Here is a 68,925-nt window from a genome sequence, read left to right on the forward strand (position 1 = left end):
CCCGGGACATTGCCTGCGGGGCTGAGGGGAGGGGTGGAGCCAGGGGAACCAGGATGAGAGCGTGCCGGTGAGGCGGGCACAGGGTCGCTCAGGGTGTGCGCACTCTCTTCTCTGGAGGAGGGAGCAGGAATAAAGGGAGGCCCAGACACAGGCGGGAGGATCGGAGGTTGCGGCAAAGGACGCGACAGGCTGGCGGTGGGGGCAGAAGGGGCCTGGTGCCCCGGAGAAGAGTCCAGCAAAGGAGAGGACGCACAGGGAGGGACCCGCGGGCAGATCCTGGAGCACACAGTAGGCGCTCTCTAAAGGCTCTGTGCTCATTCCTGGAAGAGGACCCAGAGAGCACAGCGAGGGAGACAGGCCAGAGGAGACGATCTGGGAGGTTCGTCGTCTGGAATACAGTAAGTGCTCCCTACTGAATGTTTTGAGAAAGAGCAGATGGAGCAGAAAAAAAAGGAGAAGGCAGAGATGGAGGAACAGGGAAAATGGAAGAAAATTGTCTGGTATACAGTAGGTGCTCAATAGATGCGTATTTCCTGTCCTGGCAGAAAGCAGAGAGAAGCAGAGGACAGCAGAGACCACAGGTCCGTGGAGACCAGAGGATAGAGGAGAGGAGAGAAAACACAGGCAACTGCTTGGCAAACCACAGGTGCTCAATAAGTGTGTCCCTTGGGAGAGCAGAGAGGCCAGAAAGACAAGGAGGGGACCCAGGAGAGACAGGGGAGGAAGAGAGTGTGAGGAGGGGAGAGGGTAGTAAACGGCCTGGTACACAGTAGGCACTCAGCATGTGTCCATTCCCTACCCCTGGAGGGGCCAGAAGGTCAGAAAGCGGAGGAAATAGAGAAGGAGTTCGGGAAGGAAAGAGAGGAGACGGTGCAAAGTCCCCTGGCACACAGTAGGTGCTCAGCAAATGCTCACTTCCTTCCCTCCCAGGAGAGACCAGGCAGAGCAGGAAGAAGGGAACAGCAGCAGCGTGGGATGGACCAGAGAGGGAGAGGAGAATGAGGTGCAGAGGCAGTGTGTGAACCTGTGCAAACACTAGGAACTTAATAAATGCCCACTTCCCCTCCCCCCTTCCGCCCTCCCCCCATAAGGGAGCCGAAAGCACAGGAAGAACAAGCAGAGGGCACTGGAAGGGGCGGGGAGAGAATCGGGCGCCAGGAGAGGCAGCTCAGGTACATACAGCAGGTGCTTCATACGTGCTGGAGGCAGGCGAGCAGCCAGAGGGGAGGCAGAGGAGGAGTGGGAGTCTGAGGGTGGAGGCCTCCTGGTGGGTGCTCCTCCCCCAGTTCAGGCCCCCTTCCTGCACAGCCCCCGCCCCCGCCCCCCGGCCCCCAGCTGCCCTGACAGGAGCCGGGACAAGGGTGCATTGTCCTGGGCCTGGAACAGCCCGGTGGGAGGGAGGGAGGGGGGCTGCCCAGTCCTTGCCGTCTGTATCTGGGGGGACAGGGGTTGGGGCACCTCCTGATCTGTCAGTCCCTGAGTGTCTCTGCATCTCTGGGTCCCTCCCTGCATCTCCCTGTCTCTGGGTCTCTCCCTGTCTCTGGGTCTCTCCCTGTCTCTGGGTCTCTCTCTGCTTCTCCCTGTCTCTGGGTCTCTCTCTGCCTCTCCCTGTCTCTGGGTCTCTCCCTGTCTCTGGGTCTCTCTCTGCTTCTCCCTGTCTCTGGGTCTCTCCCTGTCTCTGGGTCTCTCTCTGCTTCTCCCTGTCTCTGGGTGTCTCCCTGCATCTCCCTGTCTCTGGGTCTCTCCCTGCCTCTCCCTGTCTCTGGGTCTCTCTCTGCCTCTCCCTGTCTCTGGGTCTCTCCCTGTCTCTGGGTCTCTCCCTGTCTCTGGGTCTCTCCCTGCATCTCCCTGTCTCTGGGTCTCTCCCTGTCTCTGGGTCTCTCCCTGCTTCTCCCTGTCTCTGGGTCTCTCCCTGTCTCTGGGTCTCTCCCTGTCTCTGGGTCTCCCTGTCTCTGCCCCCATCTCTCAGTCGGTCTCTAGGCCTCTGTTTCTTGCTATCTCTGAGGGAGGTCCCCCAACCCAAGCCCTGGACCCGGTCCCCCCCCCCCCCCCCCCCCAGGATCAGGGCAGGGCCCAGCCAGAGGCAGAGTGAGGAAGGAAGGAGGAGGCAGAGGAGCGACAGTGGTGAGGACAGAAACAGCTTTATTCATAGAAACCGCAGCAGAGGGCCCGACAGGCCTCCATCGGGGAGAGAGCTGGAGAGAGAGAGAGAGAGAGAGAGAGAGAGAGAGAGAGAGAGAGAGAGAGAGAGAGAGTCAGGGAGAGGCAGAGAGAGAGAGAGAGAGAGAGAGAGAGAGAGAGAGAGAGAGAGAGACACGGACAGGAGAAGGGAGAGAGGAGAGAGCTGGGCCCAGGAAGTCGGATGGAGCGGGAGATGGGAGAGAGGAGGAGAGAGGAGGAGAGAGGAACAGAAACAAAGGCAGAGGGAGAGATGATGGGGGAAGGACAGAGGCAGAGAGGTTTACAGAGGGGAGCAGGGGGGACAGAGATGGGAAGGGACACAAAGAGAGATGGAGGGGGAGAGAGAGAGAGAGAGAGAGAGAGAGAGAGAGAGAGAGAGAGAGAGAGAGCTGGAGGGGCTGGAGCTGCTGCGGGAAGTCGAGGAAGGACGCCCCCTCTCACCTGGCGCTGCCGGCGGTGGAGCCCAGGGCTGGGCGGGTGATTTAAGGGGCGCCCTGGGGGCGGGGCTGCGCCCTCCCCGCCTTATCTGGGCAGCCGGCCGGGCTGCGGGAGCTAAATCGGGCCTCAGCTGTCAGCGCCGAGGGGCGCGGGGCGCGGGGCAGGGACAGCTGTCGCCCGCACCTGCCCGCCTGGCCTCGTCCCCTCCCGGGCACGGGCACTGGGAGGCCCTGCGGTCTGTAAGGCGCCCCGATGGGCAGCTGGACGCCCTGGGGCCCCCACCAGCTCTGGGCCCCCTGGGCAGGTGCAGGCCGGTCAGGGGTGAAGTGGGCCCGGCAGGTGGGGGCGGTGCCAGCACCACCGCCCGCCTGTCAGTGCAAGGCCTGTGCCCAGCTGGGGGTCAGTGGATGAGGGGGGCTGGGGCTGCTGGACCCCTCCCCTCCCCTCCCCTCCCGCCTGCCTGGCTCCTCATCGGACCATATTAGGCCACAGCTGCGATGGCACCTGGAGGCCACTCAGGCCGGGAATAGAAACACTTGGGAGTGGCCGCCAGGCCGTCTGGGGCCGGGGCCTGGGGCCGGCACAGCGGGAGGAGGGGGCCCAGAGGGCCAGGGGGGCACAGAGATGGGCCCAGAGATGGGGAGAGACATCCAGAAAGAGCGGGCAAGAGAGGGACACAGCGGGGGACACAGCGGGAACCAGGGGGGAGGCGGGGGAGGGAGGGAGCCCGCAGGGAGCCGCCGCCCAGGGTGGGCTGTGGGGCCCCAGGTGGGGGCGTCTGAGACTCAGCGGGTTTCCCTCCTGCGCGGTTTGACTTCTCACTGTTTAAAAATATATTTTTATTGATTTCAGAGAGGGAGGGAGGGAGAGATGGAAACACCAGTGATGGGAGAGATCGCTGATTGGCTGCCTCCTGCACGCCCCACACCTGGGATGGAGGCAGAAACCCAGGCATGTGCCCGACTGGGGACTGAACCCTGACCTCCTGGCTTACCAGCTGCCCTTTGACCTCTGGGAGTCTTGGAGACCAGAACCCTTCAGGCCCCAGCCCCCACCTCCCGGCCAGCATTTCAGGGTGACAGCTGCTCCCTGCCTGCTTGGGGGGCAGCTCCTTGGATGGCTTACTATTGGGGTGACGCCCACCCTGCCTCTCCCAGCCATGACCTCCCTGTGCCTCTGGGGTCCCTGCTGCAGCCCAGGCCCCTCTCTGCCTGCCCCCACCCCCTGCCCGGCTCACACACCCCTGCCTCCCGCGTCAGGCCCTTGACCCCTGGAGCCATCTCCCTAGCCAGGGGTGGGCAAACTTTTTGACTCGAGGGCCACAATGGGTTCTTAAACTGGACCGGAGGGCCGGAACGAAAGCATGGATGGAGTGTTTGTGTGAACTAATATAAATTCAAAGTAAACATCATTACAGAAAAGGGTACCGTCTTTTTTTTTTTTTTTTTTAGTTTTATTCATTTCAAATGGGCCGGATCCGGCTGTAGTTTGCCCACAGCTGCGCCTAGCCCTCCCCCCATCACCCAGCCCACTGAGCACACCGTGTCCCCAAACCACTGCTCTTCCCCCTCCTCCCCTGCCTCAGGGTCACACCCTGGGCACCTTCTTCCCTCCCTCCCTCCCCCCTCCCCTCCCCCCAGAGCCTGCCAGGCCCAGACTGCCCTCTGTCCCCTTCTCTCTGCCCCAGGGTCCGGCTCAGGCCTCGTCCTCTCCCATCGGGGCCTGGAGCCTCCTCCAGCGCCTCCGGCCTTCCGTCTGCCCAGAGGGTCTCTCTGCACCAGGACTGACCTGCCCCCCTGCCCACAGCCCCCCCGCCCCAGCTGCCAGCTGCTCTTCTCCTCCCCTCCGGGCCAGCACCCACCCCGTCTCCTCACCTCCTCAGATAACGGGGCAGACGGCTCTTGTTCCCAATTCTGGAAAGGCTCCCTCCCCCTCCCCCTGGCCCTCTGGACACCCTCAGCCTTCCCGGCGGCCTCCCAGGTCCCCTCACCTTCCTGTGGCCCCAAAGTGTCCCAGGGGACCCCTGTTAAAGCCCCCCCCCATGGGACAGGGGAGGTCTTCCTGCCCCTTTGCTTTCTCCTCCCCGACGGAGATCTGGGGTGAGCAAGTGCCTGGCTCCCAGGCCCCACCGAGAACTGGGCTCAGGAGGCACCGGGAAAGCAGACCTGAGGGGGAAGCTGCAGGGAGGGCGGGGGCCCTGGGGTGTTGGGGGGAGCGGAACAGGGGCCTGTCTGGTGAGGAGACGCCTAGGGGAGCCGGTCGTTGCTGTTTAAAACTGCCGCCCCCTGAGCACGGCTTCCCCATTTGTCAGCTCCTCACCCTCCCCTCCTGCCCTGTCTCCCTCCTCACGGGCACATGCCTGCCCCAGGGCCTTTGCACTGGCTCCTCTCCCTGGGGAATGCTGGTCCTCCCGACCTGCCGGCTCCCTCCTGCCAGTAGTGCTCATGGCTCCTCGGTGAGGCCACGCCCTCGCGGATGCCAGGACGCTGCATCCCTTTGCCAAGGCTGCTCCATCCAACCAACCTCACTTACAGCCACGCAGCCTTCAACCCTGAGGCCCCACAGTCCAGGAGGGGGGGGGGGCGGTCCTGGGTGGGCAGGGCCGGCCCTCGGGGCCTGGAGGGCTGTCCCTGCCTGTGGGGCCCTCACCCTGGCTCATGGCCCCTCGTCTATAAGGCTGCCTGTGAGTGTCCGCGCCTGGCCTGTTTCATCTCTGGGCCCCTCGTCTTCCTCCGACTCCCCTCCTGCCTCCCTCTCCGCTTCCCGGGATCCTCCTGCTTCTCGGAGACCCTGGGAGCCTCTCTGCCTCAAGGTCGGCTTCAAGGTCAGCGGAGCTAAGGGATTCCTGCTGCAGCCTCCACTGCCCTGCCCTGCCCTGCCCTGCCCTGCGGCCGCACCTGTTCCCAGTTCCTGGGGATTTGGGCGGGGCCTTCTGGGGCCACGGATGGAATAGAGAGTCTGGAATGGAGCCTGGCTTTCTCCCGGGCGCCGCCCCACAGGGCACTCTGGGGGCACCCAGGTGTCGGCCTCTGCCACCTGGGCACCTGGGCCCACAGGGCGGGAGGAGAGGCCGGGGGCTGGGGCTCACAGGTCAGCTGGGAGCTGCGTTCGCCCGGCCGCGGGGACCAGCGTCGCTGGTAAAGGGAGTCACGCGGAGAAAGGAACAAATCTGATTTATTGAGGCAACAGCAGCAGCAGCAGCAGCAGGAGGGGGGGAGGGGAGGGGCCTCGGGGGCCCATGGTGGGGGGGGGCCGGTGGGGAGGCCCCGGGGAGCCAGGCGGGATCAGCAGGCACAGGCAGCGCGGCAGGGCACCCGCCCGGGGTCAGTCGGTCAGCAGCCAGCTGCTCTTCTCCTCCACCTCCTTGGTCACCACCACCAGCACCTGGCACAGGCCCGGGGCCAGCACGGCCCCCAGGAAGGCCCTGGGCGGAAACGGGAGGCTGAGGCCCAGGGGCCTGGCGCGGCCCCTGGGGGTCGGGGGGCTCCCCCTCTCCCCTCACCTGAGGCCGTCCTCATCCCCCAGCGCCTCGGGCGCCCGCAGCTTGGAGTCCAGGTTGTAGTAGACGCCGTCCACCTGGCGCAGGGCCACCCAGTGCCGGCGGCGCAGGGGCAGCGACAGCAGCCCCAGCGACACGGGCGCCGGCAGGTTCAGGATCAGCCCCAGCACATGGGGCAGGGCCAGCTGGGACAGGGGCCTGCGGGGGGGGGGGGGCAAGGGGGGGGAGGGGGGACGGGGCTCCCAGTCACTGTGCACGGCCCAGGCGGGCGCAGCAGTGGCCGGAGCCCCCCAAGGACTCGCCTCAACCAGCCCACCGTCTCCTTCCACCTGTTCACCCGCCTGACACGGGCTCCCTCTCCACCCGCCACCACCCACCCATCCCTTACCCACCCACTTCCCCATTCACCCACCACCTGCCCTCCCCCAACCCCCAGGAAACCCCCTCCTGCCCCCCCACCTACTGTTCATCCTGCCACCACCCACCCATCCAACCCCCAGGTACCATCTACCATCATCTCCACCTCCCACCCAGCTCTCCATCCACTCTCCACGCATCTGCCATTGATCTACCCGTTACCCACCCGCCCTACACCACCTGTCCGCCCCCCCATCTAACCACCACCCAGCTACCCATCATCCCACACAGCACGCACCGCTGATGCAGCCAGCTCCCCACCCACAAACTGACCACCACCCACCCAACTCATCTGCTCTACCAGACACCAGACACCCATTGCTGTCCACTGCCTGTCAGCTACTTACCCATCTTCATTCCCTCAGCCCCTCACTCAGCCGTCCGTTCAGCAGCCCGTCACCCAGGCACCGCCCACTCCACACACCCAACCGCCCATTCCCCACCCAGTCAGTCACCCAGTTCCATGAATTTACCCACCACCCACCCATCAATATCCATCGACCCACACATCCCACACATCCTTCTACCACCTCCAACCCTGCCACCATGCAAACCTTCCAGCCATCTTCCCCTCCCCCCTCCCCCCCCTCCCTCCCTCCCTCCCATCACACCGCACACCCTGTGCCAAGCCCAGCACAGGCCACCGAGCTTCAGGTCCCACCTCCTTCGGTCCCACCACACCGCGGCCAGGCCCAGCCCCTGCAGAGCGGCCATGATCACATTGACGTCATAGTTGCCAGTGCCCAGGAAGCTGCGATGGGGGTTCAGCCGGCAGTCGGGGGCCAACCTGGTTGGGGGGCGGTCAGAGACTGAGCTGGTCCCCCTCCCCACAAAGCATGGCAGTCCCGGGTCCGAGTCACCAGCACTGGAACTCTCCCCCCTTCAACCCCCATGGCTCAGCAGCCCCAGGCCCTATCCCTCCTTCCCCCGACTCTATCTGCCCCCCTCCCCCCACTCTATCTGCCCCCCTCCCCCCAACACCCCTCCTCCAGCCACACCTCCCTGCTTAGGCCTTGTCCTCTGCCACCTGGACCCTCACCCAGCCCCCAGCCCCCCTCCAGCGCCCCTCCCACAGGCCCAAGGCTGTTCCCACACCTGGCACTGCCCCTGCCCCTCCCACACTCCCAGGCCCCCTGATGCACCATCACCAGGATGGAGTGCCAGCCCCTCAGCCGAGCAGTCAAGGTCCCACATGGCCAGGCCCCTGGGGCCTCCTGGCCTCAGTCCCCCCGCCCCCCCTTCCCAGCCACAGCTCTGGAGCCCCTGCCCCCAGCCTCTCCGCCAGCTGTCCCCGCGGGAGGCCCCCAGCCCCACTGTCTCTCTGGGCCCTCTGCCCCTGGACAATAGCACCTTTGTTCTCTCTCTGGCCCTTGGGCAGGGCAGGGCAGGCAGGGCAGGCCGGACAGGGGCAAATTTCTGTGTCATTTTCTGTGTGTGTGCCCCTGACCCCTCGGGGCGGGGCTCCCATTGGAGTCCGGGTCTCGGCAAGGCCATGGCGTGAGAGCGCTGACCGCTCCCTGTTCTGAATGACAGATGAGTCAGTTCTCTCACAATCAGCCTCGGGGGCTGCGGCTCAGCCTGAGGGTGCGGGGTGCCCGGGGGGGCTGTGAGCAACTACACGGGGTCGCCTCCAGCCGAGGATCATATGGGACCCCCGGTTGAATGGGGAGACTGGAGGCCAAGGGGAGGGCCTGGGGGACGATGGGGCCTGAGCTGGGGCCAGGGATGTGCGTGTGTGTGTGTGTGTGTGTGGGGGGGGGGGCTCGGGGGTGAGGTAGAGAGATAATAAAGAAGTGTTTGAAATGGTGAACAGTGAGGGGGAACATTCCAGGCTGCCAAGAGGCCACGGTGCCAGCAGAACAGGCCCCGCCAAGGCCCAGAGGCCTCCCAGAGGGGCTCCTCCATCCCTGCGGAGGAACGCGGTTTGGGGGAGCAGTGAGATGTGAAGCTGCAGAGCAGTTGGGGAGCAGAGCACGCAGGGCCTTGGACATCGGGCTGGGGCCTTGGGACTTCTCCCAGGGGTGCTGGGAGCCAGGGGAGGGGCGGGGGCAGCGCTGGGGTGTGTGTGCGTGTAGATGGACGGGGAAGTGGGGCCCGGGGCCCAGACCAGACAGGGGGAGGAGGGGACCAAGGCCCAGATGAGGGAGGGCGAGGCCTGAGTGGGTGAGGCGCTGCGGATGGACAGGCGCGGGAGGCCACACGTCCATCTCCGAGCCCCAGGGGCCAGCCCAGGCGGGCGATGTGGCCGCGGAAACCTGGGCTCGGCCCCTGCCTCGCTAAGACCCCGGCGGGTGCTCGGGCGGGGGCGGGCGGGTGAGGTCACCTCTTGCAGATCTCATCGGCAGCCTCCTGGCTAAAGAGCCGCTGCTGCAGGACGTTGTTGAGGGCGTGGATGGCACACAGCTCCAGGCGCTGCCGCTCGTGGTACACAGAGGGTCGTGGCGGCGCTCCTGGGCCCTGGGACATGCCGCCCTCCGCTCCTGCGTGCGGGGCGCAGGAGAAGGCGCTCAGGAGACCGGGACCTGGAGCCGGAGGCCCAAACTGTCAGCAGGCTCCGGAGGCGGCACCGTTCCCCCCCGAGGGGGGGGGCTGGGCGCAGTCTGAGGGAACGCCGGGCCCTGCCCCTGCTCCCCGGTCCCTCTCCTGGCAACAGGGTACCTCCACCCCCCCCCTCACGTCCCTCGGCCAAAGGCCCCCTTTTCTGCTCACCCAGCAACAGAGGGACCCCCCTCCGCTCTGTAGGTAACAGGCTCCCTCTCTGGTTACCTAGCAACAGAGAACCCCCCGCCCCACTGATAACAAGTCTCTCCTCTAGTTCCTTAGCAACAGAGGAATCCTCCTCCTGTCTCTAGGTAACAAGGGTCTCTTCTGGTCGCCTAGCAACAGACGACTCCCCTCCCACCATTAAACAACAGGGTTTTCTCTTCCTGTCACCTGGCAACAGAGCCCCTTCCCCAACCCATACCCCAACCGCGGCGCTTGCCCGTTGCCAAGCAACGCCCCTCACCCCGCCTGCTCTCTGCTCCCCGGAACCAGGGGCTCCCGCATCCCCCTGAGCAGCGACTCTGGGCTCCGAATGCGGGGCAGGAAGCCCGGCGCTGACTGGGTAGGCGGCACAGACTACAGCTCCCGGCGCCCCCCGCGTTCCGGACTACGACTCCCGGCGGCCTCCGCGAGGAACGTCTGGGCAGCGTGGCCCGGAAGTCCCCTAAGCCTCCGGGATCGCGGGAGGGCAACTTCCGTCACTCTCCGCGGTGAGCCGCCGCAGTGCGCTCTGCAGAGGCCCTCGCCTTCGCTCACCCCCCATCTCCCTGCTGCTCAGAGAATTCTGGGAAATGTAGTGGCTAGGGTTCTCGCTGCTCAGAGGATTCTGGGAAATGTAGTGGCCAGGTTCTCGCGATGGCTTCCCGCCTCTGTGCTCCCAGCCGAGCCCGCCCCCTGAGGTGGCGTGATGCCCAGTGTGCGGGCGCAGCGTGACGTCACAGAAGGGTAGCCAGACTGTGCATCTTTACTGAGACAGGGGGGAGTCCGGGGAAACTGAGGCAGGGCAGCGGCTGCACGGGGGCGGCGGGGGCGGTGGGGGGAGGTAATGAGGCGAGGATGTCCTGGGGAGGAGCCTGCTCAGCAGATGTGGATCCCGGGCCTGGAAGGGAGCTGGCTGCAGCCTGCGGGGAGGTACCGGAATGACAGGCTGAGGCCGGGAAGGGAGAGACACGCCCGGGGGAAGGAACAGAGGGGCCAGCCCGGGGGCGGGGGGACAGAGACCCCTGGAGAGCGGCCAGAGGTGGAGAGAGCAGTGCGAGGATCCAAAGCCATGGCGTAGAGCAGCGGTTCTCAACCTTGGCTGCACCTGAGAGTCACCTGGGAAGCGTTTTAAAACCCTGATTTCTGGGCCTCATCCTCCGGAAATTATTTCTTTGTGATGGGGTGGGGCCATCACATTAGTAACAAAGAAACAATTTCCGGAGGATGAGGCCCAGAAATCAGGATTTTAAAACGCTTCCCGGGTGACTCTCAGGTGCAGCCAAGGTTGAGAACCACTGGCGTAGAGGCTATAGGGAGACTCCAAAATAAAGATCAGCCAACAGACACAAAAGCAGAGCTGCAGAACCAGAGCCCGAGACCCAAGCTCTGCAGAACACTGGGCCCAGGGCCTGGGGGGCCCCGGACACTGCAGGGGCCTGGCCATACCCAGGAGGCTGCGCCAGAAGGCGGTGACGGTGGCAGAGCCAGTGACGGCGCCGGGCTCGGCGGGGTTCTCCCGGTGGGTGTGCACAGCGAAGCTTCGCCCCGTGGGGCCCGGGGGCCCGCTCAGCTCCACATCCACGACGTGCAGGTCCGTGAGGCTGGAGCAAGCAGGGCGGTCAGGCTGGCTGGCTGGCCCCAGACCCACCCCCTGCCCAGCGTACCTCACCTGCGGTCCGCCACCAGCACCCCGATCACGCGGTCGAACCCCAGGCTGGGGGCCGCCAGGGCGGCAGCCGCCATGGTGTTGGAGTTTCGGGGGGCAAAGGGGCAGAGCCCGCGCACAGGGCCTTCGTAGAGCACAGTGCGAGGCCCCGTGCTCTGAGCGGCGGCCAGGGGTCCCTCCAGCCGGAAGCCATCGGGATGTGTGGCCATGGTGACACGGAGGCTCTGGAAGTGACAGCCCGGGTCAGGGGGGCCCAGGGGTCTCTGCAGAGCCTCTCCGCTTCCTGGGGACCCCAACAGGCCCTCACCTGGAGGCCCCCAGCCGCGTCCAGTCTGCTGATGTCCTCAGTGCCCCACAGGGCCCCCCGGGCCACAAACACGGCGTGGTTCCAGCGTTTGGAGGCCTCCAGGAGCTGCCGCTCTGTGGCCTGGTCAGCCAGGGCTGAGGGGGACCCCACCTGGGGTGGGTGAAGGTGGGTGGGGCAGAGGTCAGGGGACCCATCCCACTCTGGGGTGGGGTGGGGCCGAGGAGGAAAGGCCGGGGCTCACCAGGAGGTTGGCGTGACGCAGGATCTGTGCCCCAGATTCCTGGATTATTTTGGGATGGGCCACTTCCACCACAAGGTCGGGGTGCCTAGGAGAGGGGAGAGGTGGGGAGGGCCTTGGAGAGAGATCAGGCCTCCCCTCCCCAGATTCCCTCGGTCTGTCGTGGCCCGTCACTCCTCACCCAGGCCTGGGAGGGGAAGGGCGGATGGGCTTGTCCCAACTCATACTTGGGTGACCCCAAGGCCCAGAGAGGGTGAGGGACGTGCCTCAGGGCACACAGCAGCTAAGGGAGGCCAGAACAGGAGCTTCGCCCGGGGAGCCCTGCTCGCTCAGGGCAAGGTCACTGACCTCTCCCCAAGGTCAGTGAGGTTCTGCAGCTGCAGGGACGGGGGCACCTTCCCCGCCAGGCGTCCCGGGTCTCGATTCCAGACAAACACCAGTTCTAGGCCCAGTTCCGGCCCCTGAGTCAGCAGGTGGGAGACCAGGGACTGTCCTGGGAGGAGGGCAAGAGACTCAGAGAACGGGGGACAGAGCCCCAGGGGGAGGGGGACAGGGACCCAGGGGGAGGGGGACAGGGACCCGGAGAAGGGGACCGAGCCCCACGGTGGGTGAAAGGTGTGTTGGTGGCGGACACAGGGCTTTGGGGGCTTCAGGAAGGGGCCTGGGGAGGAGCCCCAAAGGGTCAGGGACTCACCGAGACGGCCGTAGCCCACCACCCCCACCCTCCGCGGGACCCTGTCCAGGGCCATGTCCGTGAGTCGGGTGGTCTGGTCTGCGGTCCGAGCTCCGTCAGCTGCTGGCTGCCCGCTCCCCCCCCCCCCCCAACACACACACCAGGCCTGGGCAGCCGCCGATCTTTGGACATTTGACCCTTGAGCCTCTCCCAAGCCGTCCCCTTTCCCCGCAGCCCAGAGGCAAGGGTGCCAGTTGGCTGGGCGGAGGCGGGGTGACGATGCTGGGGGCTGTGGGCATGGTGACTTAGGGCTCCAGGGGCCCTGCATGGCTCCCATCGGTGCTGGGGGCTGTGGGCATGGTGACTTGGGGCTCCAGGGGCCCTGCATGGCCCCCATCGGTGCTGGGGGCTGTGGGCATGGTGACTTGGGGCTCCAGGGGCCCTGCATGGCCCCCATCGGTGCTGGGGGCTGTGGGCATGGTGACTTGGGGCTCCAGGGGCCCTGCATGGCCCCCATCGTCTGGGCCAGTTCCTTCCCTGCACCGTGCCCTCCTCCCTCGCTGCTGATGTGGAAAATTTCCTCTGCAGTCCCCCGCCCCCTTTTCTGGCCCGGCCAGGTTGCCATGGAAACTGCATCCTGCTTGGGGGGGGGTGAGGTTTGGGAGCAGGGAGAAGAGATGGTGACGGGGACTCTGGGCTCTCAGTCTGTGCCCTTGCTCCTGCATAGCCAATGCCCACCCCCTCCCCGCCCCGTCCCCCCCGCGGTCACTCCCCCAGGTCTTGGCACAACGTTCCTCCACTTGGGTCTCTGTCTGCCTCTGATCCCTCTGGGGCTGTGCTCTGGTTGCCGGCCGCCCTGGACCTCCATCCTTCCGGGCCCCCCCCACCCCCATCTCACCTGGGCCGGCTGCCATGCTGTCCCCAGCCTGGCCAGGCCCACGTCTCCCCACTGCAAGGTCTGGAGGCCTGGCCTGGCGGTTCCTCGTCTGCCCACAAGGCGGCGGGATGGAGTCGGCTACCCCAGCCCGGGGCCAGGACTTCCCTCCGTTCACCTTGACTTCCGACCGCTCACCCTCCTCTCCCCCCGGCCGCCGGGCCAGCAGCACCCCTCCCAGTGCTGTGTTCTCACCCCCACACTGTCCCTCCCGCCTCCCCCACGTCCCATCGGTCAAGGAGAAGACTGCGGGGCCCGGGGCCCCCCAAAGGAGCCCCAGCCAGCGCGGGTGCCCGGTGGGAGCCTGGCATCGGCAATGGCGGCGTCTGCAGCGGCGCCCGGCTCCCTGCCCCCCGCCGCCACCTGGTCCCCGCTGCAGCGTTGCCATGGCAACCAGGGATGGCTCTGAAAGGGGACGAGGGAGCGTCCCGAGCCCAGATCCCAGCCACGGCGGCTGCGGGCCCTGCCCGTGAGGTTGCTGCAAGAGCTGCAGGCGGAGGAGATGAACTGCCGGGGGCCCCGCCTCTGTCCTCAACTCCGGGGGGGCCTGGGTGCCCTGCACAGCACCCAGCCCTGCTCTGTACGGGCCAGGCTGGGCCGCGGTGACGGGGGAGCGGGGGCGACCGGCCTGCTCCGGACCCAGCCCTGCGTGTGCGTGGACCCGCGTCCGTCCGCCTCTGTCTGTCTAGACAGCACGGATGGCGCCCCAGGGGCTCAGGCCTCTAGAGCAGCGGTTCTCAACCTTCCTAACGCCGCGACCCTTTCATCCAGCTCCTCATGTTGTGGGGACCCCCAATCTCATTGTGACAAATTGAACATCATGAAAGCCTCGTGATTCATCACAAAAGCAATAGGTCATTATATGTGTGTTTTCCGATGGTCTCAGGCGGCCCCTGTGAAAGGGTCGTTCGACCCCCAAAGCGGTCGCGACCCACAGGTTGAGAACCACTGCGCTAGAGGCTCAACCGCCAGCATCTTGGTCTCCCTGCTCACCCCTGGGTTTGCTCCCACACCCTGGCTGCTAGCCCTGGGGCGTGGGGGTGGGGGGGGCTCTAAGTGGGGCCCCTGCCCTGGGGGACAGTGTACCCTCCCCCGACTCCCCAGGCCTGGACCCCATCCCTCCGGCCTCTGCATTTACAAGACAATGTGTGGCTCCCTCTGGTCCAGGAGGCCCCAGGGAGCACCCCTTGCCCCCAGGTCACCCCGCTTTGCTTTCTGGGGCAGCGTGCGAACAGGTGTGCGGTGGAGACGGGCGCTCCGCTGGGCTCTGTAACAGCTTGAATTGCCCCCCCCCACACTCGGTGAGACACGCTGAGGTGCTGACCAGGACTGTGGGTGTGACCTGACGTGGACACAGTCCTTGCAGACGGGCCAGTGAGTTGGGGCAGGAGGAGGAAGGGCCCTCATCCAGCATGACCCGCATCCTAATAAAAGGGGAACTGGACCCTGACCGGTGTGGCTCAGTGAATAGAGCGTCGGCCTGCAGACTGAAGGGTCCCAGGTTCGATTCCGGTCAAGGGCATGTACCTTGGTTGCGGGCATATCCCCAGTAGGGGGTGTGCAGGAGGCAGCTGATCGATGTTTCTCTCTCATCGATGTTCTTAACTCTCTATCCCCCTCCCTTCCTCTCTGTAAAAATCAATTATATATATATATATATATATATATATATATATATATACTTTTTTTTTAAAAAGGGGGGGAACTGGGACACAGAGGCAGGCACCCTCAGAGGGAAGACGACAGACGTGGAGACGCAGGGGAGGTTGGGGTAAAGCTGCCACCAGGCCCCCCCACCCCAGACTCCTGGGTCCCGACCTGTGACACCACATTCTGGCCGTTCTGGGCCACCCAGTTTTTATGACTTTGCTACGGCCGCCCCAGGACACTAATACGGGCCCCTCCATTTCTGCTGAGAGGTGGGGCCGAGAGAGCACCCCAGGACCTGCCTCAGAAGGGCTGCAGGTGCCAGGTGATGGGGCCCCCCCTGGGCCTCCGAGGTCAAGGCTGAACAGGGTGAGGGGTCCTAGTCCCCTGCAGACGCCGCGGCATCGTCTCCTTTAGCTCCCCGTCCACATTCACTTCCTTTTTCTCTCTTTTCCATGCTTTCATGACCCAAAAAATATTTTTTTACTTTTTCCGAGTTTTTTTTTTAAAGTAATTACAGAGCAGGTAGTCGTTGCCGCAAACCTCCCTTCAGTATCAAAAGAGTCTGTGTGTGTGTGGGTGGGGGGGGGGGGTGAGCCCTGGGGCGCCCCCTCCCCAGCTAAGGGCCCTGGGGACCGAGTGGGCGCGGGAGGGGCGGGGCCAGGGTGTCTGGAGGCGCCCACGACCACGTGTCTGTCTCTTTCGTTTCAAGGGTGGATGGGTGGGTGGGAGGCTGGGGGGGCGGGGGGGCAGGCGTCAAACTGCAAAAAATGAATCTTAAAAGGAGGGTCATTGGGGAGTGAGGGGAAAGACGCCCCTCAAAAACAGCTCCTCTCTCCCCTGGAGGTGGAGGGCGGGGGAGCCGGGAGGAGAAGGGGGGCGCGGGGTGGGTAGGAATCCCGCATCCCCTCCAGTCACCGGGGATGGGGGCGAGGCCGGAACCACGGGCTCCGCGCCCGGGGCGCACCCTGTCCTCGCCGGGCCAGCCGCCCTGGGGTCCAGGCAGGCTCCGTGCCCGTCTCCCTCCCCAGCCCCCTCCCGTCCGTCCCCCCGCGGGTCGGAGGAGCTGCGGCCGCGGGGAGCGTCCCCCGCCCGCCCAGGGGCGCAGCCAGATCCGCGCCCCGCGCAGGGTCCCCGCGTCAGATCTGCGTCTCCTGCACGTTCTCCTTGGAGCCGCTCTTGAAGAGCAGAGGTTCGTGGATGGAGTTGAGGCCGGGCGGGCCCTTGCAGCCGCCGCCGGGGTTGGCGCCGTAGTGCGCCTTGAAGGCGGCCGCCGCGTAGTGGTGGTGGTTCAGGTGGTCGCGCTCCAGGGCGGGCAGGGCCAGGTGGCTGTCCCCGCCCGCGCCCGCCCCGCCCGCCACGGCGGCCGCCGAGGCCACGGACACGGCCGAGGCGGCGGGCAGCTCGTCTTCCACGTTGATGATCTCCACGGTGCGCGTGGGCCCGTGGTGCTTGTGCAGCTGGTGCTGCTTGCGCAGCTTGTAGAAGGCCACGAGCATCACGGCGGCCATGAACGTGATGGCCACGAAGCAGCCGATGATGATCTTGGTGGTCTTCATCACGTCGTCCAGGTCCTTGAGCGCGTTCTCCGTCACGTCCGTGATGGGCACCGTGAACGCCTTCTCCGTGGGCCGCGAGGAGCGCGGGGCGGGCGCCGTGGTGGACGACGATGCGGCCGCGCCCGCCGCGTCCCCCGCGCGGCCCCCGGCGCCCCAGACGCCGTCCGTCGTGGGCCCGGGCGGCTCCTTCTCCGTCCCCCGCGTCTGCAGGACCTCCTCGCCGGGCTGCGTCTCCAGCGTCTCCACGGTCACCGTGGTGAAGTAGGTGTAGCCGCCGCCGCCGCCCCCGGGGCCGCCCCCGCCGCCGCCGCCCCCGGGCCCGCCCCCGCCGCCGCCGCCAGCGCCCCCGGCCGCCACGGGGTCCACGGCCGAGACGTTGAGCGTGGCCGAGGCGGTGGTGTTGCCCGCCGAGTTCGTCACCATGCACGTGTACTGGCCCGTGTCCTGCACCGTGACGTTGGTGAAGTTGAGGGTGCCGTCGTGCAGCACGGAGATGCGCACGCGGTAGGAGCCGTGCGTCATGAGGGTGCCGTTGGGCGTCAGCCAGTTGACCGAGGTCATGGAGGTGCCCGTGCGGCACTTGAGCTCGGCGGCCATGCCCTCGGTCACGTTGAGGTCCGTGGGCGGCTCCACGATGACGGGCGCGTAGCAGGTGAAGTGCGACTGGTCCAGCTCGCCGATGTAGCGCCCCTTGAGGCCGGCGGGCGCGTGGCAGCGCGCGCAGCAGGTGGTGTTGCTGGGCACCGTCTCCTTGAGCCACCAGCTGAGCCAGAGCACGTCGCAGTTGCAGTGCCAGGGGTTGTGGTTGAGGTGCACGCGCTCGAGGCGGTGCAGGGGCGTGAAGAGGTCGTGGGGCAGCGACATCAGGTTGTTGTGGGACAGGTTGAGCTCCTCCAGCGACTTGAGGTCGTCGAAGGCGTTGCGCTCGATGGTGGCCACCTGGGCGTGCATGAGCCACAGCTTGCGCAGGCTGGTGAGGCCCTGGAAGGAGCCCGGGCGGATCAGGTCCAGCCGGTTGCCCGACAGTTCCAGCTCCTCCAGCCGCACCAGGGCCGTCAGGTTGGGGATGTCCTTGAGGTTGCACATGCCCAGGTTGAGGTAGCGCAGGTTGACCAGGCCCTCGAAGGCCGCCTCCGAGATGTACTCCAGCCGCTTGAGCTCGCCCAGGTCCAGGCGCCGCAGCGAGGGCACGCGGTTGAAGGCGTAGGACGGGATGCTCTCGATGGGGTTGTTGCGCAGCCACAGCTCCCGCAGCTTGGACAGGTACTCGAAGGCCTGGGTGGGCACCGTGGTCAGCCGGTTGTCGAACAGCTCCAGCGTGTTCAGGCTGGGCAGCCCGTTGAAGGCGCCCACCTCGATCTTGCGCACCAGGTTCTTGCTCAGCTGCAAGATCTCCAGGTGGCGGAGGTGCTTGAAGGTGTCAGTGCGGATCACCTGGGGGGGCGGAGGGGAGACACCATCAGTAACTCAGGCAACAACGGACAAGAAGCACCAAGTTGCCAAAACCGGTTTGGCTCAGTGGATAGAGCGTCGGCCTGTGGACTCAAGGGTCCCGGGTTCGATTCCGGTCAAGGGCATGTACCTGGGTTGCGGGCACATCCCCAGTAGGAGATGTGCAGGAGGCAGCTGATTGATGTTTCTAACTCTCTATCACTCTCCCTTCCTCTCTGTAAAAAATCAATAAAATATATTAAAAAAAAAAAAAGAAGCACCCAGTTGCCAAATGCTGGCGGCCGTGGGCAGAGGGGCCCAGCTCGCCCGTCTCTGCTGGTGGGAGAGCATGACCACGATGCCATTTGGGAAAAACGGTTTGATTTTTTTTTTTTAAATATATTTTATTGAACTTTTACAGAGAGGAAGGGAGAGAGATAGCCAGAAACATCGATGAGAGAGAAACATCGATCAGCTGCCTCCTGCACATCCCCTACTGGGGATGTGCCCGCAACCCAGGTACATGCCCTTGACCGGAATCGAACCTGGGACCCCTCAGTCCACAGGCCGACGCTCTATCCACTGAGCCAAACCGGTTTCGGCTGATTTTTTTTTTTTTTTTTTACAAAAAGTATAAAGGACTTTTATCATTTGTAACATAGGCACAATTATTTAAAGTTAATAAACTTTTATTTAAGGAATTTCACATGTTCTGAGTTCTTCCACTGCCTTAGTTCGCCCTGAGTTTGAGTCTTAATCATCTTATTCCCTTTTTTGCTCAATCCTGATGTCATCTCAGTCCACAATCCTTTTAGTTGAGCTTCTTTGATCTATACTTGAATATGCACATACTTCAAAAAGTCTGCACGTAAAATCGTTGGGAACTAATTTCTTCAAGCAATTTACTTTAGGGCCGTGGTTAGGGTCTGAGTAGATGGACCTGCCTGGTTTTTTAATTTCAGACACCCTAGAAAGGGACAAGTATTAGTTCCTACTGAAGATTACTTCTGTCTAACTGGACACTAAGAACTGTAAGAATAATGTCTCAATAAAAATACCAGGTTCAACATGCACAAAGCCAAGAAAACCAACGATGCCAGATACTGAATTCATATTGCACTGTCCTTTGAACACCCAGCAGGAATAAACTACTGAATGCAGATACCATGCAGTGCATTGGTTTGATTTTTTTTTTAAAAAAATATATTTTATTGATTTCAGAGAGGAAGGGAGAGGGAGAGAGAAACATCAACGATGAGAGAGAATCATTGATTGGCTGCCTCCTGCACGCCCCCTACTGGGGATGGAGCTCACAACCCGGGCATATGCCCTTGACCGGAATTGAACCCGGGACCCTTCGGGCTGCAGGCTGAGGCTCTATCCACGGAGCCAAACCAGCCAGGGCGGAACGGTTTGAGTTTTGAAAATAGATTTTTATTGCTGTTTAAGGTGTGTGTGTGTGTGGGGGGGGAGACATTGATTTGTTGTTCCCCTTATTGGTGCATGCATTGGTTGCTTCTTGTATGTGCCCTGACTGGGGATGGAACCCACAGCCTTGGCAGGGCTGATGATTTCTTGCAAAGTAAACACTGAGCCGCCACGGGACCCAGCCTTTCCACTCCCGAGGCCCATCCGACTGCCGGGGAGCGGGCGCCCGCAGCCTCTGTGGTCATTGTAGCCCAACCCGGAAGCCACCAGAGGCCCCCAGTGGTGAAGGGCCATTCGCTGGGGCTCAGTCATGGAAAGGAACCGCGGGTGAATCTCACGGGAGGGGTTGAGTGGGAGCAGCCAGACGCCTGCGCGGTGGGGTCCCATTCATTCTGCTCCCTGGCCGCGCGCTAGGCGGGGTGTCTCTGAATACGGGGAGACAGGCTGGGAAGGGGCGCCAGGGAGCTTCCTGGGGTGACAGAAACGTTCCAAATTGGGGGTGCGGGTGGGGGGGGGGCTCCACGGGTGAATGTAACTGTCAAAACTCCCCAAACTGTACACATACAAGGGGCATTTTATTATGTGTAAGTTACACGCCAATAAAAAAAGATTCATCAGCTTAACACGTGTTGGACAGGTCTTTGGTGCCAGAGCCTCTTGTAAATAAATGCTTGGTGGGCAACCACCGATTTCATCCTCCAAACCGCCCTGTCTGACGTATTCAACACCTGCAACGCGAACCCACACGCTCGGAAAACCACAGGATGTTCCCACAAGAACTTTGGCACCGAATCCATGTGGTGGCAGCTCTGACCAGAGCTCTACAGGCTATTCAAGCCTTTTATCGATCCCACTCCTGTGACCAATCAAACCTTTCGCTCCATAAAGATCCCGCATGTGACAAGGGGTGTAATGAGGCCTGCTGGCGTGCTCTAGGAAACAGGTCGGGCCCCATGAATTCTCCCCATTCAAGTGGGAGCACATGGAGGCACAGAGAGGTGCAGTGCCTTGCCCAAGGCCACACAGGAGGGGTGGACCGAGGCTGTCCGGCTCCAGAGTCCTGGCTCTTTTTTTTTTTTTTTAAAATATATTTTACTGATTTTTTACAGAGAGGAAGGGAGAGGGATAGAGAGCTAGAAACATCGATGAGAGAGAAACATCGATCAGCTGCCTCCTGCACATCTCCCACTGGGGATGTGCCTGCAACCAAGGTACATGCCCTTGACGGGAATCGAACCTGGGACCCTTGAGTCCGCAGGCCGATGCTCTATCCCCTGAGTCAAACCGGTCAGGGCCAAAAACACTTTTAAAAAAAGTTTAAGAAATAAGATGGTGCCTGAGAGGCACCCAGCATGAGGAAGGCGGTGCTCCGGGTAGAGTCATGCTCAAGGAACAGTAGCAGGCCCCGTGTGCACCGTTTCAGCGGAAACGCGGCGAGGATGACTTATTTAATCCTACGTTTCCCAAAAGCCACGTTCAGAGAAAACCCAAGCCCTGGCTGGGGGCTCAGCTGGCTGGAGTGTCATCATCTACACCAACAGGTTTCAGGTTTAATCCCTGGTATGGGAGGCAACCGATCAATGTTGCTCTCTCTCTCTCTCTCTCTCTCTCTCTCTCTCTCTCTCTCAAATCAATAAACATATCTATCCTCAGGCCCAGCCAGTGTGGCTCAGTGGTTGAGCATCAACCTATGAGCTGGGAGGTCATGGTTCGGTTCCCGGTCAGGGCACACGCCCGTGTTGCGGGCTCCGTCCCCAGTGTGGGGCGTGCAGGAGGCAGCCGACCAATGATTCTCATCATTGATGTTTCTCTCTCTCCTTCTCCCTTTCTCTCTGAAATCAATAAAAATATATTAAAAAACACAACATATCCTCGGGTGAGGATAATAATAATAAAAAAAAACCCCAAAGAGGTGAAATCAGCGTTAATCATGTTTATTTAGCCCACTGGATCCCAAATATTATGATTTCAACATGTAACTGAGCTGAAACTGACGAAGGAGGGTTTGCAGCTCTTTTCACACGCAGCCTTCCAAACCCCTGCAGGGCGTGCTGTCCGTCCACCCGCTGGGCGTGTGAGGCTGTGCAGGTTGCCAGGCGCTTCCTGGGCTCCCGCGCTGGGGGCACAACCGCATTTTGCACCCCCTCCTGCCCCCAGCCTATGAAACAGGATGGCCAGGAAGGGGGGACCCTCGAGCCCTGAGCCTGCTGACCGAGGCCACGCTGTCATCTCCGGTGGAGGAGGCCCCCAGGGCAGCGACAACCAGAGATGGCTAGTCCGTCTGACACTGGCTGTCCCCGCCTCCCCCCGCCCCCACCAAGCCGGCCCTCAGTCCGCTGACTCCCTATTGCGTCCCCTCCTCTCCAGTCCATGGCCGGGCCCCCCGACACCCGGCCCCCGGGGGTCTGTTCCTCCCCACAGTTCCCAGTCCCTCCCGCTCACAGCGCCCCCAGAGCCCCCATCACTCCCAGAGCCCCCACCTGCCGCAGACCAAGAGGACCGGGTGTGACGGTCCATCCCATAATAACACAGTCCCTGCCCTGGCGAGCACAGGGGCCTGCCATGACCAGCCCCCTCCCTTCCCCCACCCTTCCCGAATCCCCCCACCCCCGCCCCCAGCAATTCCCTGAGCCCAGCTCACCCCCCCATCCCCCATGCCTCTGCACTTGCCCCTCCCTCTGCCTTCCACACCCCGCTCAGGGGTCACCTGCCTGGAGGCTGTCCTGGCCCTGTCACCCCCACCTGGGCTCTCGCTGTACCAGCTGCCTGTCTGCTGTCTCTCCCCAGAGACACCCTCAACGCCTCCCCCCACCTCCCCCCCCCCCCCCCCCCCCCCCGTCAGGAGGCAGGTCTGGGTCTCAGCTCAGGTTCTGGGTTTCGTAAGCGAGTGAATTTGAAAGCAGCCCCTCTAGGAATCTCCCCATTGTCTTGGGGGGTCCTTTTTGGCCAGAATTGGGGTCCATTCCCTGCGTGGGAACCAGATTCCTGGGAATTTGGAAAACAACCCGGCACCTGGCCCGAGGGAAGGTCCTTGAGGCCTCAGGGTGCAAGAGACAGATGAAGATACACGTGGGCTCTTACCACGCTGGAATCTGGCCCGGCCGGGCAGCTCAGTGGTTAGAGCACCGTCCCGATACACCAAGGTTGCAGGTTCGATCCCTGGTCTGGACACATACAAGGTCAACCAACGAATGTGTAAGCAAGTGGAACAACAAATCCATGTCTGTCTGTTTCTCTCTTTCTCCAAAAAGTAAAAATTTTTTAAAAAACCAAACTTTGGGCTCTTTAGCTTTCTTTGAAGGGCTCGCAGAGACAAGAGGTTGGACCTGGGATGACAGAGCGCAGAGGAGAGGTCCAGGAAGGGGCTGTCCCCTCCCCCTCTCCCCTCATAAACACCAACCCCCTCTCCTGAGGCCAGGCCCAGGCTGGGTGCCAGGTCAGAGTAACAGAGCAATCTCCATATACCTTTTTATTCTGCCGAGAAAGTAATATATACGCATCCTGGCTGGGTGGCTCAGTGGGTTGCACATCGTCCTGCATACCAAAGGGTTGTGGGTTCGATTCCCAGTCAGGGCACATACCTGGGTCGTGGGTCCCATCCCCGGTTGGGGTGCACACAGGAGGCAACTGATCCATGTGGCTCACATTGATGTTTCCACATCGATGTTTCTCTCTCTTTCTCACCCTTCCTCTTGCTCTCTCTCTCTCTTTTTAAAAAATGATACAGCCACTTTATTGTTATTATTATTATTATTATTTTAATCCTCACCCGAGGGTATTTTTCCATTGATTTTTAGAGAGAGTGGAAGAGAGAGGGAGAGACAGAGCGAAACATCGATGTGAGAGAAGCACATCGATTGGTTGCCTCCTGCACGAGCCCCGACCAGGACCCAGCCGTGCCCCTGCCGGCCTCTCCCCTCCCCTCCGAACGACCCCTCACTTGCCGCCTCACTCCAGCTGCCCGTCACCAATCTCGGCTCCTGGAACTCTCTCACCAGGTCCTCCACCTTCGCATATGCTGTTCCCTCTGCTCAGAACGCCCTTCCCTTTTCATCTGCCTGGACACCCCCGAGCACCCCCCGCCCCCCGGGGCCTGTCCAAATGCCTCTTCTTCATTCACTGCCCATTTATTTACCGATCAAGCGACTCTGAGAGGCAGGTGGGAGGCCTGGTCTGTGGAAGGCACACATGCCAGAGGCCGGTCACCGCCCTCCGTCTCACAGCCCGGCAGCAGCAGAGCCAGGACTCGCCGCCTGCTGCCCCTGAATCTATTTTCTTTTAGTTCTTTAATTTCCTATCCTCACCCAAGGAAATGCTTATTGCTTTTGAGAGAGAGAGAGAGAGGAAGGGAGAGAGAGCCATGGATGTGAGATAGAAACATGGACGGGCTGCCTCCTGCACACCCCGCGCCCGGGATCAAACCTGCAACAATGGGCATCCGCCCCGCCTCCCCCCCGCCCCCCCCCCCCGGCCCCCCGGCCACACGCCCTCACTCCAGCTACTTGGGGAGTGGAATCCGGGTCCATTTGGGGCACGGACGACACTCGGGCTCCCCTGCATCTGAGCACGGGGTCCCCACCCCGCGGCCCACCCTGAGCCCAGGGGTCGGCTGCCCGCTGTGTCCGTGTGTGTCTGAGCGGCATGGCCCGTTCCGTGCCCAGACGAACCCGCGTGCCCATCTGCTCACTTGACAGGTAGTCCCTGGGCGCCTGCCATGTGTCAGGCCCCACGCCGGGCTCTGGGGGTGCAGCCGTGGGCGAGACAGCACAGCCCACTTCCCGGAGCTGACCCCGGTGCGGGGAGAGACGCTGAGTGTGATAATGACACAGCATCAGTGAGTGGCCACGGTGACCGGGGCTGCCCGGGGGGCAGGGGGGAGGCAGGCTGGGGCCCCTCCACACACAGCGGGTGGTCAAACTCCCTCTGAGGCCGGGACGGGCACCCTGGTGGCCACAGTTACGGGGGGGAGGGGGGGTGATGGACAAGGTGGGCCTGGTGCTTGGGGCAGACAAGCCCCTGGTGGCCTGACAAGCTGACACCCCCCACTCCCACCCCCAGCAGAGAAGTGAGGCCTGGGGTCCTGCCCCTGACAGCCGCCTGCCGGCCTGAGTCCCCTGGTCCCCTCACTCCTTCCCCCCATTTCCTGAGCCCAGCCCCACCCAGGCGGGCTCTGTGTCCGTGTCAAGGGCACAGACACCTAATGGGGCTTCTCCCCGCTCATCCGCCGGCTCCCGTTGGGGTGAGCACAGGTTACTAACGCTGGCAAAGAGCCGCTGTGTTCTGGTGGGGTTTTTAAGAAAACAAACGGCCAAGAAATCCTTTATTAAAATTTAACTGTGGTAGGAAAGTGATTAAGGGCATCGTTCATCTTAAACACGATTGAGATACATTGTTTTTATATGTTTTGAATGCAATGAACCGGTGCAAATTTCGTGAGCTTCACTTTTGTGGTTTTTCCCCCCGTTATTTTTTCTTTACATTCACAATTTTAAAAATCATTGTTATTTTTCCAACCACTTTCACGGGGACTTCTCATAGCTCCTCCTTCCCGGAGATAAGGGTGCATCTCCCTTTCCAAGGGGGGCACCCCGAACCCCTAGGACCGTGGTCGGCAAACTGCGGCTCGCGAGCCACCTGCGGCTCTTTGGCCCCTTGAGTGTGGCTCTTCCTAAGCCTTAGGAGCACCCTAATGAAGTTAATAACAATGTACCTGCCTATATGGTTTAAGTTTAAAAAATGTGGCTCTCAAAGGAAATTTCAATCGTCGTACTGTTGACATTTGGCTCCGTGGACTCATGCGTTTGCCGACCACTGGCCTAGGGCCTGGCTGGGGCCTGGCGGGCACCTCACTCAGCGAGCCACTCGGACCTAGACTGGGCCTGGCGGGCCTCCCCAACCTCCCGGGGCCTCGCCGCCTCTGCAGCCGCCTCTGCAGCGGGGACAGGGCCCTGGGGACTAAATGAGGAAAAGCACAGACGGAGGCAACACAGCCTCGCCCAGCGCCAGGTGGCCACTCAGAACCAGGGTTCCCTCCTTTAGGGAAGACCATGATGCTATTTCGGTCAATATCACCTCCCCTCGCCTCCGTCCAACAACAAATACTAACTGTCCCGGCTAGGAGGCCCCAGGCCGTGCCCCCAGCCTGGCCTAAGCAGTGGGGTCAGGGGTCAGCCCTCCCAGGAAGGCGCCCCCCTCCCCCCCCCGCCCCCCTGCCCCTCTCCTGCCTGTCTGGCTCAGCTCTCAGCTCTCACCTCCAGCTAGCGGTACTGCACGGACCGATGACTCTCGAACAACCGGGTCTGAGCTGTGCGGGTCCACGTGTCACGTGGGTTTTTTCAGTTAACACCTGGGCTGGTTTGGGTCTGTGAACCTGGCCTGCTCACTGTGCTCAGCGCAGCGCCTGGCACACAGTGGGTGCTCAATAAGCCAATCAGGAACAGGATGGGTGCTGCAGGTGCACTAGCCAGTAGCCGGGCCTGCCAGACACGCGGTGGGGAGGGGATGGGGCGCAGGGACTCAAGGTCTCAGCTGGGCTCCCGCTCAGAGCTGGTATCCAGGTGGAGACGGGGACCCACGAGGAAGAGCTGGGGCTGCGTCTGGGCCCAGCAGAGGGCGCCCCTGAGTGTGGTGTGGCTGGGACAGGTGCCTGTTGCAAGGGGAACAGGGGTGATGCGGTGACTCCAGCTGGGGGTGGGGGAAGGGGAGAGAGACCGAGGCCAGGAGGCGGGCGGGAGGCGGGGGAGCATCCCAATGGGCAAGGCCGAGGCCAGAGCCCTGAGGGCTGTGCCCACGCAGCCAGGACTGGGTCACAGTTCTGTCACCGGGCGCGGAGCCCAGAGAGCTGCGAATTAGGGAGCATCAGAAGCACGTTAAGAAATCAAGTTCAAACAAAACAAACGACAAGAAAAAGAAAAAAAGAAATCAAGTTCAGCCCTAGCCTGTTTGGCTCAGTGGACAGAGCATCGGCCTGCGGACCAAAGGGTCCCAGGTTCGATTCCAGTCAAGGGCACGTACCTCGGTTGCAGGCTCCTCCCCAGTCAGGCCCTGGCCGGGGCTTGTGCAGGAGGCAACCAATCGATATGATTTTGTCACGTCGATGTTTCCCTCTCTCCCGCTCTAAGAATCAATGGAAAAATGTCCTCAGGGCAGGATTAACAACGACCACAAAATAATAAAAAAATAAATAATTTTTTTTGAAAAGAGAAAGAAATCAGGTTCAGCCCTGGCCGGGAGGCTCAGTGGGTTGTACGGCCGTCCTTGCACTGAAGCGTTGCGGGTTCGATTCCCGGTCAGGGCACATACCCAGGTTGTGGGTCCAATCCCCGTTTGGGGTGCATATGGGAGGCAACCGATCCACGTTTCTCTCTCGCATCCATGTTTCTCTCTCTCTCTGTCCCTTCCCCTCTCTCTAAAAATCAGTAAAAAACATATCGAGTTAAAAAAGAGAGAGAGCAAAATCCAGTTCTGCAGCCAGCCAGCGGGGCTGAGTCCCGATCCCCCCGCTAACGGAGGCCTCCCGCACAGCACCCTCACTCTCCCCGCCTCAGTGTCCTCGTCTGTAAAATGGGGATTAGAATAGGGCCACTGGGGGCGGGGGGGGGGGCAGGATGTCGAAGTCAGCGGACCAGACCGTGGAACTAGGATTTGGAGCCATGGGGGGGCTGGGAGGGGCTGGGAGGGGGCAGGCGATGCGCTCATGGGGGGACATAATTAGTGGGGGTCGGGGGTCTCCTGGCTCTCGGGGCCTCAGTCTGCTCAAGTGCAACGTGGGGATGACACCCCCACCTCCCTCCCTGGGGCTGTCATGAGGCTCAGAAGCCACGTGGCTCTCCAGGATGCGGCGCTTCTGAGCTGAGCCCTGGGCCAGCGGTGACCGAGGCCGGTGTCCACGAAGTCGGGGGGCCATGCATTCCTGGGGGGTGGGGGCGGGGGGCTCGACTGGACGGGGCTGGGCGCTCAGAGCAGGCGCCTGCGGCCGAAGCTTCTCCGAGCGGAGCAGGATGGCAGGGGCCGCGGCGAGGCGGCCTCGCTGTCGCCTCCTCAGCTGTGATCTGCTGGCGACCTCGGTCCCCAGGGCCACGGCGCGCGCCTGGCACATGGCGGTGCTGAGCACCCGCTGTCCAGGAAGGAGGCGCCGGTTCCCGGTGACGGTGGCGGGGAGGGGGGGGTGGGGGCGGCGGCTGTGACCGTCCCCAGGTCGGCGAGGAACCGGAGGCCCAGCGGCTGCACCTGTCACAGCCCCACTGTCCCCCGCAGTCCAGTCGGAAGCGCTGCTAACGTTGCTGGGTGGTCCCTGCGGTTGCTGTTCTTTAAATTAAGTTGTAAAACAAGTCGGGCATCCCGCTCGCATCCTCAGAAAACTCGATATTGCATCTGAAGCACTTTCCTGTCAGTCAATGTTCCTCCAACCCCGTTCCCAGTAGCCGCGAACCTCCCGCGTGAGATGCACAGAGCCCCGCTTACCCAGAACCTCCCGCGTGAGATGCACAGAGCCCCGCTTACCCAGAACCTCCCGCGTGAGATGCACAGAGCCCCGCTTACCCAGAACCTCCCGCGTGAGATGCACGGCGACCCGCTTACCCATGACCTCCCGCGCGAGATGCACGGCGACCCGCTTCCCCATAACCTCCCGCACGAGATCCACGGCCGCTCGCTTACCCATAACCTCCCGCGTGAGATGCAGAGCGAACCGCTTACCCATAACCTCCCGCGTGAGATGCACGGCGACCCGCTTACCCATAACCTCCCGCGTGAGATGCACGGCGACCCGCTTACCCATGACCTTCCGCGCGAGATGCACGGCCGCTCGCTTACCCGACGCCCGTCATCAGACCCTGGTCCTGGCCCCACGGCCACCCGGGAAGGGACGGCCTTCCCGGCCCACAGTGCCCTGCAGCACCCATGCGTGTCTCCTTGGGATGGGCCGATTGCATCTGAGGACAGAAGCGCACCCATTGCCAAGAGCTGTCACTCCCCCTGTGCACATGACCTCACGGGACCCGAGGGACCCAGGGCAGCCGGCTGCAAGCCCCGGTGGATGGTGGATCCGTGGACCCGTCCTATTAGGCGGAGTGCATGTCCCCGGAGCCACCAGTCCCCAGGGGCACATTCCAAGACACTGTCACGCGGGTGCCAAAGGGGTCCCCAGGGAGGATTCGTGGTGGGAGCAGCTGGAAGTCTCCTGGGTGCCTGTCCTGACTGGGGTGGGGGGCAGGGCGTGGGGGGCGCCCACCGAGGGGAATTCTGCAGCTAAAGCCGCGGAGCAGGCGCGCGTGCACACACACACACACACACACAGCCACGTGGATGGCGCTTCACAACCCAGGCCTTGGGAAAACAGTGAGACAAAGAAAGCCATCTCTAACGCAGCGTCATTTACATGAATTAAAAATACACGCACACAAAGCAACAATAAGCGCTTTCCAGAACACACGCAAGCAGAGACCCGCAGTAAACAGATGAGGGTGGCTGGCTGCGGGGAGGAGGCAGGAGCCTGCAGCCAGGGCCTCCCCGGGAGCAGGAGCAGAGCCAGGGGTGGGGGCTTGTCCCCGCCCCCCGCCCCCCAGGACACCGAGGGGTGCCCGGCTACCGATGCCCCAGCCAGTGCCCCAGCCCCAACCCGCTCCTTCCGGCCGCTGTGGCTGCGAGGCAGACGGAAGGCTGGTCCCCGGGTAGAAGGCCTGTCCATGGCCCAGGCTCGCCCAGTCCAACCTCAGACAGAAGCAGGGGCCTCACTGAAGGCCGCTGATTAAAAAAAAATTATCTTTCCCATGAAGGCATTCAAACCACCAACTCTCCCCAAGAGTAAACCGTCACCCCAGAGAGCGGCCCCGGCCACCTGTGCACTTGGCGTCGTCCCCCATGAAATGGTGTGATTTCATTTTTTTTTTTTTTTTTTTTTTTTAGTTAATCCTCATGCGAGAATATTTTCCCATTGATTTTTAGGGAGAGTGGAGGAGAGAGGGAAACACAGAGAAACATCCATGTGAGAGACACATCCTCCACTGGTTGCCTCCTGCAGGAGCCCTGACCAGGTACATGCCCTTGACTGCAGTCGAACCCGGGACCCTTTGGTTTGCAGGCTGATGCGCTATCTGCTGAACCAAACCGGCTAGGGCTCATTTTTTTTTTTTTTAATTCGAAAAGAAAGAAATGGGTTTCCTAACCCCGGCCTATCGCGCATGAGCCGAGGACGTGCGTGGGGAGTGTCTCTGGAGGCTGTGGAGTTTCACTTGGCTTGTCCTGTGTTTCAGCTGTATTTTCTAGTGTTTCTAAATGAATTCGCATTCACTCTGTGATCAATAATTTAAAAATACACTTACAGAGGCACAGAAAAGAGCCAGCAAGGCTTTTAAAACAAAAGCTGAGCAGCAGTTATTTATATCTAGGTGGTGGGACTAGGGATGGTTTTTAAACTTTTTTTATTTGTATAGTTAAAGAGTTGTTATTTTTAAAAGCGCTTCTAATTGCTCCCCAGATGGCCCCACTTCCGCCACCTGCAAGGTGCCTACTAAGGGGGCCAAATCTACTGCTCTTTAAAAAGAAAAATCCTCGCCCTGACCGGTTTGGCTCAGTGGATGGAGCATCAGCCTGCAGACTGAAGGGTCCCAGGTTCGATTCCAGTCAAGGGCATGGACCTTGGTTGCGGGCACATCCCCAGTAGGGGGCGTGCAGGAGGCAGCTGATGGATGTTTCTCTCTCATCGATGTTTCTAACTCTCTATCCCTCTCCCTTCCTCTCTGTAAAAAATCAATAAAATATGTTTAAAAGGAAAAAGAAAAAATCCTCACCTGAGGATATGTTTTCATTGATCTTTAGAGAGCGGAAGGGAGAGGAAGAGACAGAAGCATCGATGTGAGAAGGAAACATTGATGGGTTGCCTCCCGCACGCGCCCTGACTGGGATTCGAACCTGCAGCCCGGGTACGTGCCCTGATGAGAGGGAATCAAACCTGCGACTGTGCACAGGACGACGCTCCAACCAACTGAGCCGCACCGGCCAGGGCCAGCACCCGCTCTGGTGGGCGGACACCCTCCACCCTCGGGGAGCAGGCAGTGTCACGAGTTGGTGGCCTCCACACTGGGGTGCAGGAACCCCGGGATGAGAAATGAAAGTGTTGGGATTTGGACCCGAGAAGGGAGCCCATTTCAGTGTGCCTTTCCTTTTTCTTATTGATTTCAGAGAGGAAGGGAGAGGGAGAGAGAGATAGAAACATCAATGATGAGGGAGAATCATTGATCGGCTGCCTCCTGCACGCCCCACACCGGGGATCAAACCTGCAACCCAGGCATGTGCCCTGACCGGGAATCGAACTGTGACCTCCTGGTTCATAGGTCGACGCTCAGCCACTGAGCCACGCCGGCCGGCTGTGTGTGCCTTGTCATGTCCACGGTGCCGGGGTGCAGGAGACTAGCGAGACGTACACATGAACTCATGTATGTCCGCGGGGCCACATGTGAACTCTGACAGGGATGTGGATCCAGAGTTTTGGAGGCCGGTGGCCTGGAGGCGGGGTGACAGGCACATGAGCAAGCAGGTCCCAGCAAAGGGGCCAGCTCAGGCTTAAAACCCCGGGCCATCCCCTCTCTCTGCGTCCCTCCCTCCCAGCCCCCCTCTGCAGGGAAACCCTGCAATTTCCACGTTCAAGACAGACCCAGCATCAGTCCTCTAGTCACCGCCTCACCTCCACCAGCCTGTCTGAGCCTCCACAGCTCTCCCGGGTTCGCGGCCTGTGCCAGCGCCTCACACACACCCCTCAGAGCCCACCCGGCCTCTGCCACAGCCACCCCGGCTCCCTCTGTGACCCCAAGTCCTCACTGTGACCCCAAGGCCCAGCGGGCTCTGCGTCACTGTCCGCTCTCAGCCCCCTCCCCCCAGGCCCTGCTGGGAACGCCCTTCCCCAGATGCCCGCAGGCTCCCAAACCTCCTCCAAACCTGTGCCACCTTCACCAGCCTCCCGGCCTCCCTGCCTCCCTAGCAGTGCCCCCCCCCCTCCTTCCCCACACCCTTCGGTCTGTGTCTCTACCGGCCATGGGCTCAGGGAGGCGGGGCAGCCCAGAGTTGGGCACCGATGTGTCCCGAGTGCCCAGGACACAGCCTCCCACACAGAAGACAACCAGGAGGCTTTTACAGGTGCGTTTAAGGCAGGGCTGGGGGGCTGAGAGAGGGGCTGCGACCCAGAGAGGAGGGTGGGGACCGGGAGGGGCGGGGGGGGGTACCCAGGGCAGGGGGACTAAGTCCTCAGCGCTGGAGAGTGACGGGGAGGCTGGAGAGGTGGTGCCCGCCCGTCCTGCGTCCTCAGAAGGGTGTGTCCCAAGCACCAGGTGCCCGCTGGGGGGGATGGGTGGGCACTGGAGGCAGGAGGAGCTGGGGTGCCTTCCCGTGTCCTGGGCGGCTCTGTGCTGGCGCCCAGAGCAGGCCTGGTACCTGGCGCTCAGCAGCCGCCTGTGGGACTGGACTGTTGGTTCGGTGAGGCCCCCCGAAGAGAAGGGGGGCGCTGCCATAGCCTTGGGCTGTGGCCCGAGGGGACTCAGAGCTCTCCCAGCCGTGCCCTGGGGCCTGTGGACCAAATCCACAGCCGCTGGGCTTCTCGAAGGCCGTGGCCTGCCTGAGCCTCACTGGCCCGCTAAGCGCCACCCCTGTGCATGCATTGCCCCCACTCCTAGGGCGGAAGACAGCGGGTGGGACGGGCTGTGCGGGTCTCAGCATCACCCGGGACAGGTGGCATCTGCTGACCGTCAGGCAGGGCAGGAGTGCAGTGACAGTGGAGTCAGAGTGTCCCCCCTTCAGGGGCTGCAACTGGAGGGACGGAGGGGGACTGGGAGGTGACTGGGTCAGCGCCGGGAGCAGAGGACACGGTGGGTCCCGCAGGAGCAGGGTGGGGCCGTGTGGCCAGGCCCTGATGTTCCTGGACCCCGACTCGCTTCCTGGTCCGGCCCCACGGCCACCTGGGAAGGGACGGCCTTCTGGCCCGAGGCAGCCCCTGGGCGCTGCCTGCCTCACAGCCCTGGTCCCAGGTACCCAGGACAGTGGGGGGGGGGGGGGCGAGAGGAGAGGCTGCAGGGGGCCGGGGACTGACGACACCTCGTTTCTTGTTGAACAGCATCTGGGAAAACTTATTGGTAGGAGGAGTTCAAAGCTGACCCAGCCTCTACTGCTGCCTTCGAAAGGAAATGCTCGCTGGCTCTAAATTCACTGGGAAGTGGGGTCTATGCAGACACAGGCAGGCGTGTGTCAGCCAAATGCGAACGAACTTGGGTTGAAATCCTAGGAGTGGAACCTTGAGCCGACACCTTTGGAACAGTGGGTCTCAGCCAGGGGCAAGGCCCCCCAGAGTGTGTGGCAACATCTGGAGACATTCTGGGAACTGGGGGTGGGTGTTACTGGTGCCTAGTGGCCAGGGACGCTGCTCAATGCCCCACGGTGCCCAGGATGCCCCCACAGCGCCCAGGACACCCCCACGGCGCCCAGAATGCCCCCACGGTGCCCAGGACGGCCCCACGGCACCCAGGACACCCCCACGGCACCCAGGACACCCCCACGGCACCCAGGACGCCCTCACGGTGCCCAGGATGCCCCCATGGTGCCCAGGACGCCCCCACGGCACCCAGGATGCCCTCACGGCACCCAGGACGCCCCCACGGCACCAAGGATGCCCCCACAGCACCCAGGACGCCCCCACGGCACCAAGGATGCCCCCACAGCACCCAGGACGCCCCCACGGCACCAAGGATGCCCCCACAGCACCCAGGATGCCCCCACAGCACCAAGGATGCCCCCACGGTGCTCAGGACGCCCCCACAGCACCAAGGACGCCCCCACAACCCGGATGACCTGGCCCCAAGCATTGACAGAGCAGAGGAGGGACCCAGCTTCCAACAGGCACATGTCTCCCCAAAGCCTCACTCAGGGCCCACCTGAGTCACAGTCATAATTAACCAGGTGGCAACCGCCCCGTCTGAGCACCAGTCGTGTGCACGGCACCAGGCGCGGGCTCAGAGCTCCCATCCTCACTCCAGCCCCACACAGGCGGCGGTGCGGGCTCGGTGCGGGCTCGCCGGGGCCAGGACGACCAGGACGATTCCACACCCATGACACAGACGGGGCCAGCGCGGCCTGCGACTCTGAGGCCAGGCCTGTCCCGCTGTGCGAGGCGCGGGTGGTTCTGCCCGAGCCCAACAGCCTGGCGCGGAGACAGGGAGCCGGTGCTGAGGCCCCGGTGCCCGGCTCAGGCTAATGGGGCACAGGCAGCAGCTCCCAAGTGCCCAGGGGCCGCCCTGAAGAGCCGGTGGGGTCGCTCTGAAGGCCCTCGCCCACGCAGGGAGCGGGGACTGGCCACCCCCTGTGACCCCTCCTGTGCCCCCCCCCGTGCCCCCCCTGTCTCCCCCCCCCCCCCCCCCCCGCCCGCGGCCGGGCTCACCTGGATGCCGTTCTCCTGCAGGTTCAGGTACCGCGTGTTGACAGGGATGCTGGCCGGGACCTCGGCCAGGTCTCTCCGCGTGCAGATCACCCGGCTGGCCTGGTTGCTGCAGGAGCAGGCCGCGGGGCACGAGGTGGCAGGCGGGGAGCCCCCTCCGGCCGCCGAGGTCAAGGCCACGCCACCCCCGCCGGCCCCCAGGGGTGGGGAGAAGAGCCAGAGGAAGAGCAGGGCCCCGTGGGGCCAGGACATCCTACCGGGCGGCAGTGGGGGGCACGTGGAGCCGCAGGCGTGCGCCATCCTCACTGTTCATGCTCCGCGCGGGCGCCGGGGGGCTGCGGGTGGAGAGAGAGGAGAAGCTCAGTGAGGGACCCATCTGCCCAGCACACCCAGCTCACGGCCGCTGCTGCCCCCGTCCTCACCTCCCTGCCCTCATCTCATCCATCCTCTCCCGGTTGGGAAGATCGTGCCCATTTCACAGAGCTGAAAACTGACGCCCGGGAGCGGAAGTGCTTGCCCAAGGCCACTCGGCCAGTCAGTGGAGAAGTCAGCCAGATTCAAAACTTAATTCTTGCCCGGCTGGCGTGGCCCAGGGGCTGAGCATCGACCTATGAACCAGGAGGTCACAGTTCAATTCCCAGTCAGGGCACGTGCCTGGGTTGCAGGCTCGATCCCCAGTAGGGGGCGTGCAGGAGGCAGCCGGTCAATGATTCTGTCTCATCATTGATGATTCTCTCTCTCCCTCTCCCTTCCTCACTGAAATCCATAAAAAGATTTTTTTAAAAATATATTTTATTGATTTTTTACAGAGAGGAAGGGAGAGAGATAGAGAGTTAGAAACATCCATGAGAGAGAAACATCGATCAGCTGCCTCCTGCACACCCCCTACTGGGGATATGCCCGCAACCCAGGTACATGCCCTTGACCGGAATCGAACCTGGGACCTTTCAGTCTGCAGGCCGACGCTCTATCCACTGAGCCAAACCGGTTTCGGCAAAAGATATTTTTTAAAAAACCTTAGTTCTTTGCATGATTTCAAAACGGTTGATAAATAGGCAGAGACGGAGAGAGAGACAGAGGAGGCAGAGGTGGCAGAGAAAGGGTGAGGAGCCCAGCAGGAGGGCTCCCATCACCCACCCACCGCGGCCCCCTGGCTGCGAGCAGGTTCCAGTGTCCTGTCCTGTCCTGTCCCCTCCCCTGGCCTCCCCCCTCACCACCCCCGCGTGGCCAGGCACCCAGCTCCACGCTGCTCCCAGCCCCTCAGCTGGTCCGGGCCCTGCAGCTGCAGGGACTTGAGTTAGACTCACAGGGGAACCTGAAGGACCGAGAGGCGCCAGACAAGGAGCAGCGATGGGTGAGGCGGGGGCTGGGGTGGGGAGTGGGCGGGTGGGGGTGGCAGGGAGGAGGCTGGAGGCGATGCTGGGGAAGGGGCCCACGCTGCCCGGAGCGGCCGGTGCTGGGCCCGGGACCCTGTGCCTGAGTTCTGGGGGTGGGGAGCACCCCGATTTCCATAGACAAGAGAAGGAAAGGAAGACAAGCTGACAGTAACAACAGCAGGGACAACAGTGATAAAACTGCCGGGGATTCCGAGTGAGCCCTTTCCTCGCAGACACCGCACGGCCTTCCCACCGGAGCCTCCTGGGGCCGTTGGGGAGGGTGGGGGGCTGTGGCCCGGGTCCCCCCTCGGCTCCCAGCCCCTAGCGCGCTGGGGGACACACAGATGCTCCCACGCCCGCAAGCCCTGCTCCCCCAGGTGACCTGAGGTCCCCCGCCGGCCACCGCACACTCACTCACACCCCCAGCAGCGCCGGGCACGCCCTCGCACACGGCCTCAGGCCCAGGACACAGGCCCCCACGCACATGCGCGCACACCCGCTCTCTCCGTCCGCAGTTCCCTACACCGTTTCAACTCGGATGAGGAGGCCTGGGCGTTTGTCTGTGCCGGGGTGTGTGTGAGAGCGAGAGGGAGACAGGGGGGCAGAGACAGACAGAGGGACAGAGGGACGGACAGAGGGACAGAGAGACAGAGAGACGGACAGAGGGACAGACAGAGGGATGGAGTGACGGAGAGACGGAGAGACAGAGAGATGGACAGAGGGACAGACAGAGGGATGGAGTGACGGAGAGACGGAGAGACAGAGAGATGGACAGAGGGACAGACAGAGGGACAGAGAGATGGACAGAGGGACAGAGGGACAAAGACAGAGGGACAGAGACAGACGAGGGACAGAGGGAAAGAGAGACAGAGGGACAGAGACAGACAGAGGGACAGAGAGATGGACAGAGGGACAGGGACGGAGAGACAGAGGGACAAAGAGACAGAGAGATGGACAGAGGAACAAAGACAGAGGGACAGAGAGACGGACAGAGGGACAGAGGGACAGACAGAGGGACAAAGACAGAGGGACAGATGGACAGAGAGATAGAGGGACGGAGAGACAGAGGGACAGAGAGAGGGACAGAGAGAGGTTTGATTGTGTCTGTGCCCGAACTCATTTTTCTGCGGGAGGTGCCGGGGTCCTCGCCCCCCCAGGGGGAAGGGGAGGCCGGTGCCTGTCCTTGTCCGAGCCCAGGGCTCCGGTTCCACCTCCTAAGACCGGCGCCGACCCAGCCCACACCCTCTGAGCCGGGCCGGAGGCTGGGGGACCAGCGGCCAGGATGCCTGGGGTGAGGGAGCCGCAGCAGCCGGGTCCAGGCCTGCCTCCCCGGCCCCCTCCTCGCCCGCCCGCGGCCCCCTCCTCGCCCGCCCGCGGCCCCCATCGCCGCCTCTGCCTCTGCAGCCCCCCTCCCCCAGCCCCGGCCCCCTCGTCTTGTCCCCCTCCCACGGCACAGAGCACGGCGGACACTCACCCTGGTGGCTCGGCTTCCGCGGGGCCGCTCCCTGCACCCCAGGCCCCCCCTCCACATGCCGCCAGCCGCCGGGCTCTGCCAGCCCGTTCTCTGGGGTTTCGTCCAGGTCGTGCTGGGGGGGGACGCAGGGGCTTCCTGGTCTCCCCGCGCCCCCCCCCTCCTTGCCTGTCGCCCTTCCCACCCCAGGGGGCGGCTGTCTAGGCCTTGGCCTCCTCCCCCCGCTGCGGGCCTCCCCTGGTCCCTGCCCCCACCCTCACCTCCACCTCCACTCCCCCCACCGACGGCCTCCCTCCTCTGGCACGGACCCCACCCCGCTCCTCCCCCAGCCCCTCTGCCTCCTCAGGCCGCCACCCCTGCCAGGCTGCCCCTCACTGTCCTGCTGCCCCCGGGACCTCGGGCCCCCCCTCTCCTTCCTCCATCTGAGCGGTCCCCGTCACCCTCTCATTGTCCGGAAGCCCGTCTCAGTCAGACTCTGTCCGTCTGTCCGTCCGTCCGGGTCTCGGGGCCGGGCTCTGCCTGGCTCTTTCTCTGAGATTACGATTTCCAGTCACACGGCAGTGCAGAGCCCGGCTGAGCTCCCGCTCCCCCTCCCGCCGCCTTTCTCTGCCTGGGTGGGGAGGGCGCCTCTGCTCCCTCCTCCTCGCCCCGTCCCTGCGCCCCAGGTCCCCCTCCCCCGCTAATCAAAGGCCCCGTTATCTAATTAACCCATTGGGTCTGGACGGCGGGAAGGTCGGACGCGGGGGGAGGGTGCTGATGGCTGGGCTGCCGGGAGGGGGTCTGGGCCGTGCCAAGCCTGCCTCATGGCACACACAGCCTCCTGGCTGCAGAAGCAGGCCGACCCCACCCTCCCAGCCCAGCCCAGGGCAGGCAGCCTTCCGCAGGCTCCTGCAGGCTCCTTCCGGGACCCCAGGGGCTCCCTGAGCCCCCGCCATCCGCCCCATGTACCGGGGACTGGGCCACATCGCAGATGCCCGACCTGCAGCCGAGGCCAGCCCGCTCGAGCCCCAGAGAAGCCCGTGCAGCTCTCCGGACCTCAGCCACCACCCAATGCCGCCTCCTGATTCATTTCTGCAAAATGGGCAGGGAGCTGCATTTGTCCATTTGACTCACCCAGCCCTCCATCTTCCCTCCATCCTCCATCCATCTGCCCATCCATCCATCCTCCCTCCATCCTCCATCCGTCTATTTGTCCATCCATCCATCCTCCATCCTCCATCCTTCCATCCATCATCCATCCTCCCTCCATCCTCCATCCGTCTATTTGTCCATCCATCCATCCATCCATCCATCCTCCCTCCATCCTCCATCCGTCTATTTGTCCATCCATCCATCCTCCATCCTCCATCCTTCCATCCATCATCCATCCATCCATCCATCCTTCCGCCCCTTCATCCATCCATCCATCCATCCATCATCCATCCACCCATCCATCATCCATCCACTCATCCATCCATCCATCCATCCACTCATCCATCCATCCATCCATCCACTCATCCATCCACTCATCCATCCATCCATCCATCCACTCATCCATCCATCCATCCATCCACTCATCCATCCACCCATCCATCCATCCATCCATCCATCCGCCCCTTCATCCATCCATCCATCCTCCATCCTTCCATCCATCATCCATCCACCCATCCATCATCCATCCACCCATCCATCATCCATCCACTCATCCATCCATCCATCCATCCACTCATCCATCCATCCATCCATCCATCCATCCACTCATCCATCCACCCATCCATCCATCCATCCATCCATCCGCCCCTTCATCCATCCATCCATCCATTCATCCATCCACCCATCCATCCATCCACTCATCCATCCATCCATCCATCCATCCATCCATCCATCCATCCACTCATCCATCCATCCATCCATCCACTCATCCATCCATCCATCCATCCATCCATCCATCCATCCATCCATCCACTCACCCTTCCATCCACCCATCTATCCATCCATCCATTCATCTGTCCCTTCATCTATCCATCTACCCACCCAGCCATCCCTTCATCCATCCATCCATACATCCATCCACTCATCCATCCATCCATCCATCCACCCATTCATCCATCCATCCATCTATCCATCATCCATCCATCCATCCATCCATCCACTCACCCTTCCATCCATCCATCTGTCCGTCCGTCCGTCCATCCATCCATCCATCTACCCACCCATCCATCCCTTCATTCATCCATCCATCCACCCATCTGTCTATCCATCCATCCATCCACCCATCCATCAATATTTTCCGAGCCCCTGGGATGTGCAGACACTGGAATAGGTGCTGACAAATGCCACCTCCACACTCAAGACCCAGGACAGACACAGACCATAACAGACAAGTAGCAAGAGGAGCAACACCAGCCAGCGCCAAGGCCTGGGTTTGAATGCTGGGGCTGCGTCACGCACTGTGTGGCCTCGCCAGTGACTTCACTTTTCTGAGCTGCAGGAAAATGCTGTGAAACTAGGAGAAGAGTATCGATCTCACAGGGCCGTTAAGGGCCTGACTAGCTACCTGCTCAGGAAGTGCCTCCACCTTTGGGAGACATGCGGACCCACCATGGCCCTGGCCCGCCGTCATCCCCCCAGGGATCAGAGGAGCCTCCTCGCTGGTCTCCCCACCTCTACCCTCGCCTCCCTCCCAGTCTGTTCCCACACCAGCTGCAACCAGAGGGTCCCTCCTGTCTCAGCAGCCTCTCCCAGGCCCCTCTCCCAGCCAGGCTGCTTCAGCTCCCACCCGCCTCTTCCTGTTTCCAGAACAGGCTGTGCACGCACCTGCCCCAGGGCCTTTGCACATGCTCTTCCCTCTGCCTGGGCCTCATGTCCCCAGCTGTCCCTGACTCCTCTCAGGTCTCCGCTGAGATGACCCCTTTCCCATGAGGCCATCCTGACCACCTCCCACCACACAGTCCCCCCGATCTGCCCCTCTCTGCTTTATTTCTCTATAACCTTTACTCACCATCACCCTCTTGTAAGCCCACACACGGGAGTGTGCAATCCCCCAGAGCAGGGGCTGTGTCTCTTCCGTGCGTGGTGGGTTCAAAACACCTGCACCGGAGCCTGGTGCTCAGTAAACATCAGGAATGCGGTGTCATCGCCGCGAGCCCATCTTTTTCCCGCTACCCCGCATCCCTCATGCAGTTGCACAGAGGCACGCCCGCCCCACAGCCCCCGCTCTGCACACCCAGCCCAGGACGCCCTCAGAGCTGCACACCACAGGCTCACGCCTCACGTCCCCGATCTGAGGTCCTTCCCATCCCAGGAGGCCTGCCTGGCGGAGGCAGCACGGCCAAATGCCACAGACACTGCTGCCTCCAGCTCAACCCCGTGGCCAGGCCATGGTGCCACCCGCTGGCTCAGTCTCGGACACTATACCCAAGGTCCAAACTGCGGGTGCCCAGTGCACCCCGTCCATGCCATGCCCTGAGGGAGCTGCACCTCAGACCCCGCTGGAGGGAGCTACACCCTCCAACACCCACAACAGGAGGGCTGGCTCACCCTCCTCTTCCCAGCATGTCCCCAAAGCCAGGCATCCGTCCGCATGGGCATGGGACATGTGTGACACCTCCAATGACACCGCCACCGATCACAGTGACATCTGCCGCTCACCTGCACTGACCAGGCCCCGCTCTGTGGTCCTCCATCTGCCCTCTGAGCGGAGATGGCTATTGCCCCATTTCACAGATAGGGAAGCTGAGGCACAGAGGCAAGGCCAACACACAGAGGGGCCCCAGAGACCCCCAAGCTTATCATGATTGCCACTGAGGACCCCTGGGGGGTGTGTAGAACAATGCTGCCCCTGTCCTCCCACAGCCCCCCCCCCCAGGATGTGATAATGTCACCCCTGGGCCCACCCCTGCTGGCCGAAGCTCCGTGACCTCCCTTCTGTGACCCTCGCACTGGCCACATCGACCAAACACCTGCCCTGTGCCTAGAACATGCCAAGCGCGGCCCAGGCCTCGGGCCGCTGGCTTCTCCCCGGGGCCCTAGGAGAAGGGGCCTGTGCTTGCACCCATTTTACAGATGGAAAAGCAGATCCGAGGGCAGAAGGCACGGGCTGAGGGTCACCCAGCCTGCACGAGACAGCTGGGATGCACCCCAAGGCCAGAACTGGGCCAGGTCCCCCAGTGCCTCCCTAACCAACGCCCCGCCCCCTGGAGAGGCCTCAATGCCAGCACCTGTTCTCCACCCCACCTGTGCCAGGCAGATGCGGTAGGCCCGGAGAGAGGAGGTGCGGGAGGCAGGAAGGAGCTGATTGAGGCTGGGAGGTGGGGGGCGGGGGAGAGTCAGGGGGCAGGGGAAGAGAGAGATGCAGGGTGTGAGCTGAAACCCAGGGGAGGCAGAGGTGTGGGGTGCGGGGTGAGGCCTGCGGTCCTCCCAGCCCGAGCTCTGAGAGCTCAGCAGGCTCCGTGCCTGACAGCATCCAGGCAGATGGCAGCTGGGAAACTCGGGGATGCAGGGGAGGCGGGGCGAGGCGAAGAGGGAGGCAGGGAACAGTCTCATTGGGCAAACTCATTTCTTCTGGGGGAAGTTCAGAAGGTGAGAGAAAAGCTAGGGAACAGACTGACTTCACAGCAAGAAGGATGGAGGTGAGATCTAAAGAAGAACTTCCCGACCGTGAGGGGTGAGGGACGGGGGCAGAAGCGGAGCCTGGAGCCGCCAGGGTGGTGAGACATCAAAGCCAGGGAGCGCAGAGCACTTCTCTCTCCGGCTGCCTGTCCTGTGGGCAGGGCCGGGGCTGCCAGGTGGGAGGGGGAGGGGATGGGCAGCGCAGGCTGGGGGATGGACGGAACCGATTCACGCGTGTGTCCCTCAGCGCCAGGCCGTGTCCTAAATACTTTTAAAATAAAAGCCAACAGCCCTGGCCGGGGTGGCTCAGTTGGTTGGGCGTCGTCCTGTGCACCAAAGGGTGGCCAGTTCAATTCCAGGTCAGGGACCAGGTTGTGGGCTCCATCCCCCCCGTGGGGAGAGGCGGGAGGCAGCTAATCGATAGTCCACTCTCACATCGATGTTTCTCTCTCCCTCTCCCTTCCTCTCTGTCTAAAAAAAAAAGAGCCTCCATAAAAATTATTTTTTAAAAAACCCACCAAAACCCAGGTCTGCTTCATTCCAAATCTCACAGTGGGGGTTGGAGGGAGACAGGAGGATGTTAACCAAAGAACGTATATGCATAACCTCCAGACACAGACAGTAACCTGGGGAAGGCCTGGGGTGGGGGTAGGGGCATTGGGTGGAGGGGGGCAAAAGGGAGAAAATGGGAGACATCTGTAATACTATCAACCATAAAGAAATAGCCCCGGCTGGTGTGGCGCAGTGGGTAGAGCGTCAGCCTGCGGACTGAAGGGTCCTGGGTTCGATTCCGGCCAAGGGCACATGCCCAGGTTGTGGGCTCGATCCCCAGTGTGGGGCGTGCAGGAGGCAGCCGGTCAGTGATTCTCATCATTGATGTTTCTCTCTCTCCCTCTCCCTTCCTCTCTGAAATCAATAATAATAAAAAAAAACAATAAATAAAACAAAAGGAACCCCAAACCCCTGAGAATGGACAGGGCGTTAACATTTGAGCTCGGAGATCCTGGGAAAGGGTGGCCCAGGGCCCTCCTAGCCGCTGCTGGGGACGCGCAGGGACGCAGGGCTCTCTCAGCTCAGGCCGCAGTGCCGGCTTCCCAGCGGCAGGGGTGGGGCGGGGAGGGGTGGCTTGCCCCCAGGAGGCGCTGACTGGTCATTCATTTGGTCTTTTTATGTTCAGTTAACAAATATGAGTACTGAGTGGCTCCTGGCCCTGCTCCGGCCACAGGCCTCCTGAGGACACACACACACACACACACACACACACACACACACACACACGGGCACCCCAGGCCTTTGCTCCCGCTGTCCCCTCTGCCCTGAGCCCTCTTTCTTGCCTCTGCCAGACCCTCCTGTCCCGGCCCCGTCCCTGTCACATCACCACCTTGGAGAGGGTTCCTTTGCCCACCCGCCTCGCACACTTCCTCCTCTTTGCAGCCTGGTTCTGTGTGTGTTGTCTGTCTCCCCACTAGAAGGTGAGCACCCCAGGCGCAGAGCCTGGTGTGGCCTGTTCGGGGCTGGGGCTGGGTCCTCAGTGCCGAGGGACCCCCTCCCCCCCACCCACCCACACACACACTCCAGCCAATACTCGCTGCGTGAAAAGGGCGCCGCCAGCGCCCATGCCCCGGGGCCAGCAAGACCTGGGGATGTTTTGTTTTGTGTTTTGTCCGGAGGGAGTTAGTGGTTCACGCGGGCAATGTTCAAAGGGTAAGCGGAGGGTGGGCACAGGGGGGGACCTGGGCCATGGGATGGGCACTGCCCTGGCCTGGGGGAGGTGATGTGGACGCGCGGGAGGGAGGGGACCCCTTTGCGCCCAGGCCTGCGGGCTGGAGAGGCTGGTGTGGGGCTGACGGGGCGGGCGGGGCAGCTCTGGGTTGCAAAGACCCCTCTGCGTGGGCTGGAGGCTGCGGAGGAGCTGGGCCAGGGGTCCGGGGGGAGGATGAGGATGAGGATGAGGATGGAGAGGGAATGGGTGAAAAGACACAGCGAAAGCAGGAGTTGCAAAGGCCGAGCTGGGAGACATGGGAGGGGAGGGGAGAGGATGGGGAGGGGCGGCCGAGGGGACCGGAACCGGGCCGCCAGGTCGCCGCCGTCCCTGGGCTCCCGGTTCCTCCTTGGTGAGGCAGGATCCGGGGATAACCGGGGCTCGGAACTGTCCCTCCGTTTCCTCACCCGCAACGGGAATTAGTCAGACGCCCCGTGGCCCGGGGCTGGGACGGGCTGGGAGGCCCTGAGCGCCGCGGGGCCGTCCGTGCGCCGCCGTCTCGGGGTCTGGAGGCGGCGCTGTCCGCCGCGCTCGGCCTCGATGGCTGGCCGTGCGCCCTGCACCTCCGCGTCCATCCAGGGCCGCCAGCGCGCGCGCCTGCATCGGGCCCCGCCCTCCCGCCCGCGGAGGGACTGAGCTGTTAATTTCACTGAAATGAATCTGGATGGCAGTGGCCACACGTGACGGTGGCGGGGCGGTTCCCACCACGGCTCCCGGCGGCCCAGCCGAAGCCAGTCCTGCTCGGAGCAGCCTTTCCTGCGTCTGCGTCCGCGCCGCTCGCCCGCCTGGCTGCCCCGCAGGCACCTCACGGCGCTCCGAGCAGCCAGGAGATCAAAGCCAGAGACGCCAGCTTCACTGAGGGGGACCTGCCTGTGTCGGGGGAGGTGCCGAGGGAGCCGCTGCCCCCCCCCCCCCCCTTTCAGAAGGACAGACTGGGGCAAGGAGAGGTCACAGCTGGCCCCAGGGACACCCAGACCCTCCGGACTCCCTCCGCTCTGCGGGGCTGTGGGGTGGGGGGTGGGGGCGGCCTAACCCCACCTCCCTGAACGGAATCTACCCGGGAGCCAGGTAGGGAGGGCCTGGCCTGGTGTTGGTGATTTTCAAAACAGAAGCCATTGCCAAGGTCATTGCCAAGGCTCCTGCGGGGGCGCGCGAGGCTGCGTTTGCAGGTGGAGAGCCTGACTCTGGCCGCCTTCCTGCTCCTTCTTGCCCTGCTGTCCCCTAGGAGGCGATGCTGCCATGTGTTCTGTCTCAGGAGGTGCACAATGACTTCATCTTTATTTTGTTTTATTAAAATATGTTTTTTATTGATTTCAGAGAGGAGGGAGAAGGTGAGAGAGAGAGAGAAACATCAACGATGAGAGAGAATCATGGATCGGCTGCCTCCGGCACACCCCTTCCTGGGGATGGAGCCCGCAACCCGGGCATGTGCCCTTCACCGGAACCGAACCCAGGACCCTTCAGTCTGCAAACCGAAGCTCTATCCACTGAGCCAAACCAGCTAGGGCACAACTACTTTATTTTTAGAAACGGGGTGCTACTCCGATCAGAAAGAATGTATGCACCCCTATGTTCATAGCAGCACAATGTACAATCGCCAAGATCTGGAAACAGCGCAAGTGCCCATCAGCAGATGAGTGGATACAAAAGCTGTGGTACATGGATACCATGGAATACTGTGCAGCAGTAAAAAAGAAGGGGCGCTTACCCTTTGAGATAGCATGCAGGGACCTGGAGAGCATCGTGCTAAGTGAAATAAGTCAGTCAGAGAAAGACAGTATCACATGATCGCACTCATAGGTGGACTCTAATGAACAAAATAAACTGATGAACGGAGTGGATCCAGAGACACGGAAGCATGGAACAGAGTGCGGGATCTCAGAGGGAAGGCGGGGGAGGGTGGCTGGTTGGGAGGTAATCAACCAAGGAGCTTATATACACATATGCATGGCCCATGGACACAGATAATGGGGTGGTGAGGACCTGCGGTGAGGGCGGGGTTGGGGGGGAAGGGGCGGGTTGGAGGAGGTCAATAGGGGGTAAAGGGGGAATCTATGTAATACAGTGGGGCCTTGACTTACGAGTTTAATTCGTTCCGAGACCGAGCTCGTTAAGGAGCTCGTTAACTCAAATTACTCTAACAACTCAATGCAAAAAATCTGCGGAGAGACAGCTGGCATCTCAAAAAACTCGTTAGTCGGGACACTCGTAAGTCAAGGCCCCACTGTACTTTCAACAATAATTATTTAAAAAAATAAAAAGGAGGGTGCTACTGCCCAGCCTGTGTGGCTCAGTGGTTGAGCATCAACCTATGAACCAGGAGGTCACAGTTCGATTCCCGGTCAGGGCACATGCCCGGGTTGCGGGCTCGATCCCCGGTGGGGGGCGTGCAGGAGGCAGCCAATCAATGATTCTCTCTCATCATTGATGTTTCTATCTCTCTCTCCCTCTCCCTTCCTCTCTGAAATCAATGTGTGTGTGTGTGTGTGTGTGTGTGTGTGTGTGTGTATGGGAGTACTACTAAAAGTAATAAAAAGTTGGAAACTTCTTGAACTGGAACGTTTCTCAGACATCACCGTGAGCTCAGATCACCTGGGGACCTTGTCCAAGTGCAGGTGCTGGGTTGGTGGGTCCTGGTGGGGTGAGACTCTGCATCTCAGGGGCTGCTGGCCTGAGCACCCTCTGAGGAGCAAGGAGAGGCGGGTCTTCAGGATGAAAAAGGGTGCCCCCCCCCCAGGGGTGCGCCTGACCAGTCAGATCCTCAACAGCTAGCCCCATGGCCTTGGACAGGGCCATCACCTCTCAGGCCTCAGTTTGTGCATCTATACAATGGGGCCATAGCTAACCTCCCTCCCAGGGCGGTGGGGCTTCCGTGGTCCGATCCCTGTGCGGGGCTGAGCGCAGTGCCCAGCACACAGGCCGCTCTCAGAGAAATGACTCTAGCTGTGCTGAGCCGCGCACCGGCCTCCAGGAGGGAGGGAGAGGGGGCCAGAGACTGGGGTCAGGGAACCCTGGGGTTAAACTCCGACTCTCTCGCTCCTGCCCCCCGGCTCCTGCCCACCTCGCGTGGTGGTGGGACATGCGCAGTGCTGGCCCTGACTGGCAGCAGTGTTAAAAGTGCCCGCTTTGGGCCCCGGCCGGGTAGCTCACTTGGTTAGAGTGTAGCCTCGATTTGCCAAGGTTGCAGGTTCGATCCCCCGGTCAGGACACATACAAGACTCAACCAGTGAATGCTCCAATAAGTGGAGCAACAAACCCATGTTTCTCTCAAAGTCAGTAAATTATTTAAAAAAAAATTTTTTTTTAAATCTCTTTAAAACAAGTGATTACTTTTTCTCACTGGGTTGGAAGAACAAATCTTTCCCTCATTCTGTGACTCTGGCCCCGCCCCCCACGTGTCAATCCGGCATTTCTGGCTGATGGAAACCACTCATTCATCACAGGTTGGGGGGGTGGGGCTCTTAGAGTCGCCTGAGAGGTCTTTGCCCCTCCCCCCAGCTGGACCTGGACTGCCCTCCCCCCCACCTGGGTGCTGGAAGGCCCCTGTGGGAGTCGGGTGGGGCGCCCCGCCCCTCTGGAGGAGTAAGAGCATCAAGATCGAGAGGCCAACTCCAGCGTCTCTTTGAAAGTCGGGTCCCCCACGAGCCCTGGGTTATCCGCAGCGGAGTCCCGGTAACTACCAGCAATTCCCACTTTCCGCTGGGAGGGCCTGGCGCCCGACCTGCTTCCCTCTCGGGGCCTCGGTCCCCCCCCCCCCGCCCCCCCCCGGAAGGCAGGGGTCACCGCTGGGGAAGGCCGGGCCCGGGTTCTCGTCCTGTGATCGTGGGCGGGGGGCCTAAGTTTCCCCAGATGTCACCGTCCCTGGCAGGGAGGGGTGAACGGAGGAACCCCACAGGGCCTGGATCCGGGGGGTGGGGGTGCGGGCGCCCCGTGGATGTGGGCTCACCATCACTATCTGGCCTGCGTTTAGGGCTTCAGGCCCGAGGAGGGCCAGTCGCTGAGCTGGTGCCTGGGGTCTGCTCTCCGGGGACCTGGGGGACGCAGCCCAGACAGGAAGGGCGTGGCCTGCGCTCGGCCCCCAGTCTCCCTGCATCTGAGTCATACACAGGCTCCTCAGTTCCCCCTCCGGGACCCATCTTTCTCTCCCAGCAGCCCTCTTGGGGACCCAGCCACCCCCTGGGACAGAATCCTGCCCCACCTCCACTCCTACCCCTCCTGACAGAGCCCCACAGCCCATCTCCCAGGCCTCCCAGGCAGCCCCTCCGCCTCCGCCTGCCATGACAACAGTTGCGACAGGTTTCCAGGCAACAAGGGGCATCCTGCCACTCTTCTCACTTCCCTGCCACCCCCCTCTCAGGGATGGGGAGGGAAGGGAGAGGGGTCCCTCCCCATTGGGGATGAGGGTGTCTGGCCAGAGAGGACACGAGCACATGATCCCTGCACTGACCAGGATGATGATGGAGGACCCAGGGTGATGGTGAGGACCCAGGGTGATGGAGGAGGACCCAGAGTGATGGAGGAGGACCGAGGGTGATGGTGAGGACCCAGGGTGATGGTGAGGACACAGGGTGATGGTGAGGACCCAGGGTGATGGTGAGGACACAGGGTGATGGAGGAGGACCCAGGATGATGGTGAGGACCCAAGGTGATGGTGAGGACACAGGGTGATGGTGAGGACCCAGGGTGATGGTGAGGACCCAGGGTGATGGTGAGGACACAGCGTAATGGTGAGGACACAGGATGGTGGTGAGGACCCAGGGTGATGGTGAGGACCCAGGATGGTGGTGAGGACCCAGGGTGATGGTGAGGACCCAGGGTGACGGTAAGGACCCAGGGTGATGGTGAGGACACAGGGTGATGGTGAGGACCCAGGGTGATGGTGAGGACCCAGGGTGACGGTAAGGACCCAGGGTGATGGTGAGGACACAGGGTGATGGTGAGGACCCAGGATGGTGGTGAGGACCCAGGGTGATGGTGAGGACCCAGGGTGATGGTGAGGACCCAGGGTGACGGTAAGGACCCAGGGTGACGGTAAGGACCCAGGGTGATGGTGAGGACACAGGGTGATGGTGAGGACCCAGGATGGTGGTGAGGACCCAGGGTGACGGTGAGGACCCAGGGTGACGGTAAGGACCCAGGGTGACGGTGAGGACACAGGGTGATGGTGAGGACCCAGGGTGATGGTGAGGACCCAGGGTGATGGTGAGGACCCAGGGTGGTGGTGAGGACCCAGGGTGATGGTGAGGACCCAGGGTGATGGTGAGGACACAGGGTGATGGTGAGGACCCAGGGTGATGGTGAGGACCCAGCGTGATGGTGAGGACCCAGGGTGATGGTGAGGACACAGGGTGATGGTGAGGACCCAGGGTGATGGTGAGGACCCAGGGTGATGGTGAGGACACAGGGTGATGGAGGAGGACCCAGGGTGATGGTGAGGACCGAGGGTGATGGTGAGGACCCAGCGTGATGGTGAGGACCCAGCGTGATGGTGAGGACCCAGGGTGATGGTGAGGACACAGGGTGGTGGTGAGGACACAGGGTGATGGTGAGGACCCAGGGTGGTGGTGAGGACCCAGGGTGATGGTGAGGACCCAGGGTGGTGGTGAGGACCCAGGGTGATGGTGAGGACCCAGGGTGATGGTGAGGACACAGGGTGATGGTGAGGACACAGGGTGATGGTGAGGACCCAGGGTGGTGGTGAGGACCAGGGTGATGGTGAGGACCCAGGGTGATGGTGAGGACCCAGGGTGATGGTGAGGACACAGGGTGATGGAGGAGGACCCAGGGTGATGGTGAGGACCCAGGGTGATGGTGAGGACCCAGGGTGGTGGTGAGGACACAGGGTGATGGAGGAGGACCCAGGGTGATGGTGAGGACACAGGGTGATGGTGAGGACCCAGGGTGATGGTGAGGACCCAGGGTGATAGTGAGGACCCAGGATGGTGGTGAGGACCCAGGGTGATGGTGAGGACCCAGGGTGGTGGTGAGGACCCAGGGTGGTGGTGAGGACCCAGGGTGATTGTGAGGACCCAGGGTGGTGGTGAGGACCCAGGGTGATGGTGAGGACCCAGGGTGATGGTGAGGACCCAGGGTGATGGAGGAGGACCCAGGGTGATGGTGAGGACCCAGGGTGATGGTGAGGACCCAGGGTGATGGAGGAGGACCCAGGGTGATGGTGAGGACCCAGGGTGATGGTGAGGACCCAGGGTGATGGAGGAGGACCCAGGGTGATGGTGAGGACCCAGGGTGGTGGTGAGGACCCAGGGTGATAGTGAGGACCGAGGGTAATGGTGAGGACACAGGGTGATGGTGAGGACACAGGGTGATGGTGAGGACCCAGGGTGATGGAGGAGGACCCAGGGTGATGGTGAGGACACAGGGTGATGGTGAGGACCCAGGGTGATGGAGGAGGACCCAGGGTGATGGTGAGGACCCAGGGTGATGGTGAGGACACAGGGTGAATGTGAGGACCCAGCGTGATGGTGAGGACCCAGGGTGATGGTGAGGACCCAGGGTTATGGTGAGGACCGAGGGTGATGGTGAGGACACAGGGTGATGGTGAGGACCCAGGGTGATGGAGGAGGACCCAGGGTGATGGTGAGGACCCAGGGTGATGGTGAGGACCCAGGGTGATGGTGAGGACCCAGGGTGATGGTGAGGACCGAGGGTGATGGTGAGGACACAGGGTGATGGTGAGGACCCAGGGTGACGGTGAGGACCCAGGGTGATGGAGGAGGACACAGGGTGATGGTGAGGACCCAGGGTGATGGTGAGGACCCAGGGTGATGGTGAGGACCCAGGGTGATGGAGGAGGACACAGGGTGATGGTGAGGACCCAGGGTGATGGGGAGGACCCAGGGTGATGGTGAGGACCCAGGGTGATGGAGGAGGACACAGGGTGATGGTGAGGACACAGGGTGACGGTGAAGACACAGGGTGATGGAGGAGGACCCAGGGTGATGGTGAGGACCCAGGGTGATGGAGGAGGACCCAGGGTGATGGTGAGGACCCAGGGTGATGGAGGAGGACACAGGGTGATGGTGAGGACCCAGGGTGATGGTGAGGACCCAGGGTGATGGAGGAGGACCCAGGGTGATGGTGAGGACCCAGGGTTATTGTGAGGACCGAGGGTGATGGTGAGGACACAGGGTGATGGTGAGGACCCAGGGTGATGGAGGAGGACCCAGGGTGATGGTGAGGACCCAGGGTGATGGTGAGGACCCAGCGTGATGGTGAGGACCCAGGGTGATGGTGAGGACCCAGGGTGATGGTGAGGACCCAGGGTGATGGTGAGGACCGAGGGTGATGGTGAGGACACAGGGTGATGGTGAGGACCCAGGGTGACGGTGAGGACCCAGGGTGATGGAGGAGGACACAGGGTGATGGTGAGGACCCAGGGTGATGGTGAGGACCCAGGGTGATGGTGAGGACCCAGGGTGATGGAGGAGGACACAGGGTGATGGTGAGGACCCAGGGTGATGGTGAGGACCCAGGGTGATGGTGAGGACCCAGGGTGATGGAGGAGGACACAGGGTGATGGTGAGGACACAGGGTGACGGTGAGGACACAGGGTGATGGAGGAGGACCCAGGGTGATGGTGAGGACCCAGGGTGATGGAGGAGGACCCAGGGTGATGGTGAGGACCCAGGGTGATGGAGGAGGACACAGGGTGATGGTGAGGACCCAGGGTGATGGTGAGGACCCAGCGTGATGGTGAGGACCCAGGGTGATGGTGAGGACCCAGGGTGATGGTGAGGACCCAGGGTGATGGTGAGGACACAGGGTGATGGAGGAGGACCCAGGTTGATGGAGGAGGACCCAGGGTGATGGTGAGGACCCAGGGTGATGGTGAGGACCCAGGGTGATGGCGAGGACCCAGGTTGGACCTGAGCACTACCATGTGCTCCCTGACCTTGTGAGAGGTCTGGAAGGCCCTGGTCAGAGGACCGGGTCCCAGCCTGGCACTGTGGTTTGATGTAAGTGCCACGCCCACCCCCTCCTCTGAGACCTGCAACAGACCTCCAACCTGCCCCCCCCCCGCCCACACACACACACTCAGGGAAACCTCCCCCTGCCTGAGGCGTTCGGTCCCGCCATCTCACTCCCACAGGGCAGCAGTGTGGGGTCTCGCCCTGCCCGGTGCCTCCGTGGGTTAGAGTTTCACCCTGATTTGCCAAGGTCGTGGGTTCTGTCCCCAGTCAGAGCACAGCCAAGAATCAGCCAAAGACGCATCAGTGAGTGGAACAGCAAATCCATGTTTCTCTCTCCTTCTCTCTAAAATCAATAAAATCAACAAAAAAGAAAGTGTGGGGCTGTGGCTGGCCCAGCGGACACCCAGCCGAGGACGGTCTGCGCGTGGCGGCTTCGTGCATCCGGACCCTAGAACACTGCAGGGCCTGGTCCCCAGGCAGGCCCAGCCCCGGGCGGCCAGGAGCCAGGCCAGCTGCCTGGAGACAGTGGAGGAAGAGGGTGGGCGGAGACCCCTGGCCAAGGGGCTCAGAGTCTGGAAGGGAACCCAGGGAAGGAGTGTGGAGAGTGACAGGGCCAAAGCCTGCCGTGGAGAGGAGAGAGACTCGGCCTGTGGACCGGCAGGTGAGGGGATGACAGGGCGGGTGAGGGGATGACAGGGCAGGTGAGGGGATGACAGGGCAGGTGAGGGGATGACAGGGGGCAGGTGAGGGGATGACAGGGCGGGTGAGTGGCTGGCAGGGCAGGTGAGGGGATGACAGGGCAGGTGAGGGGATGACAGGGCGGGTGAGGGGATGACAGGGCGGGTGAGGGGATGACAGGGCAGGTGAGGGGATGACAGGGCGGGTGAGGGGATGACAGGGCAGGTGAGGGGATGACAGAGCAGGTGAGGGGATGACAGGGCGGGTGAGGGGATGACAGAGCAGGTGAGGGGATGACAGAGCAGGTGAGGGGATGACAGGGCAGGTGAGGGGATGACAGGGCAGGTGAGGGGATGACAGGGCAGGTGAGGGGATGACAGGGCGGGTGAGGGGATGACAGGGCGGGTGAGGGGCTGGCAGGGCAGGTGAGGGGATGACAGGGCGGGTGAGGGGATGACAGGGCAGGTGAGGGGATGACAGGGCAGGTGAGGGGATGACAGGGCGGGTGAGGGGCTGGCAGGGCAGATGAGGGTATGACAGGGCAGGTGAGGGGATGACAGGGCAGGTGAGGGGATGACAGGGCGGGTGAGGGTATGACAGGGCGGGTGAGGGGCTGGCAGGGCACGTGAGGGTATGACAGGGCAGATGAGGGTATGACAGGGCGGGTGAGGGGATGACAGGGCAGATGAGGGGATGACAGGGCAGATGAGGGTATGACAGGGCAGGTGAGGGGATGACAGGGCGGGTGAGGGGCTGGCAGGGCGGGTGAGGGGCTGGCAGGGCGGGTGAGGGGATGACAGGGCGGGTGAGGGGCTGGCAGGGCGGGTGAGGGGCTGGCAGGGCAGGTGAGGGGATGACAGGGGGCAGGTGAGGGGATGACAGGGCAGATGAGGGGATGACAGGGGGCAGGTGAGGGGATGACAGGGCGGGTGAGTGGCTGGCAGGGCAGGTGAGGGGATGACAGGGCGGGTGAGGGGATGACAGGGCAGGTGAGGGGATGACAGGGCAGGTGAGGGGATGACAGGGCAGGTGAGGGGATGACAGGGCGGGTGAGGGGATGACAGGGCGGGTGAGGGGCTGGCAGGGCAGGTGAGGGGCTGGCAGGGCGGGTGAGGGGCGGGTGAGGGATGACAGGGCGGGTGAGGGGGTGGGTGAGGGCAGGGTAAGAATTGGTGGCCCACTGCTGGGGGGCTTGGTCTCAAGGAACGCTGATAATCTGGATGTTTGGGGAGGGAGTTGAGGTCCCCTTGCAGTAGTTTCGCTGTAGCACACGGAGCCCCGGTGTCTGTGCCCTGATCCCCACCGTGAGCCTCACCCATCGCCACACACTTACGCTGTTTTTCTTGTGCTGAGAATGGATGTTGATGTGAAATCGCTAAGCTATCGAACACCCGTTGGCCACGAATGAAACGTTTGGTAGCACTGGGGGAAGAACACTCAGCCGCCAGCCCACAGGACGCCAGGGAGGGCTCAGGGTGTGGGCAGTGGCGGGAGGAGGGGGAGGGAAGGGGGGACACAGGTGCGGAGACCCTGTGAGCAGGCAGACACCGGCAGGTGTCACAGCAGATGGGGTGGGAGGGAGAAAGACGGTGAGTGAGTCCAGGGCACAGACAGATGAGTGAGGACAGGGAGGCGCGGGCTGGGGGCTGGGGGCTGGGGGGCTGGGGGCTGGGGGCTGGGGGGCTGGGGGCTTGGGGCTGGGGGCTGGGGGGCTGGGGGCTGGGGGCTGGGGGCTGGGGGGCTGGGGGGTGGAATGGAGGGTCAGCCCAGGCAACAGGTGAGAGGCTGGGAGGCTCGACAGGGACAGTGCAGGTGACGCCTTATGACAGATAGCGGGCCAGACAGGTGGGGAGGCGAGGAATGATGACGGTCCCGCAGGCAGGCCAGGTGAGCAGTGGGGGTGGGGAGAGCAGACAGAGGTGGGGATGGCTGTCTGGCCTGGAGCCGGGAGGGGAGCCGGGAGCAGGAAGAGGAGCGTGTGTTCCCCCCGCCCCCAGTCTCTGCCTGAAGAGCGGCCTCCCTCCTGCAGCCTCTGTGCAGGTGTGCGGGTGTGCGCGTGCGCTGACGGGTGGCTCTGCTTCCGCGAGGCCTGGCAGTGGCCCTCAGAAACCTACGTTCTTTTTTTTTATTGATATATTTTTATCGATTTCAGAGAGGAAGGGAGAGGGAGAGAGAGATAGAAACAGCAACGATGAGAGAGAATCATTGATTGGCTGCCTCCTGCACGCCCCCTACTGGGGATTGAGCCCACAACCCAGGCATGTGCCCTTGGCCGGAAACGATCCTGGGACCCTTCAATCCACAGGCTGAGGCTCTATCCACTGAGCCAAACCGGCTGGGGCAAGGTTGGTTTGTTTGTTTTTTAATATATATATATATTTCATAGAGGTAAGGAGAGAGAGAAATATCAATGATAAGGGAAAATCATTGATTGGCTGCCTCTTACATGCCCCTCACTGGGGATCGAGCCTGCAACTGGAGCATGTGCCCTTGGCCAGAATCGAACCTGGGACCCTTCAGTCCGCAGGCCGAGGCTCTAACCATTGAGCAACACCGGCTAGGGCAGTGATGGCGAACCTTTTGAGCTCGGCGTGTCAGCATTTTGAAAAACTCTAACTTAACTCTGGTGCCGTGTCACATATAGAAATTGTTTGATATTTGCAACCATAGTAAAACAAAGACATATTTTTGATATTTCTTATATATTTAAATGCCATTTAACAAAGAAAAATCAACCAAAAACATGAGTTCACATGTCACCTCTGACACACGTGTCATAGGTTCGCCATCACTGGGCTAGGGCAAGTTTTGTTTTTTAATATATATATATATATATATATATATATATATATATGTATATATATATATTTATTTATTTATATATTTATATAGATTTCAGAGAGGAAAGGAGAGAGAGAAATATCAATGATAAGGGAAAATCATTGATCGGCTGCCTCCTACATGCCCCTCACTGGGGATCGAGCCTGCAACTGGAGCATGTTCCCCTGACCAGAATCGAACCTGGGACCCTTCAGTCCGCAGGCCGAGGCTCTATCCACTGAGCCACACCGGCCAGGAATAACATCCTGACTCTGCGGTCTCCTCCCACAGCAAGGAGACCCCTGGGAGCCCCCTGACTCCCGGAAGGATCCTCCCAGCTGCCTCACGGTGGGACTGGGGCGGCGCTGGGCCGGACACGGGGGGGGGGGGTGGGGGGGTGGGGGGTGGGGGGGGAGACTCTGTCCAACTCCGTGGGCGGCCCTGGCGCTGGGCTCTGCGCCTGTGTTGCAGCCCGTGGGCCGCGGTCCTGACCTCGAGGCCACCTGCGTGCCCCCCCCCCCCCCCCCGCTTGTGTCTGTGAGTGTGAGGTTCGGGGGACCTCTCTCCATGAGGGGCTGCCTTTGTCTCTCTCTCCTCGGGGCCTGGGTGTGAGGGGCTGTGTGTGCACAGGACTCCCGGGCCGCCTGGACCGACTCTGGGTCCGCAGCCACGTGTGACCGGGTCTCCGATTCCACATCTGGGTCCCTGGCTGCCAGTGGATGAGTGAGTGAGTGAGTGTGTGTGTGAGTGTGTGTGTGTGTGTGTGCGCTCCCGCACCTCTGCCTCCACGTGCCTCCCTGTCTTTCTCACACACTCTCACCCGCTGCCTCTGGCCCACCAGGTCCCTCGGACAGTCACACACTGGGCCCCGCACCCCGCACCCCGCACCCCGCACCTCTGCCTCCTCCTGGCCAGCGCCTGGGTGGGTCCCACCCTCCCCGAGCCTGGGGCTCCCTGGGGCTTCGGCTCCCCTGGCTCCTCCGTGTGTCCTGTGCCCCTGCCTCTCACTTTCTTTTGGAAATTGAGTGAGTAACTGTGTGTGTCTGGCTCCGTGTGTGTGAGTGTGAGTGTGTGTGTGAGTGTGTGTGTGAATGGGCCCTTCTCGCTCCCGCTGTGCCTCGCTCTCCGCTGGCCCCCACCTCGCCTGCCCTGTCCCAGCCTCAGGCCTCCCCTTGCCCCACTCCGGCCCTCACCCCCCTTTGCCCCGAGGGCGCCCTGGACCCCCAGGCGGCGGGATCGGAGGAGACCCAGGCCCCCAGGCCGAGCAGGGCAGGCGCAGGGGCGAGCGGGCTGGGAGACGCGCGCCAGAGAGACGGGGAGCCGGTGCCACAGGCAGAGGGAGGCCTGATCCCCGCAGGTCCCGGGGGGCGGGGAGTTTGGGGGGCCTGGGGGTGGGGGAGGGCGCTGCCGGCCGCCGGGACGCGGAGGGGAGCGCGGGAAGCGACTCGCTGCTCCCAGCTGCGCCCGAGCCGGGTGCCCGTCTGGCGGCTGCGCGCCGGGCCGCGATGTGAGGCGCATAGCAATGCGCGCTGCGCTGCGGAGGCCCGACTGCGGCTCCGGCTCCGGCTCCGGCTCCGGCTCCGGCTGGGGAGGGGCGGGGGGCGCGGGGCGGCCCGGGTGCCTCCCCTCCCGGCGGGCTCTCCCCGGGGATTTCCCACCCGAGAAAGTGTCCCCGGGAGAGGGGCACCGAGGCTGCGGGGAGCGGGGCAGGAGGGGGGCGGGGAGCGGGGCAGGAGGGGGGCGGGGAGCGGGGCAGGTGGGAGTGGCGGGAGCGGGGACGGGACGGTGGGCGAGGGGGCGCCCGGCCGGGGACTCAGCCCGGAGGGAGGCCCCGGGCCCCGGGGCAGAGGAGCCGGGGAAGGGGGTTCGGGTTCCCCGTGGGCGGGACCCTGGACAGAGCTCGGCGGCCCCGGAGTTGGAAGCACCGAGGGTGGAAGCTGGAGAGGCGGGTGGGAGGCCTCGCCCCGGGGGGTGGCGGGGTCTGGGATGGGGGTGATCCCGGGGTGAGGGGACAGGAAGAAAGGTCGCAGGAGGGGTCCCAGACGGAGAGGGGCCTGCAGGAGGCGGCGCGGGGTGCCAGGAGAGAGGCTGAAGTCAGGGTCTCCTGGACAGAGGGTCAGGGGGGGAAATGGGGTTGGGGGGTCCGAGATGGGGGACCCCGAGGGGAAGTGAGGCGCAGGGGAGAACCCCAGCAGAGCAGGTGTGAGGGCGGGAGGCTCTGGGTGGCAGCGGGTGGGGGAGGGGGTCCCTGAGAGGAGAGGGCTGGGGACCGTGGGGGGAAGGTAGTGGCCCCCCAGAGCCACGTGCCCGGGGACGCAAGGCCCCGCGCAGAACGGGGTCACGGAAAGGGGGGGGTCTCAGGAGGGGGGAGGGGCAGGGGCTGGGCGGGCCCCCCAGGGAGAGGGGCTGGGGTTGGGGAGGGGGCTGCCTCGCTCCCTGGTCCCCCCCTCCGTCTCTCCCATTCTCACTTCCCAAACTCCCCGGTTCTCCCCGGTTGCCAAGGCAACCGCTCCTGCCAGGCGCGGTCACCAAGGAAACCCCGTGCCCGCCTCTCCCCCCGCCCCATCGCTGGATGCCCCCCCACCACCCGGCAGCGCGGTGTGGAGGGTGGGAGGGGCCATGGGGGGGGGACTCCCGCCCCAGAAATAGGGTCCCGGACCCGCACCTGCGAGCCCCCACCCCAAGCTGCACCCCCAAACCCGCAGCCGGGTACGCAGCGACCGCGGGACGTGCACCCCCCACCCCTGCCCGTCCCCAGGATGCGGCGACCCCCCAACACACAACTCGTCAGGCCTCGAGACACCCCCCACCCCCGCCGCTGCGCTCCCCTCAGGCCCCTCCCCCTGCCCTCCGCCGGGACCAGGTCCCCTAATTAGCGAACGGCCCCCCCACCCCGCGCCCCACGGTCCCGCCCCCGCCCCCACCGGGCGCCCCTCGGCGTCTACTCACAGCGAGGACAGGGCTCCTTCCGGGGGGCAGCATGCCCGGCCCGCGGGGGGAGGACCCCCCCAATGAGGCGCGGGGCCGTGGGGTGCGCGGCCGCTGCGGGGAGGCGCGGGGGGCGGGGCTGCGGGCCTCGCGTGCGCCCCCCTCCCCGGCTCCGGGATGGGGAGGGGGCTCCGCAGCTGCAGGGCCGCCGCCGCCCGCCCTCGCCGCGGCCCGCCGCCGCCTTCCTGCTCGCCTTCCCTTCTTCCTTCTTCCTTCCCCGCCGCCGGCCTTCCAGCCGCGCCTGCCTCCGCACCCCCTCCGCGGGCCGCGCGCTCTCCCCCCACCCACCCCCCCCAGGCCCCGGCCCCGGCCCCGGCCCCCGCCTGGGACGGTGCGGCAGCGACCGACCGGGAGCAGCCGAGAGCGGCGGAGACGGGAGCGGAATACTGATGTGCAGGGGGAGCGAGGGAGGGAGGGAGGCGGGAGGAGGGGGAGGGGAGCGGGAGGGGAGGGGAGGGAAGGCCAGCGGAGGAGAGGGAGCGGGAGAGGGGGCAGCGCGGGGCGGGAGAAAGGAGGAGGAGATGGGTGAGGGGAGGGGAAGGGGGAGGGAGGGGAGGGAGGGGAGGGAGGATGGAGAGGAAGGGGGAGGGGGCCGAAGAAAGAGAGGAGGGTGAGAGTGGAGAAAAAAGGGGGAGAAAGACAGGGAAGAGGGAAGGAAGGAAAGGGGGGGAGTGGGAGAGGGGGCAGAGATGGACAGAGATGGACAGAGGGAGGAGGCCCCGGGAGGCAGTGGAGTGGGTCCCTCTGGGTACCTGCCTGCGGGGGGGGGGGGGAGGGGGGGTCAGAGATGGACAGAGATGGACAGAGGGAGGAGGCCCCGGGAGGCAGTGGAGTGGGTCCCTCTGGGTACCTGCCTGCGGGGGGGAGGGGGTGGGTTAGGGGGAAGGAGGGAGGGGAGGAGGGAGGGGGTCTGGCTGAATCTGGAAGTGGGGAAGGGAGGAGGGGGCACGGGGTGGAGAGGCCTGGACGAGAAGAGAGGAGAAGGCAAACTTGGGGGTGATGTGGGGAGAGGGGGGAGAGGGGAGCAGGGCGAGGGGCTGTCACTCAGACCCAATGGAACCCCACCGGGGTCCTGGGCTCTGGAAGGAGCGAGGAGACGCAGGGCCCTGGTTTGGAGCCTGGCCCGGCCCATCAGGTGCCAGAGCCCGCCCGGGAGGGGGCAGAGGGCAGGGCCCACACCTCGGCCCATCCTCTCACCTCCCCCAGGCGAGACGCCGGGTGTGGGGACCCATTTAGATCTGTGAAGCCGGCCCGCACCTGGGGTGCAGGGGTGCCGGGAAGGGCGGGCGCAGAGGCAGGGAGAGGCCGCCTGGCCCACCCCCCTCCGTCTACTACCCCCAAGGCTTGGGCACCAACCCAGGGCGCCTCACATGGGGATTTAGGGGGCAAAGCAACCCAGCCATGGAACCTCCCCCCAGGTCTGGTCCTCCTCCCCTCGGAAAGTCGGCCACTAACTCTGGACACGGAGGAGAGAGAAAAGATAAGGGTTCCAGGACCCGGACTCTCCCCCCCCCCCCCTGCCCACCTTAGCCCTTCTCATTCTGAGAGCCCCGGGCGGGGAAGGTGTGGCAGAAATGGGGCGAGGCGGAGGCTGTCTGGGGAATGAGGTCCCCCCCCCAGACCTTTGTCAGAAGCCAGAGTTGAGGACAGACCCCGAGTTCCCAGGCCAAGCGAGGTCACATGTGGGTGCTTACAAGCAGCTGCGGGTGGGGGCGGGTGAACCCAGAGATGTGAGGGCTGCAGAGAGGGGAAACTGAGGAAAGGAGAGACAGGTGGGGGCCAGGGAGCAACAGGTGGGCCGAGGAGCCTCGGGCTCCCACCTGGGTGCTGCTGCCACCTGGTTTGGGAGCCGGAGGCGGGAGGCCGTGCGCACCCCAGAGTGCAGCCCCAAGGTCAATGGCAACGCTGGCAAAACAGTAATCATAAGCTCGGCCAGCGTGCCCTGCATCCTCGCCCGCGGGCTGATGCGGGCCCAGCGCCTCAGGCGCCTCATGGATGCCTCACCACCACCCGAACCTGCTCCTCAAGGCCTGGGGGGGGGGGCAGCCTTAACCCTGTAGTTACGAGAGGGAGTGTGGGGAGAGGCCAGAGCGGGGGACACAGGGGAGAAGTTCAACAGCTTCCCAGCCCCCCAGGCCTTCTGCGGAGGGTCCAGCCCTCCCCGCCGGTGGTGTGTGGCTCTCGCTGTGGACGGAAGGAGAAATGGGTGGCCATCCAGCCCCAGGGCTCACGGAGGCCTAACCAGGGCCAGGCACTGGTGGGGACCCGGGAAGCAGCTGCATGGAGCTGGCCGTCCTGAACACAAGACCCAGGGCCCGATCTCAGAGAAATCAGAGGGACGCCCCGCCCGGGGGAGGGTGGGTTGGAGGCACCACGGGGCACAGACTGGTCTGTGATCCAGGGGGTCCTCCTGCAGAAAGTGGCTTTTTAAAAAATATATTTTATTGATTTTTTTACAGAGAGGAAGGGAGAGGGATAGAGAGTTAGAAACATCGATCAGCTGCCTCCTGCACACTCCCACTGGGGATGTGCCCGCAACCAAGGTACATGCCCTTGACCGGAATCGAACCTGGGACCCTTGAGTCTGCAGGCCGACGCTCTATCCACTGAGCCAAACCGGTTAGGGTAGAAAGTGGCTTTTTAAAAATATACATTTGTATTGATTTCAGACAGAGAGAGGAAGAGAGAAACATCAATGATGAGAGAACCATTGATCGGCTGCCTCCTGCACGCCCCACACCCAGGATGGAGCCCACAACCCGTACATGTGCCCTGACCGGGATTCCAACCCTGACCTCCTGGTTCATAGGTTGATACTCAACCACTGAGCCACACTGGCCGGGCTGGAGAAGGTGGCTTTTAGGATGAGACTGAAATGATGAGAAAGAGGCAGCTGGGGGAGGGGGGTCAGGCAGGGGAGTCCCCAGGGAGAGGACTGTGGAGCTTCTAGAAGCCCTGGCTGGGCCGTCAGCTTGGCCCGGTGGAGGGAGGAGAGGAGGCGGGTGTGGCAGGGTGTCCAGGGGCCCGGACAGGGGGGAAAGGGAGGGCGGAGCCTCAGGGCTGCTCAGACAGAAACCGGTCCTCACTGCTATTCTGTCCCCTGGACGTTGCCCACAGTGTAACCCCAGCAGCTGTCCTGAGCCTCCCCCGCACCCTTTATTTTAAATCCTCACCTAAGGATAGTTTTTAATTGATTTTTAGAGAGAGTGAAAGGGAGGAAGGAGGGGGAGAGAGAGAGAAGCATTGATGTGAGAGAGGCACGCCGATTGATCGCCCCCCACACGTGCCCTGCCCTGGGCTGGGGATTGAGCCTGCAAGCCAGGTCCGTGTCCTTGACTGGAATCGAACCTGGGACCCTTGAGTCCGCAGGCCGAGGCTCTATCCGCTGAGCCAAACCGGTTTCGGCCGAGGGCCCACTTTCCATCCCCATTTCCAACGTCGACTGAGGCCTGCTCTGCACCAGAAACCTAAGAGGGGGTGGCGGTAGGCACACTCCCATAGTACTGGGGGCTCAGATGGTAGGTTTACTGTTTCAAAAAACCAAATGGCTATCCTAGAGTTCCTCTGGGATGGTGTTTCAAGGGTTAAACCAAACATCACGTTTCTTTACTTCAAGCTATAATTTGAAAAAAAAAAAAAAAATCCACTCCAGGTTTTAACTGCGTGTCTCAACCTGATCTGATCAGAAGTTCTGATGGGCCTTGGCTGGCGTGCTCAGTGGTTAGAGCGTCAGCCCATGCTCTGGAGGGTCCCGGGTTCCATTCTCGGTGGAGGGCACATGCCTGGGTTGCAGGTTCCATCCCTGGCCCCAGTCAGGGTGCATGTGGGAGGCAACCCATCAATGTGTGGCTCTCACATCAATGTTTCTCTCTCTCTCTCTCTCTCTCTCTCTCTCTCTCTCTCTCTCTCTCTCTCTCTCCCCTCCCTTCCATTCTCGCTAAGAATCAATGGGAAGCTGAAACCGGTTTGGCTCAGTGGATAGAGCGTCGGCTTGCGGACTGAAGGGTCCCAGGTTCGATTCCGGTCAAGGGCATGTACCTGGGTTGTGGGCACATCCCCAGTGGGGGATGTGCAGGAGGCAGCTGATCGATGTTCCTCTCTCATCGATGTTTCTAACTCTCTATCTCTCTCCCTTCCTCTCTGTAAAAAATCAATAAAATATTTTTTTTTTAAAAAAAAGAATCAATGGGAAGAAAAAAACAAACCCTTGGGTGAGCATTAAAAAAAAAAGTTCTGATGGGCAGTTAGGTAAACCTTTGATAAATAAACTATGGGGGAGAGTAAGACCTTTTCCACTCCGTGCAGTCTGGTTTGCTCCGAAAACTCTTTCAAGGCGCGACCCCCCAGCGTTCCTGTATTCTGTTGGATACACTTACACTGAGCGCCCGCTGTGAGCCTTCCCCTCTGCCCGTAAAACGGTCAAGATTGTCGGTAAAATGGCCAAGATTGTCACGGAGGGAGGAGAGGTCTCCGATGGGAACCTCCCAGCGTGTGCTCAGCAAGGCGCTCGCTTACCTCCCATTCTGACCTTCACTGTGCCTCCACCCCCAGCCCTCGCCCTCTTCAAGCCCCGAAAAGGGAACACGGGGCTGGACGCTCGACGTTTGCAGCTGCCGCCCGCTGTCTGGTTTCCAAACATCTGTATTTGTCCTGAGTCAGTGCGGCCGTCCGAATTTCCCAAAGATGGCTGCGGCGCTCTCCACCCCTCACCCCTCCACCCCCAACACACACACACACACACACACACACACACACACACACACACACACTCTGACACTCTTCCCTGAGCACTTCCCTTGGCACCGGGAGAGCTTTTGTGATTTTTTTAAAAAAAATATATTTTATTGATTTTTTTACAGAGAGGAAGGGAGAGAGATAGAGAGAAACATCGATCAGCTGCCTCCTGCACACCTCCCACTGGGGATGTGCCCGCAACCCAGGTACATGCCCTTGACCGGAATCGAACCTGGGACCTTTCAGTCCGCAGGCCGAGGCTCTATCCACTGAGCCAAACCGGTTTCGGCTTTTTTTTGACCAACGGAGCGCGGCTGAAGTGACGTCATGTGGCGTCCAAAGCTGGGTCATCAGAGAGATGCAGCTTCCTCTTTACTTGCTGGAATGTTTGCTCTTGAGCCTTCGGTGCTGCCTAAGCCAGCTGAAGGCCCTGAGGCAGCCATGCTGGGAGGAAGCTCAACTAACCACGTGGAGAGGCCCTGACAATGCAGAGGGAGAGAGGCCGGCCAGCACATAGCCGCTTCCGCTCTCCTCGGCTGCAGCTCTTGCCACCCTCTCACTGAATCCTCTTGAGAGACCCAGAGCTGGCACTGCCCAGCAGAGTCCTTCCCAAATTCTTTATTTTTTTAAAAAAATTGATTTGAGAGAGAGTAAGGGAGAGAGAGAGAAACATTGATTTGTTGTTCCACTGATTTATGCTTTCATTGGTTTATTCTTGTTTGTGCCCTGCCTGGGGGATCGAACCTGCAACCGTGGCATGTCGGACGATGCTCTAGCCAACTGAGCTACCAGGCCAGGACCTTCCAAAATTCTTGAGTCACAGAAACCTTAAGTCAGTGGTTCTCAACCTTCTGGCCCTTTACATACAGTTCCCCATGCTGTGACCCCACCATAACATTATTTTCGTTGCTACTTCATCACGGTCATGTTGCTGCTGTTCTGAATCGTCATGTCAATATCTGATATGCAGGATGGTCTTAGGCGACCCCTGTGAAAGAGTCATTCGACCGCCAAAGGGGTCGCGACCCACAGGTTGAGAACCGCTGCCTTAAGTGCTATTACAATGACCTGGTTGTTTTCAAGCCACTAGGTGACAGGGGCGATTCGTTACCCGGCAGTAGATAACAATAGCAGTCAGCGGCACGGACCCACACTCTCAATCCAGCTGCTTCTGTCTGCGGTTCGAAAGTTTGGCTGAAATAAGCAGGGGCACCACCCTGGTCTCTGTGTCTAGATAACAGGCCCCGCAAAGGAGCCAGACTCCTTGGAACAGCAGCTGCTTCTGGGTTCTGGGCGGGGGAGGTAGGGGGGTGGGGAGTGTGGGGGGGGAGGGCAAGTGCAAAGGAAGCCTGGGACACCTTTTGTCACAAAAAGGCAAGGAGGTTCCCAAGGACGAACGGGGTGTCACACTCAAAGGACACAGGAGCCGGCGTGGAGGGGCTCCGACTGGCAAAAGTCGGGACAGCTGGAACATCAAAAGGAATGACTGTGCCCTGGCCGGTGTGGCTCAGCGGATGGAGCGTCGGCCTGTGGACTGAGCGGTCCTGGGTTCAATTCTGGCCAGGGGCACATGCCCAGGTTGCAGGCTCAGTCCCTGGTGTGGGGTGTACAGGAGGCAGCCGATCGATGGTTCTCTCATCATTGATGTTTCTCTCTCTCTCTCTCTCTCTCTCTCTCTCCCTCTCTCTCTCTCCCTTCTTCTTTGAAATTAATAAAAATATGTTTTTTTTTTAAAAAGGAATGACTAGCCAAACCGGTTTGGCTCAGTGGATAGAGCGTCGGCCGGCGGACTGGAAGGTCCCAGGTTCGATTCCAGTCAAGGGCATGTACCTGGGTTGTGGGCACATACCCAGTGGGAGGTGTGCAGGAGGCAGCTGGTCAATGTTTCTCTCTCATCGATGTTTCTAACTCCCTCTCCCTCTCCCTTCCTCTCTGTAAAAAATCAATAAAATATATTTTTTTAAAAAAAGGAATGACTGTCATGACGGTGACATGTTTTGTGAGTAACACATCTCCATGCATGTATGTGCATGTGTGTATATACATACATGTATGTCATACATGACGATATGCCCATATGATATGGGCATATCATATCATATGATAGAAAGATAATCAGCCAAGCAGTGATGTTTCTATCTCTCCTCTCCCTTCCTCTCTGAAATCAATAAAAATGTATTTTTAAAAAAGTGTAAATCATGTCCTGACCGGTTTGGCTCAGTGGATAGAGCGTTGGCCTGCAGACTGAAGGGTCCCGGGTTCGATTCCGGTCAAGGGCATGTACCTTGGTTGCGGGCACGTCCCCAGTGGGGGGTGTGCAAGAGGCAGCTGATCGATGTTTCTCTCTCATCGATGTTTCTAACTCTCTATCCCTCTCCCTTCCTCTCTGTAAAAAATCAATAAAATATATATTTTTAAAAAGTGTAAATCAGCTCATATTATCCCTATCCTAAGATACCCTGAGGACCCCCCACCCCACTTGAGTGAAGCCTGTACTCCTGATGGAGGCCTCTCAGGCCCCGCGTGGTCTGGGCCCGATACCACTCCAGCCTCATCTCCTGCCACTCGCCCCCTCGCCCCCTGCACTCCAGCCCCGTCCACTCGGTGAGCTCATTCCGACCTCAGGGCCTTTGCACTCGCTGCTCTCTGCCCGGAGCACTTCTCTCCCAAGTTTGCACCTGGCTGGCTCCTTCTAGTTCTCAGGCCTCAGTTCAAATATCGCCCCTCGTGTACAACCGACTTCCAGGCACCCTCCCCCCTCTCCTGGCCACTCTCTGTGCCGTCGTCTTCTGCGCATTTATCCACAACTGACATCTTCTGGCGCGTTCGCCTGCGACTCACTGGCCGCTCTCCCACCAGAAGGCCAGCTCCTTGAGAACAGAGCCCTGGCCTCCGTGGTGACTGCGTCCTGGGCGTCTGGAAAGTGTCAGGGAAATTGCGTGTTGTCATTAAATCTGTCGACCACAACACACTCCGTCCAGTCTCCGAGTGCACTTCGACTGTTCCTTCTGGAAACAAAATCCCCCTCAGCACAGCAGACACTGACTGGCCGTGTGGTGCCGCCTATGCGTTAGCCTTAAAACCACACAGAGCCCTGGCCAGTTTGGCTCCGTGGAGAGAGCGCTGGCCCGCGGACTGAAGGGTCCTGGGTTCGATTCCGGGCCAGGGCCACACTCCAGGGTGGCGGGCTCGATCCCCAGTGTGGAGGCAGCCGATCCATGATTCTCTCTCATCATGGATGTTTCTCTCTCTCCCTCTCCCTTCCTCTCTGAAATCAATACAAATATTTTTAAAAAACGACACAGATAGGAATCTTAGCATCCTGAAGGCCAGAAGTGCAAGATCAGTCTCACTGGGCAAGATCAGACGCAGGGATAGAGAACAGACTCACAGCTGTCAGAGGGGATGGGACGTTCAGGGCTCGGTGAAAAGGTGAAGGGATGAAGAAAAGGCCCAAAAAACACCTCATCGACACAGACAGCAGTATGGTGACGACCAGAGGGAAGGCGGGTAGGGGAGGTACAAGAGGGTAAAGCGGGGATAAGTGGTGATGGAAGGAGACCTGACTTGGGGTGTGGTGAACACACAATACAATAAACGGATGATGTCGTATAGCATGGTACCCCTGAAACCTACGTAATCTTATTAGCCAACGCCACCCAAATACATTCAATAAAAAGGGGGAAATGGCCCTCGCTGGTTTGGCTCAGTGGATAGAGTGTCGGCCTGCAGACCGGAGGGTCCCAGGTTCGATTCCCGTCAAGGGCACACGCCTGGGTTGCGGGCTTGGTCCAACATGCAGGAGGCAGCCACTCAGTGACTCCCTCTCATCACTGATGTTTCTATCTCTCTCTTCCTCTCCCTTCCTCTCTGAAATCAATAAAAAGATTTTTTTTTTAAAAAAGGGAGGGGGAGTTATTGTCAGTTTAAGGAGAGAGTGTAGATGGGGCTGGGGGGTGGGGACCCTAGGAGGCCGCCTGCATTTCTTGGCTGAGGTCTCACATCACTGCAGTGTCTGTTTGCACTGTCACTCGCTTCCTCAGACCCTGACACCCCCCCCCCCCCCGCCTCCCTCTTATAAGGACCCTTCTAATGACATTGGGATCACCTGTAATCCGGCGTAATCTTCCCGTTTTCATGAGCCTTGCTGTAGTCACCTCTGCAAAGTCCCTTTTGCCATGTAAATCGACATACTTTCGGGTTCTCAGGGATTAGGACGTGGGCAGAATAAACTGCCAGAATGATCATGAAAGAGCAGGTGGAGAAGAGAGAAAAGTAGGAAAAAAAAAAAAAGCCCTGGCCAGGTTGCTCAGTTAGTGAGAGATCGTCCGATAGGCCGCGGTTGCGGGCATGGGCAAGAATCCACCAGTGAATGCATGACTAAGTGGAACAGCAAATAGATGTCTCTCTCTCTCTCTCTCTCTCTCTCTCTCTCTCTCTCTCTTCTCCCCTTCTCTCTCTCTCCCCCCCTTCCTCTCTCTCTTTCTAAAATCAATAAAAAAAAGAATAATAAAAGAAGTAGAGCCCTGGCCAGGTAGCTCAGTTGGTCAGAGCATCATCCCTGTGTGCCAAGGTTGTGGGTTCGATCCCTGGTGAGGGCACACACAAGAAGCAACCAATGAATGCATAACTAAGTGGAACACAAATTGATGCTCTCTCTCTCTCTCTCTCTCTCTCTCTCTCTCAAAAAACAAAACCTCCCCTATATAATAAAAGGCTAATATGCAAATCGACCAAACGGCAGAGCGACTGGTCGCTATGCCGCGCACTGACCACCGGGGGGCAGACGCTCAATGCAGGAGCTGCCCTCTGGTGGTCAGTGCACTCCCATAGGGGGGAGCACTGCTCAGCCAGAAGCCCTGAGTGGGGCTCACATCTGGCAAGTGCAGCAGCCATGGAGGGCCTAAGCCGTCAGTTGGACATCCCCTGAGGGCTCCTGGACTGTGAGAGGGTGCAGGCTGGGCTGAGGGACGCCCCCCCGCCCCAGTGCAAGAATTTTGTGCACCAGGCTTCTAGTCAATAAATACATTTAAAAAAAATTTTTAAGTACAGTGGGGCCTTGACTTACGAGTGTCCCGACTAACGAGTGTTTTGAGATACCAGCTGTCTCTCGGCTGATTTTTTGCATTGAGTTGACAGAGTAATTTGAGTTAACGAGCTGGGTCTCGGAACCGATGAAACTTGTAAGTCAAGGCCCCACTGCAGTCTTAAAAAAAGTAGAAAAAATTCCATACTCCCTCCTTCCAAATACAATCACTCCTCATCAGTTTGGTGCATTGCTACTTAGTCCGTAAAAGCGCAGGGGCACTCGTACTTCACATACAGTGTGTGCACCCGCTTTCGTTCATTGAACATCACCTCACCAGCATCTCCATGCTCACCTGTGTTCCTCAAACTGTCATTTTCAGTGGCTGCGTGATCTCCCATTGAGTTCCTTAACTTACCCATTCCCTTGGAGCTGGGTACCTGGTCATTTCATTAAAGGAAAACTACAGTCATTGCGTCACGGCGAGCCTCTGTGTGAGTCTCTTTTCCGGCACTTGACATCTACCTGCTGTCCGCAGGGTGGTAGCACTTCACATTCTGACGCCCTACGGGGTACGGGCATGCGCGTCTGTTTCGCTGCACTCCCACCTGCGGCCAGTAGAACCTTAAAATGTGCTGCTCACTTGAGGGGCAGAAAAAAGAACCAATGAGCTGCTATAAGGCTGGGCCCATGGGCGTGTCAAAAGGAAGCAAACAGAAGAGTTAATGTGAAAAACCTGTGCTAGCTTTCACTGCAGGTTTTGTTAATGACCTAGTAATCCGACGTCTAGGAACTTACATTAAAGAAATAATCAGGCCCGGCCAGTGTGGCTCAGTGGTTGAGCATCGACCTATAAACCAGGAGGTCACGGTTCAATTCCCGGTCAGGGCACATGCCCAGGTTGCAGGCTTGATTCAAAAATATATTTTAAAAAAGAAATAATCAGAGAGGTACCTGGGTGGCTTAATTGGTTGGAGTGTTGCCCCCGACACCAAAAGGTTGCAGGTTTGATTCCAGGTCAGAGCACATACCTAGGTTTCAAATACAATCCCTTCTTGATTTCAGAGAGGAAGGGAGCGGGAGGGAGAGAGAAACATCAATGATGAGAGAGAATCATGGATCGGCTGCCTCCTGCACGACCCCTACTGGGTATCGAGCCCGTAAACCAGACACGTGCCCTGACGGGAAATCGAACCGTGACCTCCTGGTTCATAGGTCGGCGCTCAACCACCGAGCCACCCTGGCCGGGCAGTAGTGGCTTTTGAATTTGTCCATCCCAGGGGCCTCTTTTTTACTTTTGTAATTTTCTCTTAAGGCAGCTGGTGACCCTGCCATAGGAGAGCAGAGACTGCCTGAGCAGGAAGGGAAAGCAGAGGAAAGCAGGCAGGAGGAACAGAAGACGAGTGCCTGATGCAGCCGTTCCTGATGCAGGCTCTATTCGTGATCTGGACAGTTACATTAACCACGAAATGTGCACTCCCCCCTCTTTTTTTTTTTTTTTTTTTGCTTAAACCAGTTTCACTGGGGCTCTGTTACTTCTGTTACTTGCCAGTGTGACAGCCTGGCTGATATTGCGAGGGCCTGGCCCGATAACTGTCTCACAGGGCCCAGCGCTCTCATCCCGCCAGGCCTGGCAGCTCACCTAACTGCGAGGAAAGGGCGGCCTCAGCAGCAGCGAAGGCAGCTGTATTGACCCGGTTCTGCCATTGCAATAGCGGCAATTGCAGCGATTAAGTGATTTGTCCAAATGCCGCTGGGACTTGCCGGTGGGTTGCGCGCTCCGGGCCCTGTGTCCCGTCGGCAGGTCCGCTGTGGTTCACGGGGAAAGCAGCTCTGAGACAGGGAGGGGTCAGCAGCAGGCTCTTCCGATTTCCACCTGGGGTGTCTCCCCTCGTGCTGCCTCTCGGCTGATAGTGGTCAAGAAAGCATTTTGGGGGGACAGCCAACGTGTTTGTCCCGCACAGCGTTGG

General features: G+C 61.5%; 2 protein-coding genes across 9 annotated transcripts; both read right to left on the reverse strand.

Moving 5' to 3' along the window:
- Window positions 1-5,776: 5,776 nt before the first annotated feature.
- On the reverse strand, window positions 5,777-13,456 carry LOC308530255 (josephin-2; the record flags this gene model as incomplete). 7 transcript variants are annotated; one of them, XM_081106792.1, is made up of 10 exons in its annotated part: window positions 5,777-6,043; window positions 6,122-6,316; window positions 7,197-7,322; window positions 8,859-9,015; window positions 10,727-10,881; window positions 10,950-11,170; window positions 11,254-11,403; window positions 11,495-11,579; window positions 11,840-11,984; window positions 13,063-13,420. In XM_081106792.1, 10 exons carry the CDS (start codon window positions 13,076-13,078, stop codon window positions 5,944-5,946), a joined length of 1,350 nt encoding a protein of 449 aa, XP_080962918.1. In that variant the 3' UTR covers window positions 5,777-5,943. The 7 variants fall into 7 exon arrangements, with proteins under 7 accessions (XP_080962918.1, XP_080962920.1, XP_080962922.1 ...); XM_081106793.1 differs by lacking the exons at window positions 5,777-6,043; window positions 6,122-6,316; window positions 7,197-7,322; window positions 8,859-9,015 and adding an exon at window positions 10,027-10,200 and having other exon boundaries at window positions 13,063-13,456; XM_081106798.1 differs by lacking the exons at window positions 5,777-6,043; window positions 6,122-6,316; window positions 7,197-7,322; window positions 8,859-9,015; window positions 13,063-13,420 and adding exons at window positions 10,027-10,200; window positions 12,186-12,240.
- Window positions 13,457-15,201: 1,745 nt separating this feature from the next.
- Window positions 15,202-57,410, reverse strand: LRRC4B (leucine rich repeat containing 4B). 2 transcript variants are annotated; one of them, XM_081107934.1, is made up of 3 exons: window positions 57,157-57,410; window positions 33,583-33,914; window positions 15,202-17,738 (listed from the first exon to the last, which is right to left on the reverse strand). In XM_081107934.1, the coding sequence occupies exons 2-3, from the start codon at window positions 33,877-33,879 to the stop codon at window positions 15,885-15,887; spliced, it is 2,151 nt and encodes a 716-aa protein (XP_080964060.1). In that variant the 5' UTR covers window positions 33,880-33,914; window positions 57,157-57,410; the 3' UTR covers window positions 15,202-15,884. The 2 variants fall into 2 exon arrangements, with proteins under 2 accessions (XP_080964060.1, XP_080964061.1); XM_081107935.1 differs by lacking the exon at window positions 57,157-57,410 and adding an exon at window positions 36,430-36,595.
- Between the last annotated feature and the right edge of the window lie 11,515 nt (window positions 57,411-68,925).

The sequence above is a fragment of the Myotis nattereri genome, assembly GCF_964212035.1.
Source record: "Myotis nattereri genome assembly, chromosome: 15".
NCBI classification, from domain to species: Eukaryota; Metazoa; Chordata; class Mammalia; order Chiroptera; family Vespertilionidae; genus Myotis; species Myotis nattereri.

What these genes read in the sequence shown, in the direction of transcription:
- LRRC4B (XM_081107934.1), bottom strand. Translation starts at nt 33,879, where the DNA reads ATGGCGCACGCCTGCGGCTCCACGTGCCCCCCACTGCCGCCCGGTAGG. An exon ending in TGCAGGAGAACGGCATCCAG is followed by an intron (nt 17,739 to 33,582) that starts GTGAGCCCGGCC and finishes CCGCCCCCCCAG; the next exon opens with GTGATCCGCACTGACACCTT.